Source organism: Eulemur rufifrons, chromosome 24, assembly GCF_041146395.1.
Source record: "Eulemur rufifrons isolate Redbay chromosome 24, OSU_ERuf_1, whole genome shotgun sequence".
Taxonomy (NCBI): domain Eukaryota; kingdom Metazoa; phylum Chordata; class Mammalia; order Primates; family Lemuridae; genus Eulemur; species Eulemur rufifrons.
The window spans coordinates 14,916,043-14,970,992 of record NC_091006.1 but is presented as its reverse complement, the minus strand read 5'-3'; the positions used below and the strand labels follow the sequence as shown (position 1 = coordinate 14,970,992).

The 54,950-nt window shown below is 52.5% G+C and overlaps 3 protein-coding genes across 6 annotated transcripts in view; 1 reads left to right on the top strand and 2 right to left on the bottom strand.

The window, feature by feature from the left end:
- Positions 1-16,739, bottom strand: part of HSPBP1 (HSPA (Hsp70) binding protein 1) — a 17,125-nt gene extending 386 nt beyond the window's left edge. Inside the window, exons 1-8 of one of the 4 annotated variants that reach the window (XM_069458203.1) lie at positions 16,664-16,739; positions 16,033-16,333; positions 12,894-13,098; positions 9,472-9,696; positions 2,359-2,514; positions 2,106-2,202; positions 1,541-1,652; positions 1-74 (exon numbers count right to left, since the gene is read on the bottom strand). The exon at positions 1-74 is cut by the window's left edge and continues 386 nt beyond it. In XM_069458203.1, coding sequence (XP_069314304.1) covers positions 1-74; positions 1,541-1,652; positions 2,106-2,202; positions 2,359-2,514; positions 9,472-9,696; positions 12,894-13,098; positions 16,033-16,239 — 1,076 coding nt within the window. In that variant the 5' untranslated portion in view covers positions 16,240-16,333; positions 16,664-16,739. Of the gene's footprint in view, positions 75-1,540; positions 1,653-2,105; positions 2,203-2,358; positions 2,515-9,471; positions 9,697-12,893; positions 13,099-16,032; positions 16,488-16,663 lie in introns of those variants that run through there. The other 3 variants (XM_069458202.1, XM_069458204.1, XM_069458201.1) reach the window with 3 other exon arrangements.
- Positions 16,740-21,282: 4,543 nt separating this feature from the next.
- Positions 21,283-41,540, top strand: BRSK1 (BR serine/threonine kinase 1). Its single transcript, XM_069457273.1, has 19 exons — positions 21,283-21,418; positions 23,193-23,287; positions 23,394-23,479; positions 25,330-25,470; positions 28,812-28,928; positions 29,017-29,050; positions 29,143-29,211; positions 32,803-32,949; positions 33,419-33,450; positions 33,815-33,985; positions 34,464-34,561; positions 34,830-34,989; positions 35,233-35,293; positions 35,715-36,084; positions 36,496-36,544; positions 36,638-36,761; positions 37,429-37,627; positions 38,763-38,852; positions 41,202-41,540. Exons 1-19 carry the CDS (start codon positions 21,283-21,285, stop codon positions 41,357-41,359), a joined length of 2,337 nt encoding a protein of 778 aa, XP_069313374.1. The 3' UTR covers positions 41,360-41,540.
- Positions 41,541-41,617: 77 nt separating this feature from the next.
- TMEM150B (transmembrane protein 150B) lies at positions 41,618-48,110 on the bottom strand. The gene is made up of 7 exons (XM_069457274.1): positions 47,626-48,110; positions 47,220-47,295; positions 46,825-46,884; positions 46,670-46,737; positions 46,165-46,292; positions 44,497-44,680; positions 41,618-42,365 (listed from the first exon to the last, which is right to left on the bottom strand). Exons 2-7 carry the CDS (start codon positions 47,285-47,287, stop codon positions 42,148-42,150), a joined length of 726 nt encoding a protein of 241 aa, XP_069313375.1. The 5' UTR covers positions 47,288-47,295; positions 47,626-48,110; the 3' UTR covers positions 41,618-42,147.
- Between the last annotated feature and the right edge of the window lie 6,840 nt (positions 48,111-54,950).

The following is a 54,950-nucleotide window of genomic DNA, read 5'->3' as shown; positions in this document are numbered from 1 at the left end:
CATCGATCCATGCTATCATCCGTTGGGCTGGAGAAACATGTCTGTAGCAGCTTTTCACAGAACTCCAGCTCTTCCTAGATTGGGGGAAGGCAGAGTGGGAGCCCTGAGTGCAGAGGCCAGACCCTACCTCCAGTACTCTTGGCACCCAGAGGTGGCTCCTCTTCCCTCCTGGTGCCCAGCCTTCTCCAACCACTGCTCAGATCCATGATTCACTGTTTCTCTTCCCACTGGTGTCTGAACTACTGAACTAGAACCTGCCCATGTCACCCCATTGGTCTGTCCTCACATTAGCCCCCCTGGGCTCTTTTTAACTCCTAGATAGAGACCCCTGTCACTCCCTGCTCAAAACCCCTTTCATGGGTACAAACCCTGGAAGCCAAGAAAGAAAGCAGGTATTGCCCAATTTAAAAAGAAGAAAGAAAGAAAGAGATACTGATAGGTTGAAACACAAATATAAATGATAACTTCATAGCAAAAAAAAAAAAGGAAACACAAATGAAAGAAAAACAAGTTGAGGGTAAAATATTCGTGATACATATCATATGTACTTAACACTAATAGAGCTTTTAAAAAAATCAATTGCACACCCAGTAGATAAACGTACAAAGGATATGAAGTAGCCTTCAAGGGTGGGGGCCCCCATAACTTGGCCCAGGGTCTGGCACACCAGAGGCTTAAGGGATGTCTGGGGGATGAAGGCAGGACCCACATGCTCCCCACCTGAAACCACAGAATGACCTACATTCTCCCCAGCCGAAACCCCAGGCCAGAATGGTCCCAAGCTATCCCTGCCCCACAGCTTACAGACACTTATCTTCATGGTTCCTGTGATAAGGTCTCGATGAACAGCTGGGGTTGGGCATCTTGCCTCTCCTGGTCATCCCTACATCCAGTACCCCTCTGAAAACACTTGACTATGTCCACAGAGAACTGGACTCAATAAAATGGACATCCCAGGAGGGTGGGCACATTTGCTGCAGCATCAACATCTGGGCAGTAGGTACTTCAATGAATGAATCAATTACTTAACAACTGGTTAACTGAGCTATTTGAATATTCAATTACTTATGATTTATCACATATTTGTTACTTATCTATTTAGTTATCTAATGAGTTACCACTGGTCTCATGTTATCTATTTAATTAAATATCTAATGACTTGTTATATATCACTTGATATTTATTATCTAAATAATTGGTTGTTATTTACCTTTTGTTATTTCTTGTCAATTTAATGAAATATTTAATCATTAAGATAGTTGAGTGATATGATGTAAACAATTATATTAGGTAATTTGGCTAATCATTCAATGACCCCGTTGCTTTGCTGTCCCCACCCTCCCACCCCACCCCCATCACACTGACAGAGCACTGGGCAAATGGGAGGCATGAAATGTTTGCTGAATGGACCACAAGTAAATGCATAAAGGCCTGAACCAACAGACCCTAGGGCCCCCAATGGCAAGGACAGGCTGGCTCTTCCCACCTCCCACCACACCTGGGCCTCCTTGCCCCCCACCCGCTCCCCCAACCACTGCACCTGGTACTCCTCGTGCTGCTGCAGCAGCTGGCAGCGGTGGCGGAGGAGCTCCTCCAGGCCCAGCTCAGGCTCCCGGCACTCACGCACGCCCTGTGGGAAGTCTGTCACCAGGCTGCGGGGAAATGAGAGCAACCCCTTAGAACGTCCCTCTGTAGGCCTCATTGCCAACACGCCCACTGAACACTGCTGCCCCACATTGGCCCAAGGATGATGATGAGGGTGCTTATTGGCATGGTGCCTGCCAGAGAGTCGACTCTCAGAACCTGCTCGCTTGGTAGCTCCATTCTGTCACTTGTTTAGACAATAATCCACTTGTACTGTGGGGGTTGAGGGGCATGTAAGAAAGACTCTCCCCCTCCCCCCAAGCCACTGTGTCAGCCCGCTGCAGGTGAGGAAACTGAGGCTCTGTGATTCCTACTCCTCTCTGGCCCTACGTCCTCGTGCCCACAGGGAAAGTCCTAACTCCTGGGTCCCTGGGGAGGAGGAGACTGGTGAGCTGATTCCTGAGCCACTCCCACCATGGAGAACCCACCCCAGGCCCCATCCTCTCAGGGCCCTAGCGCACCTGCACAGGGCTCCAAGCACATGCTCGTGGAAAGGGCTGTGTTCTGTCCGCACAAGGGCCACCAGCTGCTGGACCATCCCCATGGAGCACAGGGTCCCTGGGGGAAGGGCTGGGGGGGTCAGAGCAGCAGCCCCACTGGTCTCCTACACCTACACCCTCCCTGGGATGTCTGCTCCCCCCGCTTCCCCATGCCTGCACCCTCCCCAGGGCATTTGCTCCCCCCAGTCCTGCCCTCCCTCGGTGGCTGCCCCACCTTTGTGTTCAGGGTGGCCCACAAGCAGGTTCTGCAACAGGAATGCCGACTTGACCTTGAGCTTCTGCACCTGCTGCTGCATGGCCCGCATCAACACGGAGAAGCCGTCCAGGCGGAGGAACTGCAGCAGCCCAGCCTCCTGCTCCCGGACAAGGCCTGGGATGGGGCAGGGCCTTGAGCTCACTGTCACCACCATGACCACCACCACCATCATCACTATCACCATCGTTATCACCACCAACATCATCACCATCACCGCCATCATCATCAATTTCCATGGACTTGCGCTATACAAGCAGGTCCTCAAACTCCTGGGCTCAAGTAATCCTCCTGCCTCAGTCTCCCGAGTAGCTGGGACTAACAGGCATGCGCCACGACGCTCTGCTAATTTTTCTATTTTTACTAGAAACGGGGTCTCACTCTTGCTCAGGCTTGTCTTGAACTCCTGGCCTCAATCGATCCTCCTGCCTCAGCCTTCCAGAGTGCCAGGATTACAGGCATGAGTCACCCTGCTCAGCCTGCATTATCTTTTTTTTTTTAAGTATGTTTTTGAGATATAATGCACAATCCATAGTGTTCACCCTTTTAAATGTACAATTTAGTGATTCACAATGTTGTGTAACCATCACCATTAACAACTCCAGAACATTTTCATGACCCCTAAAAGAAACTCCATACCCATTAGCAGTTACTCCCAACTTCCACTCCCCTACAACCCCTGCAACCACAGATCTACTTTCTGTCTATTTGGACTTGCCAACCTGGACATTTCATATAAACAGATTCACAAATATGTGATCTTTTGTGTCGGGCTTCCCTCACTTAGCATGTTTACAATGTCCATTCACATTATAAATTTTTTTATAATTATTTCTTTTATTTTTCTTTTTCTGACATAAAAAGAGCTTAGACATTCACATTGTAAATTGTATCAGTACTTTATTCCTTTTCATGGCTGGATAATATTCCGTCATATGGATACAACACATTTTTTTAATCCATTCCTCTGTTGATGGGAGCATTATCTCTTTTTAATCCTCACAACGATCCTAGGGTGGGTGTTCTCAGAATCCCATTTTATAGATGAGGAAACTGAGGCCCAGAGAGCCAGGCTACAGAGCATGTGTGACCTTTATCCTGAGGACAATGAGAACTCCGAAAGGTCTTGGAGCTGGCCAAGAGCCAGCCTGTGGGTGGCACCTCCAGTGAGGCACCAGCTCTTGGATAAGCTTTAGGCCTGTGCTGTCCAGGATGGACAGAAGCTACTAGGAGCTTGTGGCTACTAGTACCTGACATATGGCCAGTGTGACTGAAGAACTAAGTTGTTCATTTCATTTAAGTTCAATACATTTAAGCTCAAAGTAGAAAACTGAAGCAGTGTAAAGTATTTTCCATTATTTTTTTTTTTTTTTTTTGAGACAGAGTCTCACTCTGTTGCCCAGGCTAGAGTGAGTGCCATGGCGTTAGCCTAGCTCACAGCAACCTCAAACTCCTGGGCTCAAGCAATCCTCCTGCCTCAGCCTCCCGAGTAGCTGGGACTACAGGCATGTGCCACCATGCCCGGCTAATTTTTTCTATATATATTTTTAGCTGTCCATATAATTTCTTTCTATTTTTAGTAGAGATGGGGTCTCGCTCTTGCTCAGGCTGGTCTCGAACTCCTGAGCTCAAACGATCCGCCCACCTCGGCCTCCCAGAGTGCTAGGATTACAGGCGTGAGCCACCGCGCCCGGCCATATTTTCCATTAAACACAAGTTTGTTGCCTTGGTACAACTATACTCCATGCCCACTGCTGAAAATTCATCGTCTGAATTGAGATGTGCTTTATTTGTAAAATGCACAGTAGGTTTTGAAGACATAGGACAAAAAGATATAAAGTACATCATTAATATTCCATACTAATTACATGTTGAAATTATAATAATAGTTTGGATATACTGGGTTAAATAAAATCTTATGAAATTAAAAAAAAAAAAAAAAAAAACAGGCCTGTGAAGAGGGGAAGACATGAAGACCCCCCCACACACTATCAGCAAGCACGGCCTATTTGCTCTACCTTCAAAACACACCAGGGCGCGGTGGCTCATGCCTGTAATCCTAGCACTCTGGGAGGCTGAAGCGGGCGGATTGTTTGAGCTCAGGAGTTCGAGACCAGCCTGAGCAAGAGCGAGACCCCATCTCTACTAAAAATAGAAAGAAATTATAAGGACAGCTAAAAATATATATAGAAAAATTAGCCGGGCATGGTGGCGCATGCCTGTAGTCCCAGCTACTCGGGAGGCTGAGGCAGGAGGATCGCTTAAGCCCAGGAGTCTGAGGTTGCTGTGAGCTGGGCTGATGCCACAGCACTCTAGCCCGGGCAACAGAGCGAGACTCTGTTTCAAAAAAAGAAAAAAAACCCCACCAGGAGCGGCCACTCCCCTTTACTCCAGTGGTTCCTCCTCCCAGGCATGGCTGACAGAGGGGGGCCAGGTCATTCTGTGCTGGGGGCTGTCTTGTGCACTGCAGGATGTTAAGCAGTATCCCTGGCCTCTACCTACTAGATGCCAGTAGCTCCTCCCTCCCAGTTGTGACAACCAAAAATGTCTCTAAACATTGACCAAGTGTCCCCTGGAGGACACAACTGCCCACATTTGGGAGCCACTGCTTTACTTCCCACCTCAACCTGTATCTCTTGCCTACGTTATTACCAAAACCTCCTAACTCACCTCCCACCTCCCGTGCACCCCTGCTGTGCTCACCCCCTTCTCTGTGCAGGAGTCCCAGTATGGCTGCTGTGGCTTTTGGTGTGAAAACCAAAGTCATCATGGCGGCGGCCCACACATCTCCCTTAAAAAAGTTATGCTTATGCAGCGCTAAAAAGAAATGAGCTACCAAGCCAAAAAGAGACACGGAGAAAGCTTAAATGCATATTATGAAGTCAAAGAAGCCAATCTAAAAAGGCTACATTCTACATGGTTCCAACTATGTGACATTCTGGAAAAGGCACAACTATGGAGACAGTAAAAAGATCAGGGAGGGATGAACGGGTGCAGCACAGAAGATCTACAGGGCAGTGAAACTCTGCCTGATACTGCAGTGGTGGACAGATGTCATCACACGGATGTACATCACAGGATGTACCACACCAAGAGAGAAGTAAACTACGGACTGTGGGTGATAAAGATGTGTCCGTGTAGGTTCATCCATTGTAACAAATGTGCCACTCTGGTGGAAACGTCGACTATGGGGGAATCTGTGCGCTTGGCGGAGGAGCTGTATGGGAACTTTCCATACCTTCCACTCAATTCTGCTGTGAACCTAAAACTGCTTTCAAGAACAAGGTCTTGGGCCGGGCGCGGTGGCTCACGCCTATAATCCTAGCACTCTGGGAGGCCGAGGTGGGCGGATCGTTTGAGCTCAGGAGTTCGAGACCAGCCTGAGCAAGAGCGAGACCCCATCTCTACTAAAAATAGAAAGAAATTATATGGACAGCTAAATATATATATAGAAAAAATTAGCCGGGCATGGTGGTGCATGCCTGTAGTCCCAACTACTCGGGAGGCTGAGACAGCAGGATCCCTTGAGCTCAGGAGTTTGAGGTTGCTGTGAGCTAGGCTGACGCCACGGCACTCACTCTAGCCTGGGCAACAAAGTGAGACTCTGTCTCAAAAAAAAAAAAAAAAAAAAAAAAAAAAGAACAAGGTCTTGATCTTGCCTCTGGCCCTCTCCCAGACCCACCACTCTCTCTCTCTCTCACACACACATACACACACACACACACACACACACACACACAGCCATCGGACCCTCCCTATCTATCTTTGTGAAAGCCTTTCCCTGTGCAAACAAAGAGCCACCTCTAAATGGCCTCCAGAGATGGGTAGGGAGCACAGCTACATCACCGCCTCAGGCAACAGGAGCCGATGCGATGTGCCCTGCGAAGGCTCCTAGCCCAGAACTTACCAAATGGTAGCTGGACAGCCACATGATGGCACTGAATGGTACACTTTAAAATGGTCATGTGCATTTTACCTCCAAAAGAATGAGAAGGCACTGGAGCTCCCATAGCTCTTGCCTGCATCTTGGACAGCTTTGCTGTGGGGAAGCCAGCCACCCTGCTGCAAGGACACTCAGGCAGCCCGAGGCTTCTTGCCAACAGCCAGCAAAAACTTGCTAGCCACAGGAGGTGCCACCCTGGAAGTACCCCTACCTTAGAGGGGGTTTGTGAGGGTCAAATGAGGTGCTACCTGCACAGGCTTAGTGAGGTCAAACCATCAGGGACTGGAGCCCCTGCTGACAGCTGACCAACCTCATAAAAGACACAAGGCCAGAAATATTCAGGTGGGCCACTCCCTCATTCCTGACCCACAAAGGACAGAGGCAGGTCAAGGCGCAGAACAGTCAGGATGGTCTGCTACCGGTTATGTACAAAGGTACGAAGGAAAAAGTGGAAGGTACACACCGCACATATGCACACACCATGCATCTCACATACATACATCACACACACACCGTCACCCCCCCACACCCACACAACCCCCCTACACACATATACACACCACACACACCCTCACCCCACATATATGTACACACACCGCACATCCTACATGTACATACCATGCACCCTACATACATACACAGCACACCCCATACACACCACTCACACACACCCACAACTCACATACACAAACACAACACACACACACACACACACACACCATAAACATACCCCCCAACATGGACACAATATGCTTATAGATTTATTAAAATCTCTGGTAGTAGAAACTGGTGTGAGAGTGGTTTTCTCTGGGAAGGGGATCGAGTAGGTCGGGGACAGGGGCTTTTCACTGTGTGCTCTTTACACCTGTTGAATTGTCAGTGATGTGACTATCCACAGATTTTTAAAAAATATTTACTGACTTCTTTTTTAATATGAGTTATTAAAAGAAACTGTAATGCCAGGCACAGTGGCTCACACCTGTAATCCTAGCACTCTGGGAGGCTGAGGTGGGCAGATCATTTGAGCTCAGGAGTTCAAGACCAGCCTGAGCAAGAGCAAGACCCCGTCTCTGCTAAAAAAGAAATACAAAGAAATTAGCTGGACAACCAAAAAGATATATAGAAAAAATTAGCCAGGCACGGTAGTGCACGCCTGTAGTCCCAGCTACTCAGGAGGCTGAGGCAGGAGGATTGCTTGAGCCCAGGAGTTTGAGGTTGCTGTGAGCTAGGCTGACGCCACAGCATTGCAGCCCGGGCAACAGAGTGAGACTCTGTCTCAAAAAAAAAAAAAAAAAAAAACAACAACTGTGTCCCCCCAACTATCTCGCTGTGGCTCTTGGGCCCTCAGACACCAAGTCCTCCTCTCTGCTCTTCGTGGCTGAGCCACCCCTTGTCTGTCTGTCCATCTGTTTCTCCCTAGTTTTGGCTGTAACTTTCCAAATGCCACCTCCTCCAAGCGTCCTTCCCTCACCTCCCCAGAAAGCTTCCTCCCTCCAGGAATGTGCACCTACCCAAACCCTGCCAATTCTCCCAGCCTCTGCACCCTGGGGGCCACCATCTACCCGTCTGGTGGGGTAAGGATACTGAGAGACCAGGGCCCAGGAGGCACAGGGGCAGGGGAGAGAAAGAGGGTGTTGGGACCCCTCTCCCACCCCCCACTTCAATGCCCACATAGGCTGCTGCAGTTAAGAAACAGCCGATCTCAAACAGAAAAGCACAGCGTTGCCATGTGACCCAGCAACTCCACTCCTAGGTATGTACCCAAGAGAAACGGAAACAATGTCCACACGAAGACCCGCGCACTCTTGTGTTCACAGCAGCACAGGAGCCCAGAGACAGAAGCAACCCAGATGTACAACACCAGACGGCTGGATGAACACAGTGTAGCACATCCATACAGTGAGACATTACTCAGACATGAAAAGGAACGAAGCACCGATACAGGCTGCAACGTGGATGAACCCTATGCTGGGTAAAAGCCAGACACAAAAGGCCACACAGCATGTGATTCCATTTGCATGAAACGTCCTGGACAGGTGAATCCTTCCAGACAATGGATGCAAGCTTGCAGGGGTGAGGGGGCGGGGAGGGAGCGGGGCGGCTGCTGATGGGTATGCGGTTTCTGTTTTGGGGGAGGATGAAAATGTTCTGAAATTAGATAGTGGTGATGGCTGTGCAACCTTGTGAGTATACAAGAAGTACCAAATTTATACTTTAAAAAGATGAATTGTATGGCCTGTGAATTATATCTCCATAAAATTGTTTTAAAAAAACAAACACACACAATTAAATAGGAGTCCTAGCGTAGCACAGGCACAGACCAGCATCCAACACACAGGAAGAAACCGTCTGGGCTTGGATCCAGCTGTGTGTCCTCGCGGGGCCTCTCCAGCCTGACCCCTCCTCTGTGTGGACGGACTCGGTCGTCACTAGCTCAGAGGCGTGCGTGAGGATAGAGCAAGTTAACACCCGGCACACAGTGCGCCGCACGGGCCGGTCCCTGACCTGGCACCTGTCTCCCAGGAGGCAGCATGGTGGAAGCACAGGCCCACTCTGCCCCGTGGAGCTGCACAACCCTGTCCATGCCTCAGTTTCCTCCTCTGTCAAGTGAGGACGAAAAGGGTCCCTACTTCACAGGGCTGTTAGGATACAAAGGACTCACGTACAGCAGTGGATCTCAAGCGAGGGGCTCTCTGCGATGCCTAGGGACATGTTTGGCCATCATAGCTGGGGGTGCTGATGTATCTCTAGCAGATGAAGACAATGTCCTACAGGACAACTCCCAAGACAAGAATAAACCGGCCCCAAATGCCCAGAGTGCCAGGCTGCAAACCTGTGCCCTGTGCTAAGCACTCACTCTGGGCCAGGACGGCGTCACCTACCTAAGGCTCCTGTGTCGGTCCATGTGCTCTCTGGCTAGCAGGGGTTTTGGGTGAGCTTACCACTCCGTTCCCAGCACCCAGCACAAAGTCACACAAGTACAGGAATAAATGAATAAAGGAAGTGCCTTTCCCTCCGCCCCCAGCAGATCCCTGCAGGACCCACCTCTGTAGGTGGCTCTGGCTGGCCCCTCTCCCAAGAGCCCAGCCCCCCACCCCACCACTGCCACCCCTCACCCCCTCAACACTCACAGGAGATAGCGAAGAGGGCCTTGACGCGCACCGTGTCACAGGCATCGCGGTCGAGCAGCCGCAGCAACTTCCGCAGGGCGCCGAGGCCTAGCACCTGCTCCTGGATGGCCGCCACGTTCTGACTGCACGTGCCAATGAGCTGCGCCGCCCGCCACCTCAGCCCTGCAGCCCCTGCCTCCAGGTATCGGCCCACCAGCAGGTGCATGCCAGACAGCTGGCAGAAGTCTGTGCAGCAGAGAGGGGAGGAGAGAGGCCGGGACTGAATGTGTCTCCCTCTCCAAAAAATTTCACAGGGTGATATCCTAAGCCCCAGTATCTCAGGATGTGACTGTACTTGGAGAAGAGGCATTTATTTATTTATTTATTCATCACTCATGTATTTGAGACAGGGTCTCACTCTGATGGGGTATGTATGTATATATGTATTTATATTCATTTATTTGAGACAGGGTCTTGCTCTGTTATCCAAGCTAGAGTGCAGTGACATCATCATAGCTCACTGCAACCTCAAACTCCTGGGCTCAAGGGATCCTCCTGCCTCAGCCTCCCGAATAGCTGGGGCTATAGGTGTGTGCGACCACACAGCTAATCTTTTTCTGTTTTCTGTAGAGATGGGGTCTCACTACATTGCCCAGGCTGATCTTGAACTCCTGGCCTCAAGCAATCCTCCCACTTCAGCCTCCAAAGTCTGGAGATGGAGTCTTTAGAGAGGTGACTAAGTTAAAATGAAGTTGCTAGGGTGGGCTCTAATCCAGTCTGACTGGTGTCCTCATAAGAAGAGGAGATTAAGACACAGAAGCACACAGAAGAACCACCGTGTGAGGACACAGGGAGAAGGCAGCCATCTGCAGCCCAAGGAGAGAGGGCTCAGAAGACCCAACCCCCCCAACACCCTGTTCCTAGACTTCCAGCCTTCAGATCTGGGAGGAAATAAATTTGTTGTTTAAGCCAGAAAGCCTGTGGTACTCGATATGGCAGCCCTAGCAAACTAATATACCAGGTAGGCTGGGAGGGGCAGGCCGGCTCCCACAGGGACCTGCCTCCAAGCCCTGGCTGTCTCCAATCACCCAACCAGGGGTCCTCTAAGGCTGGCACAACTCAACTCCATCAGCATTTGGGGCATTAGGGTCCCAGGCTCCAGACCATTCAATGCCAGCACTGACCCCTTGCATCTTTGTGACAATCAGAATGCCCCCTGAAGGAGAACCACACACTAGACCAGGGGTCAGCAAGCCGTGGCCCACCGCCTGTCTTTGTAAATAAAGTGGTAGTGGAGAGCATGGTGGTTCCTCAAAAAGTGAAACACAGAGTTCCCGTGATCCAGTAATTCCACTCCTAGGCATAGACCCAAAGGAACTGAAAGCAGGACTTGGATACTTGAACAGCACGTGCACAGCAGCATCATTCACGAATGACCAAATGTCCATCAGTGGATGAAGGGATAAATAAAACCTGGTCTATCCATACAACAGCCACAGACAGAATGAAGCTGACACATGCCACAACATGAATGAAACTTGGAGACATGAAGCTCAGTGAATGAAGCCAGACACAAACAGCCACGTTAGAGGATTCCATTGATATTAAATGTCCAGAACAGGCACATCCACAGAGACAGAAAGCTGATCAGTGCTTGTCAGCCTGGGGGGAGGGGAGAATGGAGAGTAACTGCTTTATGGGTGTAGAGGTCTCCTTTGGGGGTGACGGAAAAGTTCTGGAAATAGAGGTAGTGCTGTACAACACTGTGAATATACTAAATACCATGGAAGTGTAGTACACTTTAAAATGGTTAATTTTATGTTATGTGACTTTTACCTCAACATATAATAATAATAGCTGAGTGCGATGACTCACATCTATAATCCCAGCATTTTGGGAGGCCAAGGCAGGAGGATCACTTAAGGCCAGGAGTTCAAGACCAGCCTGAGCAATGTCTTGAGACCCCATCTCTACAAAATATAAACAATTAGCCAGGTGTCGTGGTGGACACCTATAGTCCCAGCTACTCAGGAGGCTGAGGCAAAAGGATCGCTTGCTTGAGCCCAGAAGTTTGAGGTTGCACTGAGCTTTGACAATGCCACTGCACTAGCCAGGGTGACAGAATGAGACCCAGTCTCAAAAAATCATCACCATCATAATAATAATAAATGGCATAAGCAGTCATGTGGGAGAATGTTCCCCTCAGCCTATCTTCATCAGCATCAAGAATCTTTATTAAGAAAAAAAATACACACACGCGCGCACACACACACACACACACACACACACACACAAAGGGAGGAAGAGAGAGACAGAGAAAGAGACATCAGGGAGGAAATGGTGTCTTTGGCTTTAATTCTCATTTGGTTACTAATAAGGTGTAAAAATCGCTGCTGCTGGGATTGGAGACTCAGCACAGTGCTTAGCACATAGCAGCTGCTCAATAGATATTTCCTGAACAAGCGAAAAAATGAATGAAAGAGCAAAGTCGTTATAAGCCATCCTGTGGATTGGAGGGGAAGTTCCCTGCCGGGATAAGTCTGGGAAACACTGGGTAAAAGCAAGCTGGAGGGGGCTTTGCTGCAGGTCTTCTCAGAGCATCCAATGAGCTCGCATACATCACGGGTCTCCTGGAATACAGGAGGGCGTCCCAGACTCTCACCAGCCCCCATCCAAAATGAGAACACCTGACTCCCACGCACTACACACTACGTTTACTCTGCGCCTGGTGCGCAGTGCCAGGTGGTTCTCTCCTCCCAGCCTCATCAGCCTGCGGACAGAGGAGCTAACCAGGGGTTCAAAGAGCTTCAGGGACATGTGCAAACTCACATGCACAGCCCAAACTATGTACCAAGGAAGTGATGCCCCAAATCCACATCCTTAACGACCACACCATTCCGCACCACCAAATGCAAGTGGGGTCTCGCTTGGCACCCGCCTGCTCAAACCTTCTGTTGGCTCTGCTGTATTTGGAATAAACCCACGGCACCTCCCTCGGTCTGTGAGGCCCTGCACATCCCAGTGTTGTTTCCTACCCCTGTGCCCCTGCCTGGAATGCCTTTCCCAGAGATCAACCCACAACTCACACCCTCACTTCGGGCCTCTGACCAAACATGACCCCTCAGGGAGGCCTTCCCTGCCCACTCTCCCTCAAATCACCTTTTCTCTCATACTCTATGGAGTGGCAATAGACACTCAGAGGACTAGGAGAGAAATGGCTGGTTTCAGAGTGTATCCATGAAGTGGTGGACCGAACCTGCCACTGGGCTGGCTGTGTGGGGTGAAGAAGGGCATCCTCGAGACAGTGGAGGGGGAGAGGCCGGGAGGAGGCTGAGAGGCCAGGAAGGAGGCTGGTGGTGTGGTCCCCTAGAGAAGGGACAGGGCTGAGGTGCAGGGGGATGTGGGGGCAGAGGGGGCAGGACACCCTGGTGTGGTTGGGGTACCTGCAGCATTGTCCATGTTCTCACACAGGTCGGCCAGCAGCTCCAGGGCCCCCTCTCGCTCCTGCTGGTCAGCGGCCAGCTCGGCCTCACCGGTCGCAGGGGGCATGGGCTGGGACAGCACTCGGAGGCAGCTCTTCATCTGTTCCACCTCCTCCCGCTGGCCCCGAAAGGCAGCCGACATGGCCTCCTGCAGCCACTGACGCCTCTAAAGGATAAGGGTGGGGAAAAGAAGCAGACATTGATCAGTACTTAATTAGGGAACAACGGCCATTAATAATGACAGCCAACATCTGAAGGCTGACTGTTCCTCCAATCAACAAATATCTACTGAGCATCTTTTATTTTATACAGATAGAGGGTCTCGCTCTGTCACTCAGGCTGGAGTACAGCAGCCCAGTCGTAGCTCACTACAGCCTGGGTTCAAGTGGTCCTCTCGTCTCAGCCTCCCCAGCAGCTGGGACTACAGGCATGCACCACCAAGCCTGGTTAACTTTTTAATTTTTTTTTTTTTTTTGTAGATACAGGGTCTCGCTTTGTTGCCTAGGCTGGTCCTGAACTCCTGGCCTCAAGTGATCCTCCTGCCTCAGCCTCTCAAAGTGCTGGGGTCACAGGCGTGAGCCACTGTGCCCAGCCTGAGCATCTTTTTACTCAGACTCTTTCTAAATACTACAGACACAGCCCTAAGCCAATACAGGCAAAAGCCCCTGCCGTGCGCTCACCATTCTGGTGGGGGAGCAGATAAAGAAAATAAGCAAAACATGTAGCACATGATATGGTGATATGACAAGCGCCACCAGGTCAAGCGGGTGGTGGGCTGGGGATGGGGAGTCCCGAGGTGGGGCTGCAGAATTAAATGGAATGGTCAGTGAGGGTCTCAGGGAGGTGATGTTCAAGAGTAAAGCAGTAGGTAAGGGAGCAGGCCAGGCAGACACCTGGGAGAGACTATTCCAGGCAGAGGAAACAGCCAGGAGGCCAATGTGGCAGAAGCAGAGTGAACGAGGGGGAAAGGACAGGTGAAGGGAGATCACTGGGGGTCTTGTGGACTGTTGTAATGACCTGGGAGGACCCTCCGAATGAAGTAGGGGGAGGTGCCAGAGGCTCCCACCAGAGGATTGGTAACATTTCCGTTACTGTTGAGAACAGACTGAGGGGACCCAAGGGCCAGTGCAGGGAGACTCTCAAGAGGGTGGGTCTTGTTGAGCAGGCAGGAAAGAGGGAGTGGGGAGGAATGGTCAGGTCCTGGACTTTGTGTGAAAGAGCCAATATGACGTTCTGAGATAACAAGGTGTGAGGCAGCCAGGAATCAAGGATGACTCCAAGGCTTTTGTCCTGAGCAACCAGGAAGACATGGGGAAAATGGTGGGAAAAGCAGGTTTGGAACAGGAGGAGTAGTGATTAGAGATCATTCCTGAGCATGTTAAGTTTAAGGGATCTATTATAGGTCCAAGGTAAATAATAAATAGCCTACCTAAAGATCAGGCCAGAGGTCTAGCCTGGACCAGGATTTCTCAAGCTTAGCCCTATTGACACTTTGAGCTGGATAGTTCTTTGTTGTAGGAGCATCCTGTACACTGTAGGATGTGGAGCAGCATCCCTGGCCTTCGCCCACTGGATGCCAGTATCACCGTCCCCCTGAGTTGTGACAGCTAAGAATGTCTCCACACATTGCCAATTGTTCCCTGGGGAATAAAATTGTTCCCACGAAGAACCTCTGGCCTAGAGATCTAAATTTGAGACTTGTCAGGGTAAAGCCCCAACACATGAGATCACAAAGGAAGTGAGCAAACGTAGGTAAGAGGACAGGCAAGGTGGCTCACGCCTATAATCCTAGCACTTTGAAAGGCCGAGGTGGGACAATGGCTTGAGGCCAGGAGTTTGAGACCAGCCTGAGCAAGAGCAAGACCCCATCTCTACAAAAAACATAAAAATTAGCCAGGCATGGTAGCATGTGCCTGTAGTCTCAGCTACTCAGGAGGCTGAGGCAGAAGGATTGCTTGAGCACAGGAGTTTGAGGTTGCAGTGAGCTATGATGATGCCACTGCACTCTAGGCCAGGTGACAGAGCAAGACCCTGTCTCAAAAAAGAAAAAAAGGAAAGTAGATAAGAGAAGAGACCCAAGGACTGAGTCCCAGTGCACTCCATTATTAAGAGGCTGGGGAATGAGGAAGAATAAACAGAAGACAGAGGAGGACCAGAGAGTAAGGATGAAACCAGGAGACTATGTTGTCCCAGAAGCCAAATGAAGAGATTCAAGGAGAAGGGAGTAATCAAATGCTGCTCTTAGCTCAAATGAGATGAGAGCTGAGAACTGACCACTGGAATTTGGTTCTTTTCAGCCCGGCCAGGTAAAGTACTCATAAGAGGGCTCCTTAGTTGTAGACTGAAGATCAGATCTCAAGAGTGTCTGAGGGGACAGTCCTAAATAAATTTGGACAAGCTATTTAATGTTTTTCTACCCATTTCCTGTCATGAAGGTTCAATGACATCATGCATGTAAATGGATTAGCACAATGTTTTGTATACAGTAATTGCCAAATAAAACAATATAAATATTGCTATGCATCTTCAAAACAACTCTATAAGGTAAGCATCATTATTATCCCCACTTTACAGATGAGAAAATTGAGGTACAGAAAGGTTGTGACTTGCCCAAGCTCACACAGCAATCGGCAAAGCCTCAAGTCAAACTCAAGCAGTCTGTCCACACAGCCTGCGCTTCTTTCATGAGAACAAGCTGCAGCCTTCCCAAGAGCTGCCTAAATGCCAGGCACTGTGTGCAGCCCTACTAAAACTGAAACCTCAGAACTACCCTGTGAAGTACTGTTATAATTGTTATTATCATCAATTTGCAAATGAAGAACCTAAGGCTCAGAAAGATTAAGTAATACACCCAAGGTCACACAGGTGGACAATGCTGAATCCAGGTCTGTGGCTCTGGAGATCTGTCCCCTCAGACACTCTTGAGATCTGACCTTCAGTCTACAATGACCCCATCTAGCACAAATATAGCCTATTATGTCTCCACACCTGTTCTGCTGCCTCCCACCCAAGATGACCTCAACTTACAACTCCCCAAGCCACACTTCCCAAGACACTTCTGTCCCCAGGCGCCTCATCTTCTTGGGTCCCCATCATTTACCTCCTCGCTCATGGGTTCTGGAGGGGGGTCTGGCTCCTCAGAGCCCGCCGTGATGGCCATCTGCAGCAGGCCTTGGAGGTTACGTGGGGGCCGGGGATTGCCGGAGCCCCCCGCTGAGGAGCCGCCGCCACCCCCTGATGAGCAACCCTGGGAGGCCGGGGGCAGCGCCAGCGGGAGGCGGCTGCCGCTGGAGCCTTCGTCCGCCATAGGCCGTTTGTGAAGAAGGGAAGAATGTGTTAGAGGGAGAAGGTGGTCACCGCTGAGGCAGCTCTGACGTCCTGACCGGTCAACTCCTGAAGCTCTGCTGAGAAGGTGGCATTTTAGGGGAGCTCGGCGCCCCCGCATGGCCCCAAACCACTCTGCCCGCACACCCCTTAACCACAGCCCCCTTTCCTTCCTTCATACCAACAGGACCCTTCCCCAAACGCTTAAGACCCTCCTTCCTCCCTAGCAACAGGCCCCACCCACACTCCCTGGCAACAAACCCCCCTCCTCCATCTCCACTTCGTTTCCATCTCTTAGCAACCCCACCGCCCCGCCTCTACAGCAACAAGCCCTCCTTTTGGTCTCCTTAGCAACAAGTCTTCTCCTTCCTCTCAGAAGACGGACGCCGGAGCGGGGCGGATCTCACCTACCCGGGTCCTCGAGCCTCCGCCGCTCCTAAATACAAAGTCGCCCGCACCTGACTCTACTGGGCGCAGCCATCTTGACCGGAAATACGCAGGTCTTACGCGGAAGTTCCCGGCACACCCACCCAACTTCGGGTTCTGGAAGTGGCTAAGGCTGCTTGCCAGGCTCTTATGCCCTTCCCACCTGGCTGGACACTGCACTCGGCCCCGCCCCTCCCAGACAGGCCCCGCCCCTCAGGCGCAGGCCACACGTCTAAGCCCCGCCCCCTGGCCCAGTTCTCCCACTTTAGAGTCTTCGCCTCAGGTTTTTTGCAAGTTCCATCTCTGTCCTGACGTAGAGGCCCCGCCCCCAGGTCTGGTTCCACCTCTAACTCCGCCCACACCCATGTTTCCCGCCCTTGTTCTAGGCCTTTCAGCTTCTCCCAAGTAAGCCCCGCCTCTTCATAAGCCCCGCCCACCTCGTTGCGGGCGGGTTGCGGAGGTACCCAACCCTTAGGCAGGTTTGAGCCTTGCCTCCCAACTCTGATTTTCCCCTCTTCCAGGGCCACCATCGCATCTTCTACCGGAGCCCTGACGTCTCCCTTCCACTATCTGACTTATGCAGCCTTAGGTCCACCACCACCCCAGCCTCAGTTTCCCCATTCGTCAAGTGGGTCTCCCGTGTGGACCATTCTAATCACCCAGCCTCTCCCTCATGGACTCTTCCCTATGTCCTGCCAGGTGGAGAGGAGGGAATTCTCCAGGCCTGAAGCCAGGAAGCAAAATGCCCCAGAGCTAGTGTCAAGATTCAGAGCGCCAAAGGAGCGAGGTTGTTGGGGAGGCCTCGATGCACGGATGCACCGAATTTGGGACATAGGTCTGGGAATGTCCTGGGGCGGGCCTGGGCTGTGGAGGTGTATGCCTTGAGCTGGGCTTAAAGAAATCTTTGTCTTGGTCCTGGTTAGAAGGCTTTTTCCCTCCCAGAAAAGGTTGGGCTCAACTTCAGGTGGGCCTACAGTCACAAATGTATCGAGCACCTGCTGGGCCTTGATTGTGCCAGGGTATGTTTTGGGCAGAGATGGGAAGACCAAACAGATAAAGTTGTGAGTGTGAGTGCAAGTGGGTGCACACGCATGTGTGTGTGTGTGTGTTGTTTGTAGAATTGTGATATCAGGTGGTTCTGTGTACGTGGATGCCCTATTATCTTAGTTTTCTATTGCTGCTGTTAGCAAATTACCAAATGCTTGGTGGCTTAAAACAGCACACATTTATTTATTTATTTATTTGAGACAGAGTCTCACTCTGTTGCCTGGGCTAGAGTGCCATGGCGTCAGTCTAGCTCACAGCAACATCAAACTCCTGGGCTCAAGCAATCCTCCTGCCTCAGCCTCCCATGTAGCTGGGACTACAGGCATGTGCCACCATGCCCAGATAATTTGTTCTGTATACATTTTTTTTTAGTTGTCCATATAATTTCTTTCTATTTTTAGTAGAGACGGGGTCTCACTCTTGCTCAGGCTGGTCTTGAACTCCTGAGCTCAAACAATCCACCCGCCTCAGCCTCCCACAGCGCTAGGATTACAGGCGTGAGCCACCGAGCCTGGCCAGCACACATTTATCATCTTAGAGTTCTGGAGGGAGAAGTACAAAGTGAGTTTTACCCGGCTAAAGTCAATCTGTCAGCATGACTACGTTCCTTCTGGAGGCTCTAGGAGAGAATATGTTTTCTTGCTTTTTCCAGCTTCTAGAGGCCACCCTCATTCCTTGGCTTGTGGCTGCATGGCTCTGACCTCTGCTTCCATCATCTCATCTCCTTCTTTGAGCATGCCCCTCCTGCGTCCTTCTTACAAGGACCCTTGTGATTACACTGAGCTCATCCAGATAACCAGGATTATCTCCCCATCTCAAGATCCTGAACTGAATCATATCTGCAAAATCCCTTTTGCCATGTAAGGTAACATTCACAGGTTCTGTGAATTGAGATGTGGACATCTATGCACAAATCATTCTATAATACATATGCACATATATATTATTATATATAATGCCACATATATAACATATGTATACATGTAACATGTAATTGTCTATAATATGTCATATATGTGAATATCTTAATAATATGCTAGCAGCCTAGATGTAAGTTCTCACATACTCTATAAAAGCCGTAGGCTTTACAATGACCTATAGGGACATGATCATATATTACAATTTTTCATCTGTAGCAAGACAATGAGAGCAAAAAGGGGCTCATTAATAGTTATAGAGCTCACATCTGTAATCCTAGCACTCTGGGAGGCCGAGGCAGGCAGATCATTTGAGCTCAGGAGTTCGAGACCAGCCTGAGCAAGAGCGAGACCCCGTCTCTACTAAAAATAGAAAGAAATTAGCTGGACAACTAAAAATATGTAGAAAAAATTAGTCGGGCATGGTGGCGCATGCCTGTATTCCCAGATACTCGGGAGGCTGAGGCAGAAGGATCACTTGAGCCCAGGAGTTTGAGCTTGCTGTGAGCGAGGCTGATGCCATGGCACTGTAGCCTGGACAACAAAGTGAGACTCTGTCTCAAAAAAAAAAAAAAAAAAAAAGCAATAGTTACAGAGTACCAGGCATAACCCAAGACATGTGGTTATGCTGCTTCTAAGACCTTATATGTCCCACTTCCTCACCTCATTCCCTCCTGCACTCCCTTGCTCACTCTCCAGCCACACTGGCCCCTTCAATGTTCCTGCAACACACCAGACACACTGCTGCCACAGGACCTTTGCTCTTGCTGTTTCCTCTACCTGGAATGCTCCTTGCCCTTTATCCTCATGGCTCAAACCCTCATTCCTGGACATCTTATCTAAAATTACACCCCCCTCAACAAACACTTCCTAACCCTCTTTACTGCTTTAGTCACTTCCTTAGCTGGGACGATGACTATCTAACATACCATGTATTTTGCTTGTTGGTCTTGTTGATTATCTGCCTCCTCCACTAGCATGGAAGCCCCACAGGGCAGGGATTTTTGCTGATTTACTTCACTGCCATATCTTACCAACTGGAACAGTGCCTGGCTCAGATTTGGCACTCAGTAAAGACTTGTGGACTGAAGATTGTTGAATAGGGGACTTGGGAATCTCACAGGAGCCAAAAGGCTCCTGGATACACTTTACAGGGCACTTCGGAATTAAGTGGGTGCCTAACACCTTCAGGTACCTGACATAGAAGCGTCTATGGATTACATGAAAAGCAAATGGGGGCTTGTGGATTACTCATGGGCTGAGCACAGATCTGCAGGTGTGCTACAATGGGAAGGTATGGATTATACTGGGGCCCACATGAAGATCTAGGGGACCCTCTGAAAAACACAGAGAATACACAGGAATCTGAAAAAATAAACAGGGGGTTCTGAAAGTTTCTCTGTAGGAGCAAGAAGTGTCCTAAATCACCCTGGGCTTTGGGTAGATATGGAGCCCTGGCACTGGTGGGGACACAGACCTTGCCCAAGGAGACCTGGGTTGGCAGGCTTGGGGGGGCTGGGAAAACAGAACTGAGTCTTGGGTCAGCAACTCCCCAAATTCTTTCCCTTCTCTGCCTCTGTCTCCCTCATTCTCTATTCCTCTAGTCTGTCCCACCTGTCCTCAGCATCTGTCCCTCCACCTGTATGCACCTCCTCGTCCCCTTGCAGTCCCCACCTGTCCCCCTCTCTCTGTAGGTCTCTTTCTACATCTCTCTCCCATCTCCGTCTCCCCACATCTCTCACTCTCTCTGTCCCTGACTCTGCTTTTACAGCTCTCTCACCATCTCCCTGTCCCTGTTTTCCCTGCTTGCCATTCCTTCCTTCTCTTCTGTCCGTGCCCATCTCTGCTCTGTCTCCGAGTCCCACCCCCTGCTCTCCCCCCACCGCTTGCCGCTTGCCGCATCCCTGTCTCTAGTGGTCTCCATCTCTCTCGCTGTCTCTGTCTCTGCGTCTCTGTATCAATCTGCATCTCTCTTTGTGGACCTCCGTCTCTGCCCCTATCTGTTGGGTCCCCATGTCGCTCTCTCCATCCTTCCCTCCATCCTCTCTTCTTCCGCATCCCTCCGCCCCTCCCTGCGTCTTCCCACCTCCTCTCCATCCCTCCGGCTCCGAGGCCCGCCCCCTGCCCCCCCCTCGCGCTCCCCCTCCCCCTCCGAAAGGGTTAACTTTGGGGAAGGGCCCGGAGTCCCCGGATGGTGATGTCAGCGTGCCGGAGAGAAAGGACGAGGTGGCGGGGGGAGGCGGAGAGGAGGAGGAGGCGGAGGAGAGAGGGCGCGTGGGGGGGCGGGGGGGACCTCGGCCCGCAGCATCCGCCGGCCCGCACCTCAGACCCCCCCGGCGGGGGGAGGCGCAGGAAGGGGGGGGCCGGCCAGGAACGGGCTGGGGAGGGGGGGCCGCGCAGCCCCCCCGGGCCATGCTGACTCCTGGGGCCTGACCCCCCCGGACCAGCCCCCCCTCCCCCAGCTCCGCGGCCCGCCGACTGGGGGGGGCCAGCCCAGCCCCCTGGGGACCCCCGGAGAGGTGGGGGGCAGCCGGGGGGGCCGGGACGGAACGGCCGCCGGCCCCCACCGGAGGGACGGGCCAACCGGCCGCAGGGGGGGCGGCCGGGGGGCCGGTCGCGCCGGGACCAAGGGCACCATGTCGTCCGGAGCCAAGGAGGGGGGCGGGGGCTCTCCCGCCTACCACCTCCCCCACCCCCACCCCCACCCACCCCAGCACGCCCAATATGTGGGCCCCTATCGGCTGGAGAAGACGCTGGGCAAAGGACAGACAGGTGAGCCTAGCAGGAGGGTACACCTGGGGAGGGGGCAAGGTGGAGGTTGGGACAGAGGTCGGGATTCATAGGTATTTAAAGGGTAGGGGCTGGCTGCCCAGACTCCTGGGTCCCTCATAGAGACGGGACTTGGGATCCAGACTCCTGGGTCCCCAGGGTGGAGGAGGGTGGGGGGCTTAGACTCTGGGGTCCTGGAGGAGAAAGGACTGAGGGCCCAGATTCTGGGGTCTGAGGGAGGAGGAGCTGGGGCCTGGACCCCTGGGTCTGACGGAGTAGGGGCTGGGGACCTGAACCTCTGGGTCTGAGGGAGGAGGGGCTGGGGGCCTGGACCCCTGGGTCTCAGGGAAGAGGGGGGGCGCGTGGAGGTGGGGATTTGGGCCCAAATGCTCCAACCCCATAGGGGCAGAGGTTGGAGGGGCTCCAGGGCCATGGTGGAAAGGAGGCCGGCCTGCAGCAGTGGGGACCGGGCTGGGAAGGGCCTTGCTGCAGTACGGCTGCAGGCTGGCGTGGAGGTGCGACCATCCTGGGAAGCCCTCCCTCCCCACTGGCCTCAGGCCTCGGAGGGCCACCCGCTGTCCAGGCAGCAAGTCGGGCTGACAGGGACACTGAGGCAGGGGCCATGGGACCTACAACATTCGCCCCCTTCTCTGGCATGCCAGCTCAGTGTGGGAGCAGGAGGGAGAGGTGGAAAGATGGGCTATAACAGGCTCATCTCCCAGGAGCGGCTGTGGAAAGGGGGTTCGTCCTTTGCTGTTGCTAAACACTGTTCACTGGCCGCAGCCTCTCTCCTGTTGGGTGGACGGTGGGTGGAGATGAGATGGGAGCTGAACACCAGTGTCCCAGGCAGTGGATCCAGGAATGGGCCTGGGGTCCCCAAAAAACTGAGGGCCAGGGTCTGCAAGAGTGGGGACCAGGCCAAGGCTGGAAGCTCAGGCACTTAGGAAAGGGAGAGGGTCAGACCCGCAGATCCCCGTGGCAAGAGTGTGAAGGTATTGCTGACCTGAATTCTGAGTTATAGGGGACAAGAGGTCAGAGGCCTGGAGGAGGTCTGAGGGAGGAGGGGCTGGGGCCTGGACCTCTGGGCCTAAGGGAAGAGGGCTGGGTCTGCGGCTTTGGGGACTCCGGTCCTGGGGTCAAGGGTCCTGAGGAGAGGGGTGGGCTAGGGGCCTGGACATACCCTTGGGATTTGTGTATTTAGCCACGGCTGCTATTGAAAGAAGATTGGAGAAGGAGATGGTAGGGCTCAGGGTCTGGGAGGAGGTGAGAAGGTGGTTTGGGGAGGGGTCAAATGTGATTTTTGAAAAGATTGAAAGGCAGAGAATTCAAGTGATGGGATGAGAGAAGGAGAGAGAAAGAGTTTGAAGGAGGTAGTTTGGGGGAGAAAAAAACTGCAGAGGCACAGTGAGGAAAGAATGTGTGACAGGGGAACAAGGGCACACTAGGACAGAGGACGGAGAATCCCAGGCTGGGGATGGGCAGATGGGCAGATGGTCAACCCGAAGGAACAGAGTTGGGCAACGGGGAGCGGAAAGGGATTATGTACTGTGGAAAGTGGGCCCAGGAGTTCGGATCAGGGTGATTCGGGCCATGGTTGAACAGCAAGCAGGGGAAGAAGGAGACAGTGTGGTACATGGGGACTTAGGAACTAGGGAGGAAGGGGCTCCAGGAGAACACCACACATTTTTTTATTATTATTACTGTTATTTGTTGTTTTTTTTTCTTTTGCTCATGATTTTGGAATGTTAAATCACACATTTTCAACCTGCTCCCCCAGGGCTGGTTAAACTCGGGGTACACTGCATCACGGGTCAGAAGGTCGCCATCAAGATCGTGAACCGGGAGAAGTTGTCCGAGTCAGTGCTGATGAAGGTGTGTGTGTGCGGTGGGAATCCTTTGGGCTGGAGGGGCAAGGCGCAAGTAGAGAGGCCCTGCTGACCTCCATTCCTGTGTCCCACCTTCCTCCCTTGCCCCTCAGGTGGAGCGGGAGATCGCCATCCTGAAGCTCATTGAACACCCACACGTCCTCAAGCTCCACGACGTCTACGAGAACAAGAAATATTTGTAGGTATTTATAGACACCCAGCCCTCCTCCCCATCCTCCCTTTCCAAGGTACTAGGGTGGGACTTTTCCAGATACAGAGCCTAGGTGGGCCTGGGGAAACTTGAGCTCTCCAGGCCAGACCACTGAAGGCCTAATTCCCTCCCTGTTGCACAGGGATCCCTGTGGCTCCCACACTGACCTGGGCCTGATACTAAGGGTCAGTGCACCTTGACAACAGGACAGCCATACCTGAGTCGTCCTGAGTGGGACATAGGCTGATCCTCCCACTGCTTCCCCAGTTCCTCACCCTGCTGCAATGCAGGGAATACTCTCTGCTAGACAATCTGGATGCTCTCAGCCAGACCCAGTTTACTAAGGGCAGATACCCCTGTTTCTAAGGCAGTGGGCCTACCAAAGCTGGAAGGATCTTCCAAAACCCCTACTATGGAGCACTGGAGGATCCATCTCCTCCTTCAGTAAAACTTCGGGTGCCATGGCTGGACACCCAAACAATGGGCCTCCTTAGGAGTTCTGAGTCAGTATCTCAAAGTCAATTACCCCCCAGGAAAGATGGGGGTGGGAGGGAGTCCAGCTGTCCAGGCTCCAGAGAATGGGCCTCTTTGTCCAGACTCTAGTGACCCAAAGGACAGCTGGGCTGGGCAGAGGGAGAGGGGACAGCCCTCCTGCCCCCACCATCCAGTCCCCTGGATGAACTGACATCAACATCCATCAGATGCTGGAGCAGGTTTCCCCAGGCAGGTCCCAGGTGCTCATGGGAATTGTAGTTCTCCAGCTTTCCCCAGTGTGGCAGCAGGGACCAGTAGAGTTGTCACTCCCACCTTGGGGTCAGTGGAGGGAGGGAGAGCCCATGTGAGTTTATGCTTCATGTAGGAATCCCACTTGTTCAAAAGCTCATAGAAATTGAGATTTTGTTTCCCAGGAGCTGATGGGAATTAGAGTTTTAACCTACCAGAGCCTGATGGGATTTGGAGTCTTTAGAATCCAAGTGGTTGATAGGAATTGGGACTCTCTATGTCCCAAACGCTTATAGGAGTTGGCAATTTTTAGCCTGTCCCAGGCTGATGGTGGTTGTAGTCATTTGCCTCTCAGAATTTGCCTTGGATTGCTGCACACTGCAATCCTTATTGCCCAAGAATGAACGAGAATTCAAGTTTCTTCATCCTAGAGGCTTATGGGAGTTAGAGGCTTGGCTTTCTGGGGCTAATAGGAATAGAGAGCCTTTATTTCCCAGGCCGTATAAGAATTAGGGTCCCTACCCTCCAGGTGCTAATGGAGTTGACTTATCTCCTGAAATACCTAGGATTTGAAGTATTGATCCCCAATTCTTCACCCCACTGCACTGCAGGGAATACTCTACTAGACAATCTGAATGAAGTTGACATGGGAGGCTCCACTGTCCAGGGCTAATAGGAATTGAGTTTTGGTTTCCTAGAGACTAATGGGAATTGGAGTCTCTTCCTCCCAGGGATTGATGGGAATTGGAGTCTTTTTCCTCTCAGGAATTGATGGGAATTGGAGTTTCTTCTTGCCAAGGACCGATGGGAATTGGAGTCTCATCCTCCCAGGGGTTCATGAGAATTGGAGTCTCTTCTGCTTTCAGGGATTGACGGGAATTAGAGTCTTTTCCTCCTAGGAGACTCATGGGAATTAGAGTTTCTTCCTCCCAGGGATTCATGGGAAATGGAGTCTCTTCCTTCCAGGGTCTCATGGGAATTGGAGTCTCTTCCTCCCAAGGGGCTCATGGTATTAGGGGGGGTGTCCGCCTCCAGGTGCCAATGGGAGAGGGAAGTCAGGCCCTTTGGTTTCCCACATGCCCCTTGCAGCCCTCTGCCCCCTCTGTGTCCCACAGGTACCTAGTTCTGGAGCATGTCTCTGGGGGTGAGCTGTTTGACTACCTGGTAAAGAAGGGGAGATTGACACCCAAGGAGGCCCGGAAGTTCTTCCGCCAGATCGTGTCGGCACTGGACTTCTGCCATAGCTACTCCATCTGGTGAGGGGGCGGCTGAGGGGCAGGCCAGGCTGAGGGCTGCCTTGGAGGGCACATGGAAGGCTGAGTAGAGGCCAGTGTGGTCAGCCACAAAACAAATCTTTTATTTGTTTTTAAATTATTGGGATATAACTCACGTACCATAAAATTTCCCCTTTTAAAATGTGTAGTTCTATGGGGTTTTTTTAATATATATTCACAGTGTTATACATCACTACTATGTAATTTTTGAACATTTTCATTACCCTGTCCCCATTAGCAGTCACTCCCTATACCCCTGCTACCCACATACCACTAATCTACTTTCTGTCCGTATGGCTTTACCTATTCTGGATTTGATATGAATGGAATCATACAGTATGGGGCCCTTTGTGACTGGCTTCTTTCACTTAGCAAAATGTCTTCAGGGTTCATCTATGCTGTAGCATGTATCAATACTTCATTCCTTTTCATGGCTGAATAATATTTCCTTGTATGGATATAACACATTCGCCGACCCATTCAGCCATTGATGGACATTTTGGTTGTTTCCCCTTTTTGGCTATTATGAATAATATGGACATGTGAACACTCATGTACAAGTTTTTGTGTGTACCTGTTTTCGATTCTCTTGGGTACGTACCTAGAAGTGGAATTGCTAGGTTATATGATAACTCTGTGTTTAGTCTTTTTTTTTTTTTTTTGAGACAGTCTTGCTCTGTCACCACGGCTAAAGTGCAATGGCGTCATCATAGCTCACAGCAACCTCAAACTCCTGGGCTCAAGTGATCCTCCTGCTTCAGCCTCCTGAGTAGCTAGAACTACAGATACCAGCACGCCCAGCTAATTTTTTCTATATTTAGTAGAGACGGGGTCTCACTCTTGCTCAGGCTGGTCTTGAACTCCTGACCTCAAGCAATCCTCCCACTTCAGCCTCCCAGAGTGCTAGGATTGCAGGCATGAGCCACTGCACCCAGCGTATGTTTAGCCTTGTGAGGGACTGCCAGATTGTTTACCAAAGTGGCTTCACCATTTTGCATTCCTGTTACCCATGCATGAGGGTTCCAATCTCTGCACATCCTCGCCAACACCTGCTATTATCTGCCTTTTTGATTATAGCCATCCTAGTGGATGTGAAGTGGTATCAAATTGTGGTTTTGCTTTGCATTTCCCTAATGATTTTTGATTTGAAACATGTTTTTATGTGCTTATTGGCCATTTACATGTCTTCTTTGGAGAACTGTCCATTCAGATTCTTTGCCCATTTTTAAATGAGTTATTTTTTTAAATTTAGTTTTGTTTATTACTGATTCGTAACAATTCTTTATTCTAGGAATAAAGAAGATAAGAGATACCTCTAGTAATAACTTCTAATAAATACTTATCCTAGGAACAAATCTTTCATCAATGTATGTTTTTAAACTATTTTCTCCTGTCTGTGACATGCTTTTACATTGTTATAACAATGTTCTGTGAAAAGTAAAAGGTTTTAATTTTTATAAGCTCCAATTTATTGATTTTTTTTCTTTTTTCTTTTCCTTTCTTTCTTTCTTTTTTTTAATTCTTAAAGACAAGGTCTCGCTCTGTCACTCAGGCTGGAATGCACTGGCACCATAATAGCTCACTGTAGCCTAAAACTCCTGGGCTCAAGCCATCCTCCTGCCTTAGCCTCCCAAGTAGCTAGGACTATAGGTGCATGCCACCACAGTCAGCGGATTTTTTCTTTTATAATTCATGGTTTTTCTGTCTTATTTAAGAAATCTTTGCCCAACTCAAGGTCACTAAGAGTTTCTTCTGTGTTTTCTTCTAGAAGTTATATAGTTTGAGCTCTTGCAGTTAGATCTGGGATCTATTTCAGGTTAATTTTAGTATATGGTGTGAAGCAAAGGCTGATGAGTTTTTTTGCTTGTTTGTTTGTATATGAGCATCCATTTAAAAAGATTATCTTTTCCTCATCAAACTGCCTTCAGCCCCTAAAACAAGATATTAAATATGCAACATTTTCATGATTAATTAAGGTGCAAAATGGATGCCTTCATCTTTTCGCCTCCTTTATTTGCACATCTCCCCCTCTGGGATGTGTTTTGGAGCTGAGGTGGGGATAACGGGTGGAGAGGCTCAGACTTGGGATGCTCAGACCTGGGATAAAACTTGGCGATAAAAAGACAGCCTGTTTGAATTTTCAGTACCTCCCTATTGACAAGTGTCAAAACCCTGACATTGAGAGCCCTGACCTCTAGGGGGCGATATTGAACATAGCAACAAACATGACCTAGTTACTGACCACTCCAAATAGGGCAGCGCTCCCTCTCCCCAGACATCAACCCCTTAAGCCTTGTGGCGTTTGGTCCATGTGTGGGAGGGTCCCGAGGGAGGAGCCAGTGACTGGCTGGGGCTGGCAGTATTTTTTTACTATTCAGTATGAAAATATTTTTATATTTTAAGAACTAGTTCAATATCAGCTCTACTTACCGCAAAATATCTCACTTTATACATATTCAAATATTGTAGATAAAATGATGCCATGTCTGAGATCTACAGAATAATGCAGGGTGGGAGGCCATGCAGGGACAGAGATAAGATTGGCCCTAGGTTGATAATGGTTGGGGGGGGGGGGGCAGGTGTAAGGGGCTTCCTTACACTCTTCTCTCCACTTCTTATTTTTATTTTTAAATTTTGTTTTGAAATCTAGAACCTGTGATCTTCTCTCCACTTTTGGGCATGTTTGTGATTGTCCATCCTAAAAAGTTTCCAAAGCCAGGCAAGGTGACACAAGCCTGTAGTCCCAGCTACTTGGGAGGCTGAAGCAGGAGGATCTCTAGAGCCCAGGAGTTTGAGGCTGTAGCATGCCTGTGAATAGCCACTGCACTCCTGCCTGGGCAACATAGCAAGACCTTGAGATCCCATCTTTAAAAAAAAAAAAATAGACCAGACAGTCTGAGCAAGAATGAGACCCTGTCTCTACAAAAAATAGGAAAATATTAGCCAGGTGTGGTGGTGTGTGCCTGTAGTCCCAGCTACTCGGGAGGCTGAGGCAGGAAGATCACTTAAGCCCAGGAGTTTGAGGTTGTTGTGAGCTATGATGATGCCACTGCACTCTAGCATGGGCAACAGAGCAAGACCCTATCTCAAATATATATATATATATATATATATATATATAGACCAATGGGTTAATTTAAAAATAAGAGGAAAAATATATTTAAAAATAGACCAAAATAAATGAATGATAATAAATGCTCTCTCACTACCCTTTAAAAAAAAACCAGAAAGTTTCTAGAGGTATTCTGACTTGAGAGATAGTGAGTGGGGCCTGGGCCTCCTGGGAGGAAGGCAGGGGCCTGAGCTCCACATGCCTGTCTCAGCCACAGAGACCTAAAGCCTGAGAACCTGCTTTTGGATGAGAAAAACAACATCCGCATTGCAGACTTCGGCATGGCGTCCCTGCAGGTGGGGGACAGCCTCCTGGAGACGAGCTGCGGGTGAGTGGGGGGCCCGGCCTCCCGAGTGCCTGGGGAGGGGGTTAGAAGCTGGCTAGAGGCTCACACCACCTCTCTCTCTCTCTCTCAGGTCCCCCCATTACGCATGTCCAGAGGTGATTAAGGTGAGTAAGGGGTGGGGAGCCGGCGGGGGCGAGGGGCAGGGGGTGAATGCAGCGGTGGGGAGTGATGGAGTCACAACTGTCCTCCCTTCCAGGGGGAAAAGTACGATGGCCGCCGTGCAGACATGTGGAGCTGTGGGGTGATCCTCTTCGCCCTGCTCGTGGTAAGTCGCTCTCCTGCCCGCTCCTGCCTCATTTCTAGAACAATCCCACCCGGTGGGTGCACAGAACAATACTTCCCATTCTCACCTCAGGGGTCATCTCCCCAGCATTTAACTAGGATTGGGAAATGTATTGCATTCAAAAACAGACCAAGATCCAGGAGCACGCTCTCTGTGCCAGGGCTAAACTTGCACTCACAGAATTGTGGGATGGTTGAGCCCTCGGAAAGGGACAGGGTACCCAGGAGTACTTGGAGGGCTTGGGACTGTGGTTGTTTACCAACTGATTTTAGGGTGTGGTGATATTGTAATAACCAGCACAACCAGATGAAGATATCAGCTGGGCTCCGACCACAGGCCCTTTGCACCTGCTCTTGTGCCTAGAACACTTTCCCATCCCTACTAGCCCTGTTGCTCTCAGCTTAATTGTAACTTCTCCAGGAAGCTTCCCCTGGGCCCTAACCTCCCCCGACCCCATGAAGTCAGATGCCCCTATGATAGGCTCTCTTCCTCCGGCAACTATCAGAGTTGTCATTGTGCATCTTGTTGCACAGTCCCTTGAGTGGTATCTCCCTTCCTTTCTATGTCATAAGCTCCTCGAGGTCAGGGCTTTTGTCTTTGTTTTATTTCTTTTTGTCAGCTCGCCTTGGCAAGCCCAGGGTTGACACATCGTAAGCCCCCGGTACACATGCGTAGCATGAATAAATAAGCAGTTTACTCTAGGACGGGCACTGTTCCGAACACGATATCTCAGGTGGTTCTCTCAGCAGTCCCAGAGAGGGCAAGTGACTGGCCCATGGGCACACAGCTGTTAAGAGGCAGGAGTGGGATTGGTCCTTGTTTTCTTAACCACTAGGCTCTGTGACGGACACTAGGGGGAACGAGGCTGACCTGGCACCGCCCTCCTGCAGCTCACAGCCCCATGGGGAGAGCAGCCGAGGTGCCTGGGAGGCCAGCTAAGAACATTCCAGACCTCAGCTCTTCTTCACACAATGGTTAAAAGCCCAGTTCTGGAGCCCATCCAGCTGAGCTCAACTTCTTGCTCCCTCACCTTGAGCAAGCAAGTCACTTTCCCTCAGTTTCCTCATCTGCACAACGGGAATAATTATAGTACCTGCAATTGTGAGGGCTTAAATTAAATGTTACATCTTAAGCCCTTGGAGTAGTGCTCAATAATTATTATTAGGAGTTTATTATTATTACATTCGATCGTTGTTATTTGCAGATTCCATATTTGTGGATTCACCTACTCAATGACATTTATTTGTAGCCCAGAATCAATACCTGGGTGCGTTCACGGTCCTTGGCAGACCTGCATAGAGCAGTGACGATTCAGGTCTCCAGCCTGAGGTGTTGGTTCCCAGCTGAGGTCAGAGAGACCCCTGCCTTTTCGGTTCAGCTTTCCTCCAGTAAACAAGCATCCTTTTCACATTTTTGTGGGTTTTTTTTGCTGTGACTTCGCTGTTTGAAACGGTCCCCAAGCGTAGCACTTCTGAAGTGCCTTCTAGTGTTCCTGAGCACAAGGAGGCTGGTATGTGCTTTGTGGAGAAAAATCCATGTGTTAGATGAGCTTCGTTCAGGAATGAGGACAGCGCTGTTGGGCTTGAGTTCAATGCCAATGAAATAGTATAGATTAAAGGTGTCTTTAAACAGAAACACATAAAAACAAGGTTAAGTCAGGATTGATAAAAATGTCGTGACCAGAGGGGCAAAGGAACCTAACTATATTTCCTCAAGGAGCAATGCTTCATTGTTCACTAATTCACAGCTCGCGGCGAAACTACCAAGAATAACTAGAATCGGCTCTATTGCTATTGTTGTGTTGTTGTTATAATTTTTAATCCATGCCATAGCCCTTCCTGGCATGATCACGATGTCCAGTTCACAGAGGAGAGGAAACCGAGGTGTAGTGCTAGAGTGCCAGGCAACCAGAAGTCAAAGCCAGGTGTCCTGACCCCAAGACTAGCATTTGGGGGTGCTCTCTCCCTTTCTCCCCCAGCACACACTGCATGCTCTGTCCACAGACCTCAAATACTGGGGCAACAGGGCACTTCTGACACCTGGAAAAGCTCTCAGAGACTCACAACTGTCACCCCCTCGGGTTTTTGTCCAGTGTTAACCCCCTCCAAGGTCACCTTGGCCTCCTGTCCCTCTAACCCCTTGCCCCATTCGTGGGCAGCATTCCCACCTGCCCCATGGGAGATGTCCATCTGTTTGTGGTCTGTCTGCCCCTCTAGAAGACAGTTCCACCACTGTTGTATTCACTGAGCATCTGGTGTGTGCCCAGCAAAGCTCCATGAGGGCAGGGACGTGACTGTGTTCCCTGCTCCGTCTCTGGTGGCTACACCAGAATGTGGGCTGTAGCAGGGGCACGATCAGTTATTGAACGTGTCACAACAGCTAACGCATGTACAGTCCCAACCGTGGGCCCAGCACTGTGTTAAGTCAGCTGCTTCTGCCGCAGTCCCGTGGGGTGGTGCTGCTACTCCCCATCGCTGTTATCAGAGCAGTTACTTGCCCGAGGTCACGCGGCCGCAAGCGGCAGAGCAAGGATTCAAAGCAAAGCAGCTGCTTCCTATCCTACTCCTGACCACTGTGCTTACCGCCCCTCCGCTAGGCAGGAGCCTGACGTGACCAGCCGCTACATAATCCTCGGGCACCCTCGCCACCACTCTCCCCTCTCCTTGGTCCCCTCCGACACCCTGGGGCCCCTGCACAGGCTGTCACTGATCCCTTGGATGCGCACTCTTCCATCCTTTACTGGTGTTCTAGGGCTGATGTCACAAATTACCGCAAACTGGATGGCTTGGCTTCAAACGACAGAAATGTATTCTGTCACAGTTCTGCATCAGAAGTCAAAAATCAAGGTGTCAGCAGGGCCATGCCCCTTCTGAAGGCTCTAGGGAAGCATCCTTCTGCCTCTTCCTAGTTTCCGGTGTCTCCGTGTCCTTGGTGGCGTTCCTTCCGCTGTAGCTGCATTGCTCCAGTCTCTGCCTCCACCGTCACATGACTTTCTTCTCCCTGTCTCTGCACTGCTTTCATCTTCTTATAAGGACACCAGTCTTTGGATTCAGGGCTAAGGTTCATTCAGGTCTCTGCTCCAGTTGTACCTGCCGGGAGAAGCGTCACTCAGTCACTCTGTTATATAGCTATTTGTTTGCTTGCGCACCTGGCACCTGCCGTCTGCAGTATGTGGCGTGAGCTGTACACGGGCAGTGGCTTATTTTGTTCACTGCGGGATCCCTGACCCGTAACAGATGCTCGCATTTTGTTGAATGAATGATTACCCCTTTGGAAACTGGTCTGGGGAGAAACTCGTTTTTTAAAGAACGGCCTCCAATGCAGCCGCAGCCTCTTGAGCGCAGGCGCCAGGCTACTCCTTGCCAAATCCTTGCTCTGCCACTTAGGAGCTACGTGGCCTTGGGCAAATTGCTGAGCCTCTCTGTGCCTCAGTTTCCCCACTCATAAAATGGAGACAATAGTAGTTCTCTACCTCCTGTGCTTGTGATGAAGGTTAAATGTGTTAATGCCTGCGAAGTGCTTAGAATCTGTAAGCCCTGTGTAAGGGGTCCTGGTTCTCTCTTTCTTGCCCAGGGGGCTCTGCCTTTTGATGATGACAACCTCCGCCAGCTGCTGGAGAAGGTGAAGCGAGGCGTCTTCCACATGCCCCACTTCATTCCTCCAGACTGCCAGAGCCTCCTGAGGGGCATGATCGAAGTGGAGCCCGAAAAAAGGCTCAGTGTGAGTTGGGGGAACCGACGGAGGGGGAGGAGTGGGTGATGAGCACAGAATCCCTAAGGGAGTCTTGGGGACTGGGGTGACTGGGGTCACTGGCTTAGCCGAAGCCCAAGGTCCGGCAAAGCTTCCTGCTCTCAACCCGGGTGGAGACCACGCAACAGTGGACTCAGGAGTCCCAGGCAGTGAAGGGGCGCGTGCGCGGACCGACCCTTCGGAAAAGCCGCGGCGAGTGGGCAGGATGACACTGCGCATGCGGAAAACTAGAGCCGCCTGGCCGAGTAGTCGGAGACCGCGCGTGCGCAGGTCGATGCGCTCCGTCACCACTAGGGGGAGACATGATGTGTCATCCTGCCCCTAGTTGAGGGGATGTACATGGTTAGGGACCCCCAAATCCACCCTAGTCAACTTTCATTGCGCGCATACATGTGCATACTACCTTACTTCTGCTTCTCTACGACCCACCCCCTCACAGCTGGAGCAAATTCAGAAACATCCTTGGTACCTGTGAGTACGGGGTAACTGGGCACTCGGGTCCCTAGGGGAGGTAGGGGTAGGGGTCAAAGCAGGACAGGAGGCTGGGGGTGGGATGCCAGGGCTCCTGAATGACGAGGGGCTGCGGACTTGGACTTCTGGGTCCCGGGGGAGGAGGACACAGCTGGAGAAGGGGTCTGGGGTCAGAGTAGGGAGGGGGCTAGGCTGGGAGTCCAGGACTCCTGTGTCCGAGGAGGAGGAGCTGGGGGGAACCCCTAGGTCTGAGGGAGGAGGGGCTGGGGGCCAGGACTCCTGGGTTTCTAAGAGTGAAGGCTGGGGGCCCAGGACCCTTGAGTCTCAGCAGCCAGTTCCCAATGGTGTTTCTCCCCCTCTCCAGAGGCGGGAAACACGAGCCGGACCCGTGCCTGGAGCCAGCCCCTGGCCGCCGGGTAGCCATGCGGAGCCTGCCATCCAACGGAGAGCTGGACCCCGACGTCCTAGAAAGCATGGCGTCACTGGGTTGCTTCAGGGACCGTGAGCGGCTGCACCGTGAGCTGCGCAGTGAGGAGTAAGACCCCAAGACCCCTGCACACACGCACCCACGTGGGACAAGCTGCCAGGACAGGACCTCACGCACTCGCATACCATGCAGGGCGCAGCACCGTGGCGCCTGGTGGGGCGTGACTTAAAAGCTCCCTCCTCGGAGCTGCGGGACCAGCGGGGAAAAGGCAGAGGAATACTCTGAGCAAGTATTAATAGACGCTGAGATAGACTTAGTGCCTTAGATAGTGCTTACAAATAAGTACCCGAATGTTAGGTATTACATATTATTATTGTCATTGAGTAAAACAAGGCTGAGAGGTACCTTGAGCCAAAGGAAACCAATCATTTTGATATCTAGAAAAATGGAAGCATAGACAGAAATGATGGATGGGACTGAGCCCCAGAGAGCCACAGCCACTGGGAGCTGATGAGACCTCTGGGCACTAATTTCTGACCTCAGTCTTCTCCTAACCCCTTCCACCACCGCCACCCCCCTGTCTTAGGGAGAACCAAGAAAAGATGATATATTATCTGCTTTTGGATCGGAAGGAGAGGTATCCCAGCTGTGAGGACCAGGATCTGCCTCCCCGGAATGATGTTGGTGAGAAGACAGGGCTCAGGGGCCACACACCTGGGTCCTGAGAAGGGAAGAGGCTGGGAACCCAGACCCCAGGGTTCTCGAAGGAAGAAGGGGCTGCAGCCTGTGAGCTTCTGGGTTCAGACGGCTTGACTTTCTCCATGACATTTATCAAAACCCCTGGCCACTCTGGGCCTCAGTTTCCCCATCTGTGCAGTTTACAAGGAAATTGTATAAGTGTTGTGTGCATCTGGGCAAATCCACTGATTCGGTTGAAACTCTCGTCCCTCAGACCCACCCCGGAAGCGTGTGGATTCCCCCATGTTGAGCCGTCACGGGAAGCGGCGGCCAGAGCGGAAGTCCATGGAAGTCCTGAGCATCACCGATGGCGGGGGTGGTGGCTCCCCTGTACCCACCCGACGGGCCTTGGAGATGGCCCAGCACAGCCAGAGGTGGGAGCCCCTGTCCCTTCCAGAAGGACCCACAGTCCCGGGTAGAGAGGGAGTTCAGAATTCCAGGTCCACCCAGCTCAACCTCAAGTGTGCTATGTGCTTGGGAAAGTCACCTCCCTTCTCTGGGCTTCATTTCCTCATCTGGAAGGACCATGGCAGTGAAAGGACATCTGAGCCTTTTGAAACTTTGCCACCTGATTTGATTTTTTTTTTTTTTTTTTTTTAAATCTATCTTGGAAACAGATCCCGTAGCGTCAGTGGAGCTTCCACCGGTCTGTCCTCCAGCCCTCTAAGCAGCCCAAGGGTAAGGCCAGGTCCCCAGTGGAATTAAGAAGGGATAAAAGGGTGGAGACACTGTGGAGCAAAGATTGAGCAGCAGAAGCTACAATTCACATGCAGCCTTGAGACATTGCCTCCTCCCTGGAGGCCAAAACCCAAGGCCTTATTAGTATCTCGGACCATTGGCCATTTTCACCTCCTTATGACTCGGTTTTCAGTGAGTGTGCAGGGTTCATTTATTCGTTTAACAAAAGTTGATTGAGCGCCTACTCTGTACTAGCCTCTGTGTTCGGGCTGGAGTTACAACACTGACTTCGATAGGGGAAGGGCAGTAATTGGACTACAAGTCCCAGCATGCATCGGGACAGCCTCTGTGAGGGGCGTGTGTGCCGAATGGGGCCCCCACAAGGCTGTCCGCCTTCTCACCAGTCTCCGCTTCTCCGCAGAGTCCGGTCTTTTCCTTCTCACCGGAGCCTGGGGCTAGAGATGAGGCCCGAGGCGGGGGCTCCCCGACTTCCAAAACGCAGACGCTGCCTTCCCGGGGCCCCAGAGGTGGGGGCACCGGGGAGCAGCCCCCGCCCCCCAGTGCCCGCTCCACACCCCTGCCCGGCCCTCCAGGCTCCCCGCGCTCCTCCGGCGGGACCCCCTTGCACTCGCCCCTGCACACGCCCCGGGCCAGCCCCACTGGGACTCCGGGGACAACACCACCCCCTAGCCCAGGTGGCGGCGTCGGGGGAGCTGCCTGGAGGAGTCGCCTCAACTCCATCCGCAACAGCTTCCTGGGCTCCCCTCGCTTCCACCGGCGCAAGATGCAGGGTATGGGTGTGCAGAGGCTGGGTCCTAACATGGGGAGGGGGCCGGTGGCTGAAAATCTGATCCCCAGGGAGATCCTCCTGGGGTTTCCAGGGAGGAAAGGAATGGAGGCCTAGATTCCCACGTTCTAAGAGAAGAAGGGCTTTCCGGGAGAGACGCAGGTGTAGGGAGGCAGGTGTGGGGAGACAGGACGTGGAGCCTCTACCTCGGGAGGGGAGCCCATTTGAAGGACACGCCCCTTTTTGCTCTGGATCACCTCTCCATTGGCCCATGGCTTTGTGGGCTGCGCCCCATGGGCGTGGCCTAACCAGGCAGAGTCTCTGGGGTCTGGAGCCCCCAGTGGAGGCGGCTGCAGGGCTGTGTGCTGCCTGTAGGACAAGCGCTGACCACGTTCTCTCCCCTCCCTGCACCCAGTCCCCACCGCCGAGGAGATGTCCAGTTTGACGCCAGAGTCCTCTCCGGAGTGAGTCTACCAGGGAACAGAAGAGTGGGAAGGGAGGGAGAATTCATTCCTCGGCCCCCTCCTGACCTTCCTCCAACCATCCCCTCCACTCAGGCTGGCAAAACGCTCCTGGTTCGGGAATTTCATCTCCTTGGACAAAGAAGAACAAATATTCCTCGTGCTAAAGGACAAACCTCTCAGCAGCATCAAAGCAGACATAGTCCATGCCTTCCTGTCGGTGAGGGACCTGGGTCCCCAGTGCGCCTGGCCACTCCAGAACAACAAACCCCGGCAACCCCTGGGGTTCGCCACCTTTGCGCTGGCCTGCCTTCCTCCTGGTCTCTGGGATTGGCAGTTTTCCATCCAGAGTTGGGTTCGGTCAGTGTAGGGCAGGGAGGAAAGGTCTGTTGTGCTCAGAGTCCTGGAGGTGGTGAAATAGAATCCTGAATTGCAGTTTCCCAGATACTAGTGCCTCTGAGGTTGGTGAGTTACCATTCCCCTACTATCAGTTTCGAGATCAGCAGAAGAAACTACTTTCCCAGTAAGCTTTAGGGCTGCCCACTGCTGGTCCTCGGGTTCTTTGCTTTAGGAGCTGATGGGACTTACGGGCAGTATTTGTGGAGGGAGGAGGAAGTGTGTTTCATGTGGTCTTAGAGCTTGGGGCTGTCCCTATATGTAACAGTCCTTGTGCACTTGGGATTCAGTCCTTCAACCGTTCCTCTGATACCCTGTTTATAGGACAGAGGAAACTACAAGTCCCAGCAGGCAATGGAGCCTCCCATACCTTTTCTGTTATTCTTTCTCCCAGTGGCTGATGGGATTTGTAGTTCCTTGGCCAGAGCTGTTGTAGGGTTGGTTATCCATTCCCTCAACTCACCCCATCCTTGTGTTCCCACCTGTCTCAGATCCCCAGCCTGAGTCACAGTGTGCTGTCACAGACCAGCTTCAGGGCCGAGTACAAGGCCAGCGGTGGCCCCTCCGTCTTCCAGAAGCCCGTCCGCTTCCAGGTGGACATCAGCTCCTCTGAGGGCCCAGAGCCCTCCCCCCGACGGGACGGCAGTGGGGGTGGTGGCATCTACTCCGTCACTTTTACTCTCATCTCCGGTGAGTTCTTGACTAGACTGCCCCACACCCAGGGTTTGGGATGTTCACAACAGCTGCAACAGGACAAGGCCAGAAGTGCAGCAATAGGCAGGAGGACTTGGTGCTCAGCTGGTGCCAACTCTGTGAGCCTCCTGCTCACACAGACCCCCACAGCCTTCCCCATTCTCTCATTGACATCTAGCAGGTATTTACGGTGTAAATGATGAATGCATTATTTCATTGACACTTCCAAGCAGCCTCTGAGGTGTTAGTAATCACCAATTTTACAGAGGAGAAAACTGAGTCCTAGAGAGATAAATGGACTTGACTAAAGTGACACAATAAACTGTGACAGAGCTGGGGCTCAACCCAGGCCTCCTGACCTCACGGGAGAGAGCAGAGCTCTTCCTGCTGCTTTAAGATCATAGATCTGAAGGGCAAAGACACAGTGTGCTGATGTCTAATACCAGTCCAGCCCGGGCAGACATCACCAACCGATCACAGCACGTCTTCCTGCCAAGCGTGTCTGCAGCCTCTGTTCCAGGCAGCCACGACAAATCCAAAGTTGGCACAAGAGATAAAAACCACAGCAATACCTCACTTCTAATTCTGCTTGCTTCCTGAGTCCTAATAGGAAGAGTTTAGATAATGAGGGATACCTCCGCTCTCCTTATCACGAACTTTAGTGTGTCACTGCCAGGAGATGAGTTTGCTCCAAAGATTTCTAAACCAGGATGCTGTGCAACACTGTGATGGGTGTTCCATCACCAAAACCTACTATAGTGCTGTTATTTTTCTTTCCCCCTTAAAGACTAATATGCAGACCTCTCTTAATTTCAAGAACTTTTTCTCACATTTATTTTCTTACATTTCTGGCCCTACATGGTCTCAACTAGAAACTAACATGCAGTGGCATCAATTTAAATAGCAACTGAAGCCTGTTGTTATTTTAAGTTGAAGATATCTGAGTTTGATGGTTGTCCTTAACTAGCAACACAGAGACCCATTTGCAAACTATGAATTTATGCCGGCCCCAGCAGAGGAGGAGAGGAGAGTCATTTGCTTGGTGGAGAGAGTGGGTTCTGCAGGTTGGGAGGGCCTTCCCTGCCCTTCCCACCCCTAGTCAGCCTGTTTCCCTGCTTGTCGGTCACTCCAGGTCCCAGCCGTCGTTTCAAGCGAGTGGTGGAGACCATCCAGGCACAGCTGCTGAGCACTCATGACCAGCCCTCCGTGCAGGCTCTGGCAGGTGGGTGGTGGGGGCTGGAGGTGGGAGACGTCCGGTGTGACCCGGTGCTCCGGGGTTTGGTTTGCAGAGGAGGCCAGTCTTGCTGAGGACTTCCCTGCAGTGTTGCCAGCAGGTTCCCTGAGGCTGGAGCCTGAGAAGGAACTTGATAGCTACTTGGAGACTGGCCTCCAGGGGTCCCTAAGAGGACGACAGGCTCTGTGTCGAGGGTAGAGGAACATCCTGCCAACAGAAGTTCTGGGCCTCTCTGTTCAGGAGGAGGGTGACCAACCATCTCGGTTTGCCTGGAACCAAGGGGGTTTCTGGGATGCAGGACTTTGAGTCTAAAACCAGGACAAGTTGGTCACCCTCTTTGCAGGACTCAGGCCCCATCTCACCCTGTTGCTAGGGCTCAAAGTTCCTAGCAACCAGGGTTGTAAGCTGAGTTCACAGGGAGTGTGTAGGATCTGTGCCCCATGGGGGTCGGGCCTCCCCGGGCTCACCAGCTCCCCTCATCAGTGAGTGGAATTCCCCAGCAACCAGGGACAGTGCAGGGGCCAGGCCTCTGCAGGGTTTGTTCCTAAGGTGTCTTAGTCCCTTGAGGCTGTTATAAGAAAAATACCATAGACTGGATGGCTTATAAACAACAGAAATTTATTCCTCACAGTTCTGGATTCTGGGAAGTCCAAGACCAAGGCACTGGCATATTCGCTATCTGGTGAGGGCTGATTCCTGGTTCATAGATGACATCTTCTATGTCCTCACATGGTGGAAGGGGCAAGGCAGCTCTCTGGGGCCTCCTTTATAAAGGCACGAATCCCATTCCTGAGGGCTCCACCCTCATGACCCGATCCCCTCCCAGAGGCCTGACCTCCTCACACCATCACCTTGGGGTTAGGATCTCAACATAGGAATTTGGCAGAGACACAACATCCAACCAGAATGCCTGAGGGAGGAGAGCTCCTGCCCAGCAAAACAGCCCTCATTTCTGAGACATGGTAACCCCTCCCCAAGGAATGGGGTCGCATAGGACAGAGTGAATGAGGGTGCTGGCCCCGTTGCAGGGTGGGTAAGCATGCCATAGCCACCAGGAAACAGTTGCCTGCTCTGGGGGAGTTGGGCAGCATCAGCCTTGCAGGGTTCACTGCTCCTTCCCAGACCCCTTGACCACCTTCCCCATGGAAGGAAGAGGGCAGGACCCAGCAATGAGGGCAGGAGCCAGGGTAGCCTTGTCACCAGAACACTCTGGTGGGCATTTGGATGTGGACATCTTTGGGAGGGGGTGCGTTATTCATCCTACCATGGCCCCCAGGGGACATCTGGCCATGTCTGGAGGCAATTTTGGTTGTCTCACCTGGGGAGGGCAGGGGTATGCCACTGGCATCTTGTGGGTAGCCCAGGGATGCCACAATTCACAGGACAGCTCCCCAAGGCAAAGGGCTGTCTGGGCCCCAAATGCCAATGGTGCCAAGGTAGAGAAACCCCATTGTCCATTATGGTCACTAAGGATAACCACATAGCAAAGTAGGCTCACCAGACCCCATTGCCAAGGAAAACCGCCTTTTGGGGCCAGGGATCCCAAAGGGGGACACAGCCTCAAAGATGTAGGACCGACAGGCCTCCCCTCCCCCTGGGGCCTCAGCCACCTGTCTTGTATAGGAGAAGGAAGTTGGGGGCCGGCCTCAGAGCCTGCCCTGGAAGAAGACAGCCTTGTAGGTTGCCATGGCAATGAGCCCCACAGTCAGTCTCTGCCAGGGGCCTTCAGATAGTGTCTCAGGCCCCATGGAAATTGCTAGGTGGCCGCCCAGCAACCAGTGTTTCCACAGCATTCCTTCCCCGAGAGGAAGTGGCCTCTGTCTGGGGAAGTCAGGCCCCACAAAAGGGGAACCCGAGTCAGGCATGCCCAGCTGGGAGGGCCTGAGACCCCCCAGTAGGCTCCCATTGGCCCCGTTTTTCCCTAACAACCGGGGCAGAAGAGAGTAGGGGAGCCCCTCTGGCCACGAACATATTGGCATGTCTTGGCCTATAGCAGCCAGAATGTCGGAGACTCCCCCAAAGTCAGGCCAGCCCAGGCCCTCACTTGGACTAACTTGGCCCCTTTTCCAAAGCCAAGAGGGTTGCAGGGGGCCTAGGGTGCGGCCCCCATTCTAACAACAGCAGGCCTTGTTGCTAGGTCATGTTTCCCCCTCGCAAAAGCTTCTGGAGGCTTCCATCCCTGGTGTTGGGGGATTTGACTGGGCCTCACCAGGGATGTAGCTGGGGGCCTGGGGGTCACTGAACCCAACTGATAAGGAGACTCCACTCCATCTCCTGCTGGCAGGAACCTCAACCCTGGGCTGCAGAGCCCACATAAAACCTCTCCTTCCCTCACAGATGAGAAGAATGGGGCCCAGACCCGGCCCGCTGGTACCCCACCCCGGAGCCTGCAGCCCCCGCCTGGCCGCCCTGACCCAGAGCTGAGCGGCTCTCCCCGCCGAGGCCCCCCCAAGGACAAGAAGCTCTTGGCCACCAATGGGACCCCTTTGCCCTGACCCCAGGGGGCCGGGGAAGGAGGGGAGCCCCCTCCACCCCCCTTCCCTGCCCCCCAACTGTGAATCTGTAAATAAGGCCCAAGGAACATGTCGGGAGGGGGGAGGACACAAAAACCGGCCTTGCCCTGCAGGGATGGGGCTCCAAGGGCCGTGCCCAACGGGGGTGGTTCTAAGGGGGTTGGGGCGGGGGAGCTGTTTCTATTTTATTTATTGATTAATTTATTATTTTATTTATTGATCACTCTGCGGGGTGGGGTGGGGGAGGGACGGGAGCGGTTGGGGTGGCTTAGCAGATCCGGACAGGGCCCTCTGTCCCTGTGTCGTCCCCAACCCCCCTTCCCGGGCCCCTCCTCCCCTGTCCTTCCTCCTCCCCCACAACCTTCTGTACGGATTTGCTCTCCGGAAGGAATTCTGGTTTCGCGTGATCCTGCCTGCGTCCGTGTCTCTGATTCTGCCGGCGGCAAAAAAAAAAAAAAAAAAAAAACCGATAATAATAATAATAAATAGCCTTGATCAGGGACGCTGGTTGACCTTGGCCTCTTGCTTCCTGGTTGCTCCCATCACACTGTCAGGGCCGGATGGCGGGGACAGGCGGGCGCAGAGGTGCTGCCTGCGACCAGGGGTGCTGAGGCCCTCCACGCCCGCACACACGTCCACTAGGCTCCAGAATGGGGACGGTCAGCGTCTCCTGCTCCCAGCCAGTCAGAGATCCCCAGTAATTCATCCTGGGGATGTTGGGGGAACAAGCATTGGCCCCATCTTCTTCCACTGGTGACAGGAGACCCGGGTCAGGGCGCCTGTGACAGCTGGACGGGCAGGGAGACAGGGGAGGCCGGCGGTGGCCGCGGCGGGCTGAGGCCGGACCTCGGCTGAAGACACAGGGTGCAGCCATCCAGGCCAGAGAAGTCAACGGAGAAGAGTCCAAAGAGCCCGAATAGCAGCATGGCCGTGGCCCACTCACAGATGGCAGAGGCGGAACGCAGCTCCTGGGAGTGGAGGACGATCACTTCACGCCTGTGTCAAGGGCCACACGGCTACCAAGAAGGACCCAGGAGCCCGGCTAGGTTGCTGTGTGGCCTCGGGCTGGGCTGAGGCCGTCTCTGGGTGTTCTCTCCTGCCCCAATGGCTGGCCACCATCCTCAGCTCTCATCTTCCCACATACGTCCTCTCAAACAGATTCTAGCCTTTGTTCCCTAGCCTTTGTCACCGGTGCTCCCCAAGCCCTATCTGTATCTCAAGCTGTTCCCAAGCACTGTCCTTTGCATGGCATTCCTGATATTCCAAAACGTTATCTTCTGCCCATCTTCCCTGACCCGGTGAAGGCAGTGAAGGCTCAGGGCATCTCCCTGCTGGTCTGAGGCAACACCCAGCTCTGGTCCTATATCTTTCTCCTGGTCTGCCTCGTCCCTTCTCTGGCTGTCCCATCCCAGCTCCTTAAAACCTTTTTCTGTACACCAGCTCACACAGACTCCAGACTCCAGCACAGCAGAGACACCTCTTGTTTCCTGGAACCTCTCTCACTGGACTTCCCCTTCCTCCCCACGCCTCCTCAATCAGCTTAGACATTATTTCATTTACTCAAGGATCTCTAAGGTCCTTAGGTGCCAAGCAGTGGGGTATAGACAGCATATAATGCCGGCACCAACCCTGGCCCTGTGCGTCTTACAGCACAAATCGCTTACTCCCAGGACGAATCCTGTTCCTCCCCTGCTCACAAGCTTTCTGTGGCTGTCTCTTGCCCGCAGGCAGAAGCCCAAGCCACTCACCCTCGTCTTAGAGATCCCCAGCTCTGGCCCTGCCAGCAGCCGCATTCCTCCCCTGAGCTGGTCTTTCTACTCTCTGCACACACCTGCAGGGACCCCCAGCCTTCCAACCCCGACCCAAAGCAGCTCTGCCAAGACCCGGCTCAGAATCCCACCAGGTCTCAGACCCACCTTTACAGACTCCACGCCTTGTCACACCCAGCTGGCTGTCTTTATGGCCCCTCCCCCTAGCCCAGGGACAGCTGAGCCCCAGAGAATGAAGACCCTGCGGCCAAACTGATTATCAGTCCTACTTTAAAGGTTTGGAAGGTGTGGGACTGGGTCTTATCACAAATACGGCCCCTGCGGAGGAGACAGCATGGTTCTCCCCAGCTAGGGCTGCTGAAGGCTGAGCTGAGGGCCCACCCTTGCCACCTGTGCTGTGGAGCTCCAGTTTGTTCCCCTGGGGGGTGGGATGCCTTAGCTGGTTTCCCAAAGGCCTCAGGTTCCCCTTCCATCCTCCCCACAAATAAGAAAGGCCCCAAGGCTGAGTTTGCACCCCTCCTCTCAGAGCACTCCACACTCTCCCTATCAGAATTCATCATTTTGATAAAAGCAGCTCCGTTTGATGGATACAGAAACAGGCTCAGAAAGGGACTTGACCAGCCTTGTGGTGTGCTGTGCTGGTGGAAAACATCTGGCTTCTGGGGTGACCCAGAAGTGAGCTGGGATTGAGTTTCCAACCAGTGGTGTGCTGGTAAAAGTTTAACAACCGGCTCTGGTTGGTAGCCTCTGCCAAGCACCGTGGTGTGAATACTAACATCATGCTCATAACGTGACGTCATTGAACATGGAGGTAGGAAGAGCCACACACCAACTGCTCTTGTGAGCCTGCATGAGCCACCTGCAGCCAACCACCAACTCCACCACGGAACTTGTTGACAGGTCCTGGCCCACAGACTCTCCCTGTCGGAACCTGATTTCTGGCATGGAGCCAAACGGATTCCGATATCATTCTCCTAATACTTGAGGGTCACTCACTGTGTGCCAGGCACAGATCTAAGCACCTCATGTGTATTATCCTATTTGTTCCTTGCAGCCCTGGGGTCGGCCCTATTATTATCCAAATTTGATAAATGAGGAAACTGAGGCACCAACCGAGAAGTAAAGGAACCAGTGGAAGTTTCCCCTAGCTAGTCTGTGGCAGTCATGGGAATCCAACCTGGGCAACGTGACCTCAAAGTCAGCACTCTCAACCATGAAGCTATGATCCTGTGCAAAGACTGAGGCCCAGAAAAAGGAAGAGACACCCCCGGTGGCACACAGCCAGGGCATGGGAGACTGACCCCAAAGAAGAACCGTCCCCAACCCCTGCCCCAGCCCCAGTAAGGATACTGGCCATGATGAGGACGGTGCAGAGACAGCAGAGGCCCAGGCGGAGTGGGCCAATCCAGGGGCCCCCAGGCTGGGGCAGGCTCTTCATCCGCCACTGGAGAAGGAGCTGCAGCCAGAAGTAGAGGTTGCCCAGGATGAAGGCAAGGAAGGCTCCTGCCAGGTGTGTGGGCTTCTGGTTCTTTTCCTGGGAGGAGAAGGGAAGAGTTGCGAGGAAAACTATGGGAGGGTGAGGGTATGAGGTGGGGAGGCCTTAACCAGCCCAACTGACTGTAATGGAAAACTTGCCATCCCCAGTGATCAGCTTATTGATTAGGTACATCGGCTATTGTCAGCCTATGAGGGCAGGCATTTAAATCTGTTCTTCACAGCTATAGCCTCAATTCCTGCAACAGAGCTTGGCACGTAGTAGATGCTCAGTAAGCATGAGTAGACTAAATCCTGCATTCTCAAAGAGGGAGGGGGCCAGATATTGCCCCCAAGGGGGTAAAAATTGATCTTTGAGGGATAAAAATTCTTAGGCATTACAATGGTTTGTGGCTTACAAATATATAGTATATATTTTGTTAAAAATTTTAAATACTTAAAATGTCATGAGGGAAGGGATAATTAGGGGAAAATGTCTAAAAAGACTCCTTAGGGAGGTGATATACTAATAACACATTAAGGAACACAGAAATAAAGGAATGAATGAATGGCTATGCGAATAAAATAGGAAATCTTTACAAGCAAGTCAGAGTTAGCCTCTTGTCTGAACACCTTGTTGTTCCCCCCCAGGTTCCACTATTTCAGCAAGAGAGGTTGGACATTAGCGATCTCATGGTAAAATAAAATATCATAAAATTGACCGGGCACGGTGTCTCACATCTGTAATCCTAGCACTCTGGGAGGCCGAGGCGGGAAGATTGCTTGAGCTCAGGAGTTCGAGACCAGCCTGAGCAAGAGTGAGACTCCATTTCTACTCCCAGCTACTCAGGAGGCTGAGGCAGGAGGATCACTTGAGCCCAGGAGTTTGAGGCTGCTGTGAGCTAGGCTGACACCACTGCACTCGCCGGGCAACAGAGTGAGACTCTGTCTCAAAAAAAAATAAATAAATAAAATCATAAAATAAACCAAAAAGATTTCTCGTATCATGTGTCGATCCGTTTATCCTACAAATATTTACAGAACTTCACGGTTAAGAATTTGGGTTCCAAAGTCTGTGAAGCTCTTCATTTATCACCACTGACATGTGGAGAAAAAAAACTGAGATATACTCAAGAAAGACCTATGTAGAATCCTGGTGGAGATGGAAAGAATTCATGTACAAAGTGTACAGCCTCGTGCGGATGCTCAACATGCCAAACACTAAGAATGAGTAAATCTCAGATCTCAGGAATTTCATCATTAAATGAGTTGGGGAGAGGAGTTGGCAGAAAATTATCCCAACCTCCTCCCGGTCTAATCCCCTCCTCCTCCTCCTCCTCCACAGAAGACTTCGGCCCCTCCACGGCCCACCACCCGCAAGAGAAATGCCGGTCCTGGGGGCGGCAGGACGAAGGGGACTGGGGAGGAGGCGCGGGGAGGGGAGGGGAGGGGTGTGGGGGAGGAGAGGAGGGAGGGGGAGGGCCTGCGGCCGCGGGGCATGCCGGGAGGTGTAGTCCCCGACTCGCGGAGCCAACTGCGTTTTACCTGGAAATTGCCCACCACGGAGGTGCCCAGGGAAGCGAGGAGACCCGTCCACAGGATCAGCTGGTTAGGCCACTTTCTGACCCCCCAGTCCCGGAGCTGGTGGTAACGGAGAATGCAGATCCAGCCGGCTGGGAGGACAGGGGAGAGGGAAGTGGGCGGGAGACACCCCCCGACCCGGGCCAGACTCCTGGGCACTCCAGGGGAGAGGAGACCAAACTACTGGAATTTGGGCAGAGGAGGGCTGGGGGCCTGGAGCCCTGGGGCTGGGAGCGGAGAGGCTGGGGGCCCCGACCCCTGGGTCAGAGGGAGGAGGGGCTACGGGCCAGACCCCTGGGTCTGAGGGAGGAGGGGCCGGAAGGACCCCTGGGGCTGGGGGAGGAGGGGCCGGAGGGACCCCTGGGGCTGGGGGAGGAGGGGCTGGAGGGACCCCTGGGGCTGGGGGAGAAGGGGCTGGGAGCTGACTGGGATGAGAAACCCTGTGCCTGAGGGGCTGGAGAATGCTTACCCATGGCAGCTCCCATGTTGAGCAACTGGCCGAAGATGCAGCTCTGAGGGGGGTAAGATCCACAGAGACTGGGGAGATAAAGGGGTCATCCTGTGGCTCCTCCAAGCCAAGGCCCTCTGCTCTCCTCCATCAGGGCCCCATAACACCACAACTACCTGATGTAGGGAAAGCCTTCGCTGAGGTTCACAGTCCTGTTGGCCACTGCAATGGCAAAACTGAGGTGGGGGGGGACAGAGCACAGTGAGTGGGGGACTTTGAACTCTTCCCTTGGTTAACCAAACATTCCTGGAATCTAGCTACCTCCTTCCCCAGCCCCAGAGGTTCCCCGCAGCTCCTCCTCCCTCATACCCAGGGGTCCCCTCAGCCCCTCCTCCCTCAGACCCAGGGGTCCTGTCCCTAACCCCTTCTCTCCCAGCGCCAGGGGTTCCCCCCAGCTCCTCCTCCCTCAGACCCAGGGGTCCCCCCAGCCCCTCCTCCCTCAGACCCAGGAGTCCTGTCCCTAACCTCTTCTCCCCCAGACCCAGGGGTCCGTCCTGCCTCTGACACTTACACAATCCAGATGCCAGTGGTAGCCCAGAAGGCCAGGAAGGCAGGCAGCAGAGTCAGGTAGCCCCACATGGTGGGCTCTGCCGGGGAAGGAGAGGAGCTGGGAATCCCTCCCTCTTTGTCCCACTCTGTTTCTCTCTCTCCCTCTCTCTACTGTCTCCTTCTCTCTCCCTCTCATTCTCCCTCTTTCCCTCACACCTGAAGCCCCAGGCCTAAGGTGATTGCGGCCCCCGCCTCTAGGCCCCCATTGGCTCGTGGGCAGACGAAGGTGGGGCAGGGGTCTGAGCTAGTCCCTGGAGGCACTGTCTATCTCTTTCCCAATTTTCAGCCCTAATCTCAGTTTTCCCTGGTAGTTTCTCCCTGTCATCCCAGGCCCTCCCTCCAGCCCAGCCTCAGGGCAGGACACTCACCTCTCCCAGCTCCCTGGGCTGTGGTCCTGGGTGTTCCAGGGAAGGCCTGGGATGCAGGGTGGGGCTCAGGCAGCCCAGAGGCAAAGTCCAGGCTGGAGCGCTGGAACCACACAGGATCTTGGGTCTGACCGCCACTCTCCCCGGGCCCTCTAACTTCCAGGTCCTGTCTTCTTAGAATCTAGCAGACAGCACCTTAGCTTTGGGGGCCCCTAACTTCTTTCCTCCAGTTTTGTGGGTTCAATGTCCAAACTCTCAGCCTTATCCTCCCCGGGACCCAGAAATCAGAGCTGCCAGCTCTCTCCACTCCTCCTCCCTTGGGGACCCAGGAGCCAGGGCTCAGTCCTTTCTAGAACACATGTCTTCATTTCTAGCCCCTGGGGTGCAGCCTCCCAGCTCTTACCTATGCAGGGACCCAAGAATCCAGCCCGCAGGTCCCCCTGCTGTCTGGGTGCAGTGTGTGCCGCAGGACCCCTGGTGACCCTGCCTCCTCCCCTCCACGGCCTTCCCTTCTCCCTCCTCTCCACCACACTGGAGTTCCCCTGGCAGGAAGGCCCTGGACGGGAAGGAGGTCTTGGTGATGACATCTCCACCGAAAATCCTCCCCCCAGACAGCGACGACTTCCTCTGCCCTGACCATTTTCCTTCTCTCTCCCACACGGCAACCCTCCACCTCTGACCTCCTTCCCTCCTTCTTGGTACTCAGGGGTTTGAGTCATGGCCTCTTCCTTCTTCCCAGGACCCAGGAGTCCAGCCCCCAGCCCCTTCTCACTCAGACCAGGAGCCCTGGCCCCTCCTCCCTCAGACCCAGGGTCCATCCTGCCACTGACACTCAGGAGATCCAGACCCCCAGAAAGCCCAGAGGGTGAGGAAGGCGGGCAGCAGACACAGGTGGCCCCACATGCTGGCCTCTGCTGGGAAGGAGAGGGGCTGGGCACCCCTGCTCCCGTCTCTCTCCCCCCTCCCCTCTCCCGCAGAGCTGAAGACCCAGGTATGGGGAGTGTGACCCCTCCTCTAGGCCCCACTGGCTCCCAGGCAGGAGCACGGGGCAGCGGGGGGGGGGGGGGGGGGGGGGGGGGGGGGGGGCAGCTCTCCACTCCAGGCGCTTTGCCTGTCTTTCCCACAGCTTTCAAAGGTAATCTGGGCTTCTCCTGGTTTGGCAGTTTCTCCCTGTCCTCTCAGGCCCTCCCTCCAGCCCGGCCTCCTGTTCGCTTCTCCCAGCTCCCCGAGCCCTTGGCCTGGGCATTTCAGGAAAGGCCTGGGGTGCGGGGTGGGGCTCAGGCAGTGCAGAGGCAAAGTCCAGCTGCAGCGCTGGAACCGCACAGGGCCTCGGGTCTGACGCCACTCTCTGGGCCCTCACCCCCAAACCAACAGGTCCTGTCTCCTCAGAACCTAGCAGGCAGCACCTTAGCTTTGGGGCCCGCCTAACTTCCTTCCTCCGGCTTTGTGGGTTCAATGTCCATACTCCCAGCCCTATCCTCCCCGGGACCCAGAAATCTGAGCCTCCATCTCTCTCCACCCTTCCTCCCTTGCAGACCCAGGAGCCCGGACCCAGCCTCCTCCTCCTTCCCCAGGGAGTCCTTGGGGAGTCCTGGCCCCCAAACCTCTTCCCTTAGACACAAACCTCCCAGCTGCCTCCTCCCTCAGTACCCCACCTTTTTTTTTTAATTGAGGTAAAAATTTCTCTAACGTGACATTCACCATCCTAAAGTGTACAATTCCCTGACATTTGGTACATTCCCAATGTTGTGCAACCATCACCTCTGTCTACTACGAGAACTTTTTCATCACCCCAAAAGGAGACCCCATACCCATGGAGCAGTCAGTCCCCACTCACCCCTTCCTCCCAGCCCCTGGCAACCGCTAAACTGCTTTTTGTCTCTCTGGATTGACCTGTTCTGGGTATTTCAAAGATGAGGGATCAGGTTATATGGTCTTTTGTGTCTGACTTTTTTTGCTTTAGTGTCAAGTTTTTGAGGTTCATCCATGTGTGGCATGTATCAATGTTTCATTTCTCTTTATGGCTGAATAATATTCCACTGACCCCACTTCCTTTGGGACTCAAGAACCTAAGTTCGCATATGCTGCGGGGTTTCCAGCAACTAGGACTTTAGGCTCCCGCCTTGCTTGAGAGTAAAGATGAGAAAGTCAGGGAAACAGAGATAGACACTGCAAACATTTCTTGGTTTTTTTGTTTTGTTTTGTTTTTGTTTTTGTTTTTGTTTTGAGACAGAGCCTCGCTCTGTTGATCAGTCTAGAGTGCCGTGGCATCAGCCTAGTTCACAGCAACCTCAAACTCCCGGGCTCAAGTGATCCTCCTGCCTCAGTCTCCCGAGTAGCTGGGACTACAGTCGTGCACCACCACGCCTGGCTAATTTTTCTATTTTTAGTAGAGACAGGGGTCTCGGTCTTGCTCAGCTTCCCAGAGTGCTAGGATTACAGGCGTGGGCCGCCTCACTCACCTTACAAACATTTCTTGAGGCCAGAAACCCAGCAGTCATCAAGGATGCCATCCCACGGTGCCCTCCTCTTGTCCCTAGGCTGGAGGGAAAATAATTAGCATACAGGGTGCTAAAATGGAGGAAGCTCAGGGCATGGTGGCCCCAGAAGGGGAAGTGGCTGACTAGCAATGGCCAGTTTGTGTTTGGATGGGGGATGAGGAGGGTGGGGAAGACCTCAAGGAACCTGGTGAGCCACACTTAGGAGGATGTGTGAGTGTGCAAGCTGCAGGAAGGCATTCTCAGTAAAGTTGGAGTGGTCCCTAAAATCTAACCCATGCAAGTTGAGTGCCTTTGTCTGCTGATGGGCAGAATGTGGCATCCACTAGGAGAAATGAGTCAGGATCCAAAGCTCTTGAATGCCATAAAGAACTTGATGGTATCCTGAGGGTACTGGGGAGCTATGGAAGGTTCTTGAGGGGGGAAGACTGAGAGGAGATGACCCTGATGATGTGTAGTCAGGAAAGAGATGTGATCATACTAACCATTAACACAGCTGTCGTGCCAGGTACTGTTGTAAGTGCTCCACATGGCTTAACTCACTCATTCTCATGAGAACCCTGAGGGGTCACTGGCCATCTTTCCAGAAGGGTTTCCCTATTCCTGCTGGAAATAGAATTCCTGGTTTCTTGGCTCACCTCGCTATGCCTCATGCTCACACACACAGCCCAGCAACCCCGAGGAAAAAACATCTGGACTAATTCTAAAGTGTCACACATCCGAGAGACCGTGGCCCAGGACACCCGGAGCTTCTGGGTCGGGGAGACTTGAGTTTGAATCCTGTCTCTGCCACTGAACAGCTGGGCGTCTGTATTTGTTTCCTGTCACTACTGCAACAAAGTGCCACAAATGGAGCAGCTCAAGACAACATCCATGTATTAGCTTACAGTTCTGGGGGTCAGAAGTCCAAAATGGGTCTTAACGGGCTAAATCAAAAAGTGTGGGCAGGGCTGTGTTCCTTCTGGAAGCTCTGGGGGAAATGTTTCAGAGCCTTTCCCAGCTTATAGAGGCCACCCGCATCCCTTGGCACGGGGCCCTCCCCCCACCTTCCAAGTGCACCGCTTGACCTCTGACCTCTGCTTCCGTCAACTCACCTCCTTCTCTGGCTCTCACCCTCTTGCCTCCCTGTCACTTATGAGGACCCTTGTGATGACATCGGGCCCACTCAGACAGTCCAGGATCATCTCCCTGTCGCAAGAGCCTTAACCTAATCGCCCCTTCAAAGTCCCTGTTGCCACGTGAGTTACGTATTCACGGATCCCAGAGAGGAAGACGTAGACGCTGGGGCGGGGGTCATTCTGCCTTCTGCCTTCCGAGCGCCCTGGCTACGGGGCTTCAATTTCTTCAATCCATAAAAGTGGGCGCATAACATCACCTCCGGGGGGCCCAGGTCTGGAGCCAGACTGGCCAGCTTTGTACCGTCGTCCACCTCTGCCTCTTGCTGGTGGTGGCGTGTGACCTGGGGCGAGTGGCTTCCTCTCTCTGCAGCTGTTTCCTCTTCTGTGAAGTGAGGATAAAAAGATTAGCTACCTGGTGTGGAATCGATGAGTGAATCCCCCAGCCCAGAACAATGCCTGACACATAGTGTTACTGAAAGCTGGGCGCTTGTCCCAAGGCCTCATCAGAAGGAGGACGAGTGGTTTAGGAGAAGGAAAGGGAGGTTTATTAATTTGCCAGCAAATGAGGAGGCTGGAGACTCTCATCTTGAAGTGCCATCAAGCGTCGTGGTCCTATTTCTAAGCAGAAACACAGAGCTTGTAAAGGGGGTTCTTAGGCGATTGCTGTTTAACTGTGGTTTATGGTCCCAGTGGACCCCATCTCAGGGAAGACAATCTTGTGACCTCTGCAGGGACAATTGCCTTGAGACATCTCCTGATGTACAGAATAATAAAGAACCCTCCCCCCCCCTCAGATTGCTGGCCTCAGGCAAGGATGCAGGTTTTAATTCCCAAAAAGGGTGAGGGGGGTTTAAAGCGACAACCTGTAAAACATTTCACCCTTTCTAAGTGCTCCCTCTGTTACAATAGCATGTGCTCCATGCAAGCTCGCTGTTTTCACTATTGTCTTTATCTGAGGCTCGGTAAGAATCAAGTGGGGGGGGGTGGAGCACGGTTATCCTTTGTCACGTACCTGGCCCACTGTGATTGCTCAATACAGGACCGTTTCCTTCCAGGGGGTGTAGTTTAGGCACTGGCGACAAGAAGGGTGACAGAGCTCCTGGGGTTTTGCCATTTAGCAAATGTGAACGGAGGGTTACTGTGTACTGGGCCCCGTTCTGGAGGCTGGAGATACAGCAGTGAACGAATCCTGCCCCGGAGCAGACGGCAAGGGAACCTCTCTGAGTCCCCCTCATCCCTCCATCCGCCCCCGCCCACCCCCCTTCTCAGTTTCAGGGCCACGTCTGAGTTGGTGGCTTGTCACCTTCCTCCTTCATTCACTCATTTAATAAGCATTTCCCCAAGGTCTCAGGCTGCCAGGATGTGAATTCAAGCCATCCCCTGCCCTCAAGGGGGTCCCTGCCTGTGGGCAGCACTGATGATCACTGTAGCAGGTGACAAGTGCCCTGGTGGAGTCACTCAGGAGGCTCGAGGGAGCCCAGGGGACAGAGGGGCTGATGCTACCTGTTGCTCAGTCTGCCATTAACAGTGTCCCCTGCCTCTCCCCTGTCTTTGCTGCCTGGCCGATTCCTACTCTTCTTTCAAAAGGAAATAAAGACGCTGACCCCTGGGTGATCCTAGGTGAGACTTTCCCCCCACTCTGGGCTTGTATACCCACCTTCCTTCATGTACTGGTACAAGGACGGGCTTGGCTTACTGGTGCCCCCTGATGCTGGTATAACATGCTTAGGACATCCCTGAGAGGACTGGGGGACAGCTGTCCCCTGGCGGGGAGTGGGGAGCACTCTAGCCTGGTGGGCTACTTTCGATTTGGAGATTAGCCTCCACTAGCTTGCCACCTGGGGACCCAGACACTTCTGGGTCCTTCTAGAAACTGGGGCTGCTGGCCTGGCTACGGCAAGGAGGCTGTGTTCTTCCTCTGGGCACAATGATATTGCACTTTCATATTTAGGAAACCACTTCCGGTAGGTGGTGAGAACTGGTTTTTTGTTTTCGTTTTCTTTTTCCAGAGAGGGGAAACTTCCCCAGGCAAGCGATGTAGGCACCTAGGGATACAGAGATCTCAGACCTCTGTTTTCTCATCTACAAAACAAGGATCAATAATGGTGCCTCTCTTATGTGGTTGTGAGGGTTGGTTGGGTTTACTCACGTGAGCAATTAAAACAGTGCTTGGCATGTGGGAATGCTGTAGAAAGTGAGTTGCTAATATATTGGGCTGTCCAGTGTATGTACAGTATTTCCATGCAGCTTTCTGCTGCTCGAGAGGGTTGGCCTGCTTTGTGGAGTCAGTAACTGGCGCTCAGAAAAGGAATCTCGCTGTGTCAGTTGGGTCCTCCCCGAAGCAGATGCTGAGATGGGGTTAGAAATGCAAGAAATTATTGAAAGATAAGGAGGAGAAAGAGCAGGACTGGCAGGGAAAGTTCTGCAGTGTGGGTGGGTCTGACACCCAAGAAGGGAGGGAGGGAGGAAGGGCTGGGTGGGAAGAACCTCAGACCATGGTGCAGCTCTGAGAACACTTGGCCAGCCTGGCTGGGAGACTGTGCAAAGATTCCCAAGACGAGCCCACAAAGACAGAAAGCAGGTTAGTGGTTGCAAGGAGGTGGAAGGAGGGGAGGATGGGGTGTGATTGCTTAATATGTGTGGAGTTTTCTTTTGGGGTGGTGACAATGTTTTGGAACTCGATAGAGGTGGTGGTTGTACAACATTGTGAATATGCTAAATGACCTTGAATTGCACACTTTAGAATGGTTAAAGGGGTGAATCTTTTGTGAATTTTACCTCAATTAAAAAAAAGAAAACAGAAAACATTGCCCTTAGAGGTGTCCCATGTCCCACATTGGGTAGAAATAACCAGGTCCTAGTCCCTGCCCCACACTTAGTCATTGGTTGGGGCCGCCTGAAAAGAATGTGGTCGTGACCCAAACATACGAGTGCTGAAGGTCCTGCAGCTGGAGGCTGGAGACCAGGTGGACTCCTCCTGGCTGGTCAAGTTCTTTCATGCCGGGAGTGGCACCATGGCTACCATACTTCTCCTATGTCACCCAGCTACAGAGGAGAGGGGCTGGGGTCTGTCTAACTCAAAAATTTGGTTCTCTCCAATATGCCATGCTGCATCCTTGAATATCCATCACTATATCCTCCCATCCAACCTCCTACCCAACCCTCTATGCATATGTTCTTACTTTTATACATTCCTCCCACTAGTTATTTATCCACCCTTCCACCCACCTGCCTAGGTATCCAACCATCATTGGCTCACATATTCTTCTAACTCTCTGTAAAGCTCCATCCATCCATTCAACTATCCATTCACCCACCCGTGTGTTCCATCATTCTGTAATCCATTATATTCATTTCCTTTTCCCATGTATCCTGCAGTCTATCCATTGATTCATCTGCTTTCCCATTGATCCAATCCACTTAATCAACCATCGGTATTAGCCATCTCTCCTCTTCCATCCATCCATCCAAGCTCTGGAAGCTAACAATTCACAGTTGAGCCCTCAAGAGGTCTTGATCTCTGGAGGAAGCAAACCTGTAAGGAGGATCATTCCAATAGCCAGCATGGTTGAGACTGGTTCCGTTGGGCAGGTAAGAGTATATTGAGCTGGCCATCTCCATCACCTGCTACCTCTGTGTCCCTCCACATTGGGAAGGGAAGGAAAGGAAAGGAAAAGGAAGATGGGAAAATAATGGCCCAAACATTTTCCAT

Bases quoted from the DNA above. Each gene is read 5' to 3' on its own strand.
- BRSK1 (XM_069457273.1), top strand. From the start codon at position 21,283: ATGTCGTCCGGAGCCAAGGAGGGGGGCGGGGGCTCTCCCGCCTACCAC. The intron at 33,451-33,814 runs GTGAGTACGGGG...CCCCCTCTCCAG, and splicing joins CAGAAACATCCTTGGTACCT to AGGCGGGAAACACGAGCCGG. The intron at 34,562-34,829 runs GTGAGAAGACAG...CTCGTCCCTCAG, and splicing joins GCCTCCCCGGAATGATGTTG to ACCCACCCCGGAAGCGTGTG.
- TMEM150B (XM_069457274.1), bottom strand. From the start codon at position 47,287: ATGTGGGGCTACCTGACTCTGCTGCCTGCCTTCCTGGCCTTCTGGGCT. The intron at 46,293-46,669 runs GTAAGCATTCTC...CTGTCCTCCCAG, and splicing joins CAACATGGGAGCTGCCATGG to CCGGCTGGATCTGCATTCTC. The intron at 42,366-44,496 runs GTATCCTTACTG...ACAGGCGTGAAG, and splicing joins CACCGTCCTCATCATGGCCA to TGATCGTCCTCCACTCCCAG.